The following is a 72089-nucleotide window of genomic DNA, read 5'->3' on the forward strand; positions in this document are numbered from 1 at the left end:
CAATAAACTCAGTATGAACATCAAACAACAGATAAGACATTGGGGTGAGCGCTTTGAGTTTGAAATTTATTTTATTACAAAAAGAAAATAAAATTTGACGATGTTTTCATAGAATACTGTATTAATATTTGTTCTTTTTATTTATATTTTTTACTAAAGAGTATTACATTATATATATATTCATTATTTTTATATTTTCTACACAATTTTTTATATTTCACATTAAAAAATTTCATTTTCAATAATTTTACAAAACAAACACACCAAACCCTACGGTAATATTTTGAATTAACTTTTACTTACGATACTTAAAAGAAACTAAATATTCCATCCGTCTCATGACAAAGTATTCATTTTTTTATTTCGGTCTGTCGCGTAAAAAAATATTCATTTATTGTTTTACTAAATGTAATATATACATAATATTACAAATACCCTTACAACTTCCAATATATTACACAAATACCATTACCTTTGTATCACACAATACTAATAAGATCATTTTAATTATTTCTACTTTATTCTTACTTATATCCCAATATAATACTAATATTTTTAAAACTTCGTGTAAAAAGTAAATGGATACATAATTATGAGACGGAGGGAATATTAAATTTGATAATTAAAAAATATTTAAATGTAAAGAATATATTGTGCAAGCAAGATATTATTATTATTATTTTGATCATAAGAAAGGTTTTTTCCACTACAAAAAAAATAATATATTTGTAACGGAATTCCGTCCCTAAAGTTCACGTAGCTAACGTAATTCCGTTCCTAATTCCGTCTCTAATGTCATTAGTAACGGAAAAAGTAGATTTAGAGACAAAAAAATTTTGTTACAAAAATGATTTTTTCTTGTGGTGTTTCATACAAGTATTATAGTGTCAATTTTTTATTTTTTAAAAAAATTTCTTTAAAATTGAATTGTGTTCATTTATAATTTTTTTTTATTTCTATATATCTCTTAAATACACAAATATATTTATAAATATATAAAATATCTTATATATATAACTTGATTTATTTTAACTATATAGGCATATATAATTTATTTATTTATATTATATTTTACTGTTAAAAAAAATATTTATATTGAATATATTTTTATTGAAATATAATATTTAAAATATATTTTTACATAAATATATATTCAATTATCTACTATTTTATTATTAAACAATAAATTTCAACTTTCATCTATAACTTACAAACAAGCACACCTTAAATTACTAAAATGTCTATTAAATATACTTTTTTTTTCCCTATATACACACTTACACACTCATTCCGGATCCAACTTAGGATTTGACCAAATATTTAATATATAATTAATTGTCACTAAATATATATTGTTGGGTGCAAACTCACGTCCCACATTGGAAGTTGTGAAGGAAATTTTACATCTTATAAGTCCCAAGTGAACTCCACTAGTATGAGGCCTTTTTTGGAGAATATTCAAAACTGAGCTCAGCCCAAAGCGGACAATATCAGGGAATGATTGTTGGGGTGCAAACCCAAGTCCAAGAAAATTTCACACCTTATAGTATGAGGCCGAGACTTTTTGGAGAATATCCAAAAACAAATATGTGCGGGCGCAGTCCAAAGCTGACAATATTGTTGAGTTGACCCAGTCCCAACTTTTATATATATATATATATATAAATAATAAATGGATCTTTGTGAGTTAGGTTTAGATTTGGAGGCTATTGTTTTCTATACTGTCTTTTTCCTTAACGAACAAATTATAGAATAGGACACATAACATAAATTTTGATTATGTCTCTCTCACATTGACCACAAACACAGTATATATTGTGCCCCGTCCCAAAACTATAGTTTGGGTTGTATTTAACACAAAATTTTAAAAATATTGATATTATATTGGTAGTTGGTAAAAAATACAGAATTGTTTTACCCTTGTAAGTATATTAGTGTAAAAAGTAGTGACAATTGTGTAATAATAATGAAAAAGTAAGGGTAATATTATAATTATATAGTTATTTATGGAAATGAAACTATTGTCTTGAAACAGATAAAAATGATAAATAAGGTTATTGTATTGGGACGGAGAGATTATAATATTATGGTTATTATTAGTGTGGTTTGTAATATTTGAGTTTAAATTTTGTTTTGAAATTTAACTTAAACAATATTTTGTGGAAAAATATTCGCCCCGTTGGTATAGTACAATTTTTAATTACAATTCCTCAGAACTAATTATAAAAAATATAAGATATTTTATATAAAAATAAAAAAGTCAAAATATTCATTATAAAAAGTTCATTACAAAAAATCAAAAGTCAAATAATCAATCGAAAATAATATATTTTATATTTTGATATATTTTTTCGTACTATACTAAAAAAATTTATTTCATTTAAAAACATTGAGTGCACGTAATTATTATATTTTTATTACAAATCGTGTATAATGTAAATTTTGTTTGAAAAAAAAAACAACAAATATATTGTATTATATTTAGAGTTTGATTATGACCTTGTATTAACTATTAAATTATGCATATATTTTTATTTAAAATATTACTCCCTCCGTCCCACATACTATGTCCACGTTGCCGTTTTTGTCCATCCCACGTACCATGTCATTTTCCTTTTTTAAAAAATGATTATACACTTTGATCTCATTTTAAACTTTTTAATTTTATTTATTTATTTTTAAAATTTTAATTAAACTAATTATTTATCTTAATTTTAATTTATAATTATTTATATTATAGGATAATTATTTTATTTAATATATTCTTAATTATCTACTAATTATACCCCTCCCTCTTATATTGTGTCTACAGTGTAGCAGACACGGTATGTGGGATGGAGAGAGTATATATTTTATATTTATTTAAGATATATTATTAAATAACTTTTAAACAAACATCTCGGTTAACGTCATCCAATAAATATTCATTTATATTATATCAAAGTATTATTTTAGCTTTAATTTTTATTGTTTTCAAACCTTAAATTCAATCATCTAACTCCAAACAGATAGATCTTAAGTTTTGGTTTAATTGAATAGATTTGAATTGGCTACAAGAGGGTGAGTTTAAATGATTACTTTAAATTATTTCAAATTTAAAATATTTAAAATTTTAAATTCTTTATTGGATGTTATATAGTCTTTGAAATATCATAGGATTTAAAATTAAAAGTATTTCAATGTTAAAAGGAATTTGTTAAAACTTTTTTCTCTAGCGGTATATTCTCTTTGATTTTTTTTTTTCTACATATTTTTCAAAAAAATTAATATATTACACACATTAATTATTTTTATATTATATACATAATTTTTTATACTTTACATAAAAAAAAAAAAATATCACTTTAAATTATTTTACAAAATAAACACACCTAAGTGATTTACGACTTTAATTGATGGTTATCTCAAGAGAGAATATATGACATAGTATCCAAGGTGGGAGGCTCTCATCCAAATTATTACTATCAATGTTACATCCAAATTATTACTATCAATGTTACAGTAGTTCTATGGATATTTTATCCGCTTCAACTGAAAATATAGGGTGTGTTTCTTTAGGGGGTTTTTGGGAAAATTTAAGTTTGAGTTTGATTTTTATTTGAATTTTAAGGATGAATTTGAATTTTGTTGTTTCTTTTGTATTTTGGTTTGGTTGGGGTTTTAAGAGTTTTGATATGTATTAATTTGATGGATAATAAATAAATTAATATAAATGTGTATTAAATTTAATTAAAAAAATTTATATTGTATGATTTGATTATGAATTTATATATACCCAACATATATATATTTAAATTTTTATTTATTTATATTATAAAAAATTATATTCTCTACAAAATAATATATATATTGTATATATTTTATTCAATTATAATTATTATAATTTTTTTTATATTTATAATTATAAAAATTTTATTATTTTATTAAAAAGAAAAGTACAAAGCCAGGCTTTGTCCCCCAAAAAAACACAGCCTAGGTTTGGGCATTTTTACTGTGCAAACACTTTTTTACTGTACAAACAATGTTTGCACAGTAAAAATGCTCGGACTAAAGAAACAAGTCTATAATATTTAATATTTTTGTCTGTTCAACTTAAAATATTTTTATTACTTTTTCATTATAATTATAGTAAAAATATTAACAAATTAATATTAAAATACCCTTTAATTTTTATATAAATTACAAATAAATTATTATATATATAATTAATTTATAATTGATAAAAATATTAAAATCATCTTACACACTTTCACTAATAAACAAAATATTATTATTTTTTTAATATATTACAAAATTCTAAAGGTCTAATTTGGATTGAGACCGAGGTAATATAACATTTCAACCACCTAATTTAGTTTTTTTCTTTCTATATTTTTCTTAAAAATATTGAGTTTGTTCACTTAATATTTTCGAGTGGTACAATTTTTTATTAATATTATTTAAAAAATATAATATATATTATCTACTCACAAAAGAATCAACATTTCAACATGACATATTATTTTTTATATTACTTACACAATGGTCCATATATAATACGAAAAAATATGAAAAATTGCAAAAAATATCCTACACAAATAACCCATTATCACTTTTGTCATGTATTTATCTCACTGGCAAAATATAACCTACATGTTTGCAAAAGTTGTTATTTCTGTCATTTGGCTGCGCATGATGTTTATACCACGCGCGGTCACGCGCGACCAAATGATAGAAATAACAATTTTTGCAAACATGTTGAATATATTTTGCCAATGAGATAAATACAGTATAAAAGTAATAATGGATCATACATGTAAGATATTTTTTATATTTGTTTTAAAAAAAAACACAAAGTAAACAAACTCATTGTAAAACAGATGTCTTTGCTTGACAACCATTTTGACACCTATAATTTTGTTTTATGGATATGAAAAATATGTTCATTTTTCTTAGATGATCGGAATGATCGTACCATCATTTACGTCATCTAACATGATATAAGAGCCATAAGTCTTGAGTTTGAATCTCACCGTCCCCATTCGGCATATATCTATGTGCAAGTCTCACATACCTCTACTTGCACCTGAGGGGGTGTGTTGAAGACTCTCGTATGTCATAAAAATAATCAATGATGTGTATCCCTATTAATTTAATTTTTTAGGTGAGACAATTATTTACGTCATCTTAAAACTGTTTTTTCTAATATTAATTATTATAATTTGTATAATAATATATGATTTTCTAATAGAATATTACATTCAAAACCCTATTCATATTAAAATCTAAAAAATCGTAAATCTTTTATGATTTCTTATAAATGTATAACTTTTTTTTTCGCAAATGACCATATTCAAATTATTATTTAAATCAAAATTCAAAATTAAAATCCAAGTAAAATTACCAACTAAATATTAGATATTTAAAAGGGTAAAAGAGATATTTGAAAAGTCTATCCCATTGGAAACATAAAGAGTTTCATATATCTTTAAATGAATTTGCACCCAAGTTATGATAAATGACAAAATTGATTTGGGCTAGAGCTTGCTTGGGCTTTTGGCTTGATTAGGCTTGGGCTTAGTTGAGTTTGAGTTTGGACTATATTAATAGTCAAAGGTTAGGCCTTGGGGACGTGGGCCACGTGGATGGAGTTTAATAATGATAAAATCAATTTTGCATTTATATAATTTTAATTTATGTATATTTGACTAATGAAATCAAAATAATAAGATTCAATTGCAACGTGCAAATTCATAGTGGGGTTTGTTACGAACTTTGCGGGATGATTTGTGAAATCTGAGATGGTTGACGAAATTCCCAAGATCTACGAACAAATTGCGGCTGCCCAGAACGTACATGACAATGAAGGAATAATTGATGCTATGTGCGATTGAGGTGACACAAATCTGAACGATATGTACGATGACATTCAAATTGGTGCAGAAGGGGAGAAGAACGAGGAGATGAACTCTAGTGAGTTGCACACTCCGGTTACTTCGATTCCACATTCGCACCCAACCAACACATTTGGTGAGATTGCCGAGTGCGTTGCTACTAGATGTTGGGTGGCTAACAGCTACTGCCGAGAAGGCTGCGAAACTAGTGTACAAATAGACCTTCAAGGACTTGATGGAAGGGGTGAAGCCTATTGTTGCAGCCTCCAACCAGCCTGTTACTGAGAGAAAAAAAAAAAAAAACGGATCCTATTGATACCCATGTGAGACAGTCTGTTGCTGTTCTGCCTCGTCTGTAGCGTATGGCTGCAGGACTTGCGCAGGGTCTCATTGTGTCTTCTGAACAACATCTAGATGACTTGGAAGGTATACAACCTATTTCTGTTGCTAACCATATAATGTAGCCTATTGCTACAACTTTCAAGTAGTTTGTTGTTGCGGCAGCCAAGAAGCCAAAAAAAATTCAACAGGCAGAATTTTAAAATATGGCAGCAGAAGATGTTTTACGTGACTACGTTGAAGTTGACAGACTAGCTGATGAAGGATGCACCTGTTGTACCTAAAGGATGCTCGGAAGAACAAAAAGAAAAAATTCTAAAAGCTTGGAAACGCTCAAATTTTATGTGAAAAAATTATGTACTAAATGACTTGAGTGACTCCATGTACGGTGTCTACTGGCATGCGCTAACGGCTAAACAGTTGTGAAGACATTGGAAAAGAAATACATAACCGATAATGTTGGTGCCAAGAAATTCGTGTGGTGGTTTTTAAATTTCAAGATGGTGGATAGAAAAAGTGTTACGAAACAGCTTGATGTGATTCAACTGATTCTGCATAAAATCTAGGCTGAGGGGATATAGCTGAGTGAAGCCTTCCAAGTGGCGACTGTTAGGACTGGGTCAACTCAACACTAGTATAATATTGTCTGCTTTGGGCTAAACCCGCACGGATTTGTTTTTGGATTTCCTCCAAAAGGCCTTATACTAGTGGAGTTCATTTGGGACTTATAAGGTCTGTAATTTTCTTCACAACTTCCAGTGTGGGACTTGGGTTTGCACCTTAACAATCCTCCCCTCAAACCAAGGACCAACCAATGGACCTTCCCTGCCCACCTTGTACCGCCTATCATAAAGGGATCCGTTGCCTGACCACCTCAATCGGGACCGACCCAACACTGCCAGAAGACTTTCGACACAAGGCACATCCGCAGGTCACGAGGGCCAGCCCATCACCACAACCAATGCCCAATGCCACCCAGTCCACTTCACCATCTAACCGGGCTCTGATACCACTGTTGGGACCGGGTCAACTCAACACTAGTATAATATTGTCCGCTTTGGGCTAAACCCACACGGATTTATTTTTGGATTTCCTCCAAAAGGCCTCATACTAGAGGAGTTCATTTGGGACTTATAAGGTGTGTAATTTTCTTCAAAACTTCTAATGTGGGACTTGGGTTTGCACCCCAACAATCATCCCCTCAAGCAAAAGCAACTGGAGCACAAAAAAAAAAAAAAAAACATAACTAGTATGAGACCTTTTGGAGAATATCCAAAAACAAATCCGTGCAGGCTCAGCCCAAAGTGGAAAATATCATACTAGTGTTGAGTTGGCCCAGTCCCAACAGTGGTATCAGAGCCCCGGGTGATCAACCGATTGCGAAATTGAAAGAAAATTTGATTCGAGTTTGGTAGGACTCGAATCGTGGTAAAAGACTAAACCTTCTCTCTTTATTTTCGGTATATTATGATTCTTGGTGATATCGTGGTTTGATAATATGCTGAAATTCTTTGTGTTGATTGGCTATGCTTTACTTGGTGATTGATTGAATAATCTTAGAATTTGTCGTAATTTCTTGTATTTCTTGGTGAACTTATTTTTGGAATTTTTTTTGATTCCTTGGTTATTTATATTGTGTAGTTTCTTGGGCTATGTTTGTGTTAGTCTTGAGAAGTTGAGTTGCTATAGCCAATCGTTAGATGCATATTGATATTTTCGTGTGAAATAGAAAATGCATGTTAGGTATTACTTGAAAAGTGCCTAAAAAGGATTGTAAAGCGGAGGATAATAAAAAATAAAATAATTTTGTTGCATTATGTGTTTCCTTGGTGAAATAATTGAAATGCATGTATTAGATTCTTGATTTGTATGCTATATGATTGATTTAGTTTTTTTTTTCTCCACTGGTTCTTTGTAAATAATAAAGTGCCAAGTGTGAAAATCAAATTGCATGTTTTTTATAAGGAATTAGTTGAAGAATGCACGAGATACTAAAATTTGAACTAATTGTTGAAAGTTAGGAATACTTTGATGCATGATATTGTTTGATGTGTGATGAGTTGCATGTATTCTTTGATATCTTTGCGATTTGATTGTTTAGTTGGTATTGCGTGGATTGAGTTCCTGATGTGATCATGTTATGTGGATTGTGATGTGATCCTATAATGTGGATTCTATTGTTGATGTGATCCTGAAGTGTTATGTTTTTTTTTTTGTATGCTCCAGTTGCTTTTGTTTGATTAAAGCATGTTGTTTTCCTATTTGATTGTTTGTGGTCATCGTGCCTGTATATTTGCACTTAGGCTGTGAGTTCTTTGTACTTAGGCTGTATGACTTTGTGCTTAGACTGTAGGACTTAGTGTTTGGGCTGTAGGACTTTATGCTTAGGTTTTAGGACTTCGCGCTTAGGCTATAGGACTTTATGCTTAGGCTGTAGGACTTTATACTTAGGTTGTAGGCTTCCGTGTTTAGGTTGTAGGGCTGCATGTTTGAATTGTAGGGCCGTGTACTTAAGCTGTAGAGTAGTCTGTCTAAGCTATAAAGTAGTGTGTCTAAGTCCGTAAAGTAGTGTGTCTGAGGCATAGAGTAGTGTGTCTAAGTCGCAGAGTAGTGTATCTAAGTTGTAAAGTAGTGTGTCTGAGCTGTAGAGTAGTGTGTCTAAGTTGGAGAGTTGTGTGTCTAAGCTGTAGAGTTACGTGTCTAAGGTATAGAGTTATGTGCTTATGCTGTTTCGTGTGCCTATGCGTTCTCTAGTTGATATCAAATAAGGTGGAGCTCATGTTATGTGATTCTAAGTTTTGTATTCATCATGTTCGTTTCATTTGTGAATACGCATGTATGATGCTGGATTGTATAGTAGCTTGTTTGCTCGCTTAGAATCTGTAGGTTCATTATGTTGAATCTGTTGAAACTTGCTTGTATGCTTGTTTTCGTAGTTGCTTCTGTATACTACGTGCTAGGTTGTTAAGTGATCAATCTAGGTGTATGTTAGGACTTGTGTGTTCTATGTGCGATATATTTTTCCTGCATAACATTTGTTCGTAGATGCATCGAGGGACAAAAGGCGATGATGAAATCCATTGGTGCTAGGTAAGTCTATATCTAGTAAATACATATTTGGGATTTGGTTAAATCACGACCAAAATAGGTGGAGATTGTTGGGAATTTTGGTCGTTCGAGGCCTAACCCGACAAGTCCCTCGATAAATAATTAGTTGGGCCCACTCCGTAGCCCGACCCACCGGATCGGCCCAACCCTTTAATCCTAAGTCAATCCCAAGCCTAAACCCTTTGGCTCATTTGTCAATTAATCCGAAAACCAATTTAGTTAGTAAGTTGTGGGTTTGTTATAGGGTTAGTTTTGGGGGAAGCTTTTAGATATATAAATCTAGAAATAGACTGTGGTCGTTATAAAAAGTGAGGAAAAAAAATCGGTGTGAACCACCAGAACCGAGAGAGAGATCAAGAGTTAGAGAGTGAAGGAGAGGGAGAGAAACTGATAGGGTTCCAACGAGTGATTCCGGCGAGAGTCGAACCTTTTCCGATGGTCGATTCCGGTGGGTGTCAAGGCTTAGAGTGACACGCCGACCTTCACCTTGAGGCGTGGTTACCTCGGGCTGTTCTCGCACCATGGGGCTGAGCCAAGAACCGCCGTCCCTTCGCCGGTGTGATAGATCGGAGTAGATCGGGAAGGAATCGCCGGACTAAAAGCTTTTTTGAGAAAAGGATTGTCGTTGGAATGGCTGGACGTTGCCACTGCCGGAGATGGTGCAGACGCCGTGGGTTTGTTCTGAAGAAGGTCGCGTGCCGCCGGAGCTGCTTGAAACCGCACTGGGTTTGTCGTGGGTTCGTCGGAGAGGGACGACAGAAGCGCGTTGCTCGAAAGAGCTGCCACTGGTCATGCGCTGCCGGAGAAGATGACCGGAGGGAGCTGGTCGCCGGAGTTGCTGAACGCATCATTGCCGTACACTTGAGAAAGATGACCAGAGCTGCCAGACGCAGCTAGAAGTCCGTTGTCGATCGTCGCGGCCTGGATCCCAGAACGAAGCAGATTGCTGCTTGCTTGATTCAACTTGTCAATCTATGTCATCTTCAGCCTTGGAGGATAAGGGACGCGACGGATCTGAGATTAATTTTAGAGACGAACAGATAAGAAATCAAGAATTGATTTCCCGTTCTCGGTTGCAGACACAGGAAAGTGTTTCGATATAATCAATTCAATTTAAGGCGTATTGTTTGCTTTTGATTTCCAGAAATTCCTTTTTTGTTTTGCCTTTATAATGTGTTTAATTTCATTTCGATTCGGTATTGGTTTTATTCGAATTCGCTTCCGCTAATTCTTTCTCGTATTTTTATATACAAGGTTTGTTCGATAAATCCATAAAGAGACGGGAATAAATTCACAACAGCGATGATAATTGAAAATTTTCCGCCTAAATGGGGTGATTTCAAAATTTACTTGAAACACAAATGAAAGGAAATGGACATGGCGAGACTGATCAATCGTCTTCAAACTGAAGAGGAGCATAGATCGAACCTGGAAAGCATGAGATATCTAATGTTTGGCAGCCGACCAATATAGTCAAACACAAAGCCAAGGCTTTTGTTTCAAGACTGCTCCTAAAAACAATGACCAACCTAGAAAGAACTGAAAGAAAACAGACAAGGGCAAAGAGACGCTCAAGCCATTTGGCGGTGTTGAAAACACAAAAAATACCTTCAAAGGCACTTGCTTCAATTGTGGGAAACTCGGACATCGTTTGATAGACTGCAAGGCGCCGAAAAGAAACAAATAGACGAACCAAATACACATTGTTACTAAGGAGGAAGAGCCACTTGACTTCACATCTGTTGTCTCTGACACAAACATGGTATGATCGAACAAGAAACAGTGATGGCTCGACACGGGAGCAATACGCCATATATGTATGGACAAGAATCAATTCTTTTCGTTAGAGCTTTTCGAAGGAGAAATGATGTACATGGGGAATGCTGCTTCTTCTTAAGTCAAGGGAAAAGGAAATGTGCTTCTGAAGATGACGTCTGGAAGAGTTGTGACACTGACCAATGTTCTGTACATGGCAACAATGACAAAGAACCTAGTCTCGGGGATGCTCCTGATGAAACACGACTTTAATATTAATATAAATGGTGATAATTTTAGTTTGCGTAAATCATGAGCGTTTGTAGGTAAGGGATATGTAGAGGATGATTTATTGAGATATTGTATCATGACAGTGATTGAAAATAATAATAATAAGTCTATTGCTTATATTGTTGAGTCAACTACTTGATGGCCTAGTCGATTGGGTCATGTTAATTATGATTCAATATGTCGATAAATTAACATCACTCACATTCAAAAATTCAAATTAAATAAACATAAATGTGAAATTCATTTTGAAGCAAAACAAACACGATCGTCTTTCCAAACAATTCACTGTGAAACTGAACTACTCGAATTAATTCACATTGATGTATGCAATTTGAAATTTGTATAACACGTGGTGGTAATAAGTATTTTATTACATTTATTAATGATTGTACAAAGTATTGTTATGTGTATTTACTTAAAAGTAAAGCCAAGACATTAAGTAAATTCATTTTGTACAAAAATGAAGTGGAAAATCAACTTAACAAATGAATTTAGCGAATTCGAAGTGATAGAGGTGGAGAATATGAAAATCCGATCGGTGAATTTTATACATAAAATGAATAATTCACGAAGTAAATCCACCTTACTCACCTTAATGGAATGGCGTTGCTGAATGCAAAAATCGCAAGAAATGATGAATGCGATATTGTTAAGTTGTGGACTACCCCAAAACATGTGAGAGGAGATGATTTTAAGCAGTAATTATCTGCTTAACTTAATACATTGGAAAAATACCCGTATGAGCTTTGGAAAGGTCGAAAACCATCTTACAAACACCTTCGAGTGTGGAGGTGTCTGGCTAAGGTAGTGGTTCCATTTCCCAAACGTGTGAGAATCGGTCCTTAGACATTAGACTGCATTTTCATAGGATATGCATATAACAATTCTGCCTATCTATTCTTGGTATTCAATTAAAAATTTTGGATATCCCAACAAATACAATAATTGAATCAAAGAATGCATCATTCTTTGAAAACATGTTCCTTGTAAAGGTAGGCGCTGAATCTAGTTCGGTCAACTGAGAACATGAAACAGTTGATCAAGATCGAATGAAAATGGATGAATTTGAATCTGAACTAGGTTAAGAACCTGAGCTCAAAAGAAGTAAGCGAGCACGAGTTGAAAAGTCATTTGGAAATGATAATTTCACTTATCTCCTTGAAAACGAGCCTCAAACATATGCTGAGCGATGAGGTCTTTTGAAGCGTCTCTCTGGAAAAAAGCAGTAAAAAGTGAAATCGATTCTATTCTTCAAAATCACACTTGGAAATTTGTGGATCTCCCACATGGCTCAAAACCTTTCAGATCAAAGTGGATCTTTAAGAGGAAAATAAGACTGATGGCACGATAGACAAATATAAGGTGAGGTTTTTAATAAAAGGTTACAGACAACGAGAAAGTCTAGGTTACTTTGATGTATATTCTTCTGTCACGAGAATAACATCCATTTGGATGATCCTTACGAGAGCCATTCTGTGGAATCTTGAGGTACATCAAATGGATGTGAAAATAGCCTTCTTAAATAATATCTACATGGAACAAAAGAAAGACCTTACAGTTCTAAGAAAAGAAATGAATGTCTGTAAACTTGTGAAATCATTGTACGGACTTAAACAAGCTCCAAAGAAATGACAAGAGAAATTTGATTATACTATGATGGACAATGCTTTCAGAATTAATGAACGCGATAAATATATTTACATAAAGACCAATGAGAAAAATTACATAATTATATGTCTTTATGTAGACTATATACTTGTTGGTAGCGAGGACAACATCGCTGAGTCTACCAAAGACAAGTTAAATTCTAAGTTTGACATGAATGACATGGGCCTCACTGATATGATCTTAGGAATTAAAATCAAAAGAACCGAAAATAGTCCAATTTTGAGTCAAACTTATTATGTAGACAAAATTCTTTAAAAATTCAGTAAGGATAATACATAATTAACGAGAATCCCACTTGACACAAGTATCCATTTATGCAAAAAAACGTGGAGAGGGTGTATCCCAAATCGAATATGCTCGAATAATTGGAAGCTTGATGTACCTGATGAGATATACCAGACCTGACATAGCTTATTCTATAAGCAATTTGAGTACGTATACTAATAATCCTAGTCACGAGCATTGGAAAGCCATCGTTCGCGTACTTAGGTGCTTACGGTACAGTCAAGATTATGGCTTGCACTATAGCAGACATTCAGCTGTAGTAGAAGGCTACTTAGGCACAAACTGGATATATGACACTTTTAATTCAAGATCAACTAGTGGATATGTGTTCACACTAGTTGTTGCAGAAATCTTCTGGAAATCCTCAAAACAAACAATCATTGCCAAATCCACAATTGAATCTGAGTTCATTGCTTTGAATAAAGTTGAAGAAGAGGTGGAATGAATTGACCACTTTCTCGAGGAAATTCCATAATGGAACAAACCTATCTCTGCCATAAAATTTTACTGCGATAGTAAATATGCTATTGGCAAAGCAGAAAGTACAATGTACAGAGAAAAAAATGGACACATTCACTGTCGACACAATTCTATAAAAAAAATAATCACAACTAAGGTTATTGCGATAGATCATATTGTGTCAAAGGATAACCTAGAGCATCTGTTAACCAAAGGGTTAAATCGTGATGCAGTTCATAAATTGACTAGAGGAATGAGGCTTAAGCCTGCTGAGAAACAAGTTTTATAAAAGAAAACCCAACCTAGAAAGATTGGAGATCTCAATAATTAGATTTAATGGGACAACTTGCCTATATGACTTATGTGCGTCATTGTGGGGGCTAATAGCATTAATCCATTCCTGTTAATGAACAGTGACAGAGTATGGAGGATACCAATCAATTGTTTTAATGATCACTAAATGAGTGTTGTATCACTCGAAAATTTAGAAAGATAACCTATGCTGCTTCAAAAGAGAATTGCTCAGGGTCAAATCTTTAAATACTCTCGCAGAATCAGCACGGGTTCCATAGCCAAAACAGGCCAAACAATGAGAACCCAACTAGGCATATGGATTATGTGTCAGTATGTAGCCCACTTAGAAAATTAAACAGTTCAAGGACAACGTTTTCACTATACAATTTGTAAAGGCTACGTACTGCTCAAAGAAAAGTTCAAAGAGAAACCTACTTATCCTATGTAAAATTAATCTTTTTCTTCATCTAGTCGTCATCTTTCCTCTTGCATATAGGGATTGTTTGATATTTAACAGGGTGAAAGAGAAATTTGAAAAAGCCTATCTCACATTGGAAATATAAAGAGTTTCATATATCTATATATGAATCTACATCCCCCTTATGATAAACAAAAAAATTGATTCGTGCTAGAGCTTGCTTGGACTTTTGGCTTGGTTGAGCTTGAGCTTAGTTGAGCTTGGACTTGGACTTGGACTATATTAATGGTCAAAGATTTGGTTTTAGGGCCGTGGGCCACGTGGATGGAGCCCAATAATGATAAAATCAATTTTACATTTATATTCTTTTAATTTCTAGATGTTTGACTGATTAAATCAAAATTATAAGATAATAAGATTCAGTTACAACAATTACAAGGTGAAAATTCAAAGTTGGGTTTGTTGCAAACTTTGTGGGATGATTATTAGTGTAATTAAATTCTCTTCCCTTATAGTTTTGAAAGAAAAAAGAAAAAAATCCAACAGTTACTCACTTCTTTTTTCTCTACAAATTTAATCATTTTTTTTGCACATCAAAAACTCTGTACAGATTTTCTCTTTTCCGAAAAACCTTATAGAAATATCTTTGTTTCCAAATTTTGATTCACGGAATCTACTATTCTGTGTTAATTCGTTTTATCTTAGGAGATGATCGACGAAAGACCGAATTTGCTTTAAGGAGATCACGTGTTATGCGAGGTTTGATTTCAATTTCGTATCTAATATTTGTTTTCAGCATGATCAGATTTGGAGTTTTGAATTTTTTCATATTTCAGATTCCCCAATAAAATATAACACTAAATACAGTTGAAAACTCAATCATATTTAACATCATATTCTTATTAGATTTTATTGGTGATAGTAGTAGAAAGTGACAAAGCGTATTAAAAAGGGCATGAGCTCTGCTGTCTCACTTATGTTGCTGTCCCCATGTCTCTCCAATAAAGAGGCGACATGTGTTCTATTTATTTTATTTTATTATTTTATTAAAATAAGTAAACTAAATAAAAAGTTTTAGTGTTTAATTGCATATTGGTCTTCCATTTTGGATCTAAATTTTTTTTTCTTTTTCTTTTCAGAATTTTGACGCGCCGTCCTTCCCTCTGTTTTTTTCAATCCTTTTCATTTCTTCCATCTCCAGCCTTTCGGATTTCCCTGCCCGCAGAAGTTTTCAAATAACGCATTTCTTCTTGCCGAACAGTCGCCCGCCAAAATTGCCAAACAGCCCCTTCTCACCGAGCAGCCGCCCTCGTGATCGGCCGCATTTCATTTCTTCACACTTCCCTCCGAGTTGAGTTCTCGTTGGTATCGTCCCATTTTCTAGGTAAAAGTTGTTATTTTTGGGCTAATCTCAATATTTGAAGTAGCTATTTCAAAATTATTTATGCAAATTGAATTTGGAGTTTCAACATTATGCTTATTTTTAGATAAATCGACTTAAAATTGAGAGTAGTTGTTGTGGGCTGATTTGTGTAGATTTTCTTGTTTGTATATCAATGGAAATTTGGTTGTAGTTTTTGTGGTTTTTTTTTTAGAGTGCTAGTTCACAACATGAGATTTTGTCTGCGATTGAATAAATAAATCGTGATTCACTTTACAGGTATGGAAATTGATGAATTTGGGATGACTATATCTTCGTCATCTCATGGATTAGATTTCACAAATACAGAAAATAAGTCTGAATATGTTGATGTAGATAGAACAACGACAATGAGAAATCCTAAAATTGGAATGGTATTTGATAAAGAGGAAGAAGCCTATCAGTATTATTTAGCTTATGCTAAAGAAATAGGTTTTGGAATCAAAAGGCACAAGATGCATAAAGATAAAAAAGGTAATATAACATCCATAATATTTGCTTGTAGTGCTGAAGGGAAGCGGGAAGAGGATAAGAGAAGAGAAAATGTGAAAGTTCCACGGCCGATAACAAGATTTAATTGCATGGCTAGAATAAAAATTTGTCTGAGAGAGAATTCAAAATATGAAGTTGTTGAGTTCATTTCAGAACATACACATCATCTTACAAGTCCTCAGAAAAGCCATATGTTTCGGTCACATATGAGGATTACTGATGCTCATGCGGCTCAAATTGAGATGGCAGAATGTGTGGGACTTACCCCAAAAGCCTCACATGATCTCATGGTTAAAGAAGCTGGTGGCCGTGACAACTTAGGATTTACGAGACAAGATCATAAGAATTATTTGCGTACGAAAAGAACAAAAGATATAAAAGTTGGAGATACCGGTGGAGTGCTTGAGTATTTGCAAGGAATGCAAAGTAAAGATCCGAATTCTTCATATTTTATTCAATTGGACGAGGATGATATGATAACTAATATATTTTGAGCAGATAGTAGAATGAAAGCAGATTATGCTGATTTCGGGGATGTTGTGAGTTTCGACACAACATACAGAAAGAATAGAGAAAGTCGGCCTTTTGCATTATTTGTTGGTGTCAATCACCATAGACAAACAATAATTTTTGGTGCTTCACTTTTATACGATGAAACCATTCCTTCATTTGAATGGCTTTTTGATACGTTTGCAAGTACCATGGGTGGAAAGAAGCCTACCACTATCCTTACAGATCAAGATCATGCAATGGCGAATGTATTGACTACAAGATGGCCCGAGACTTGTCACAGGTTATGTATTTGGCATATATATCAAAATGCTGCAATACATTTGGGTGGGATATTTGAAAAATATAATGATTTTGCACATGATTTTGGGAGATGCATTTATGACTGTGAAGAAGAGGATGAATTTCTACATGAATGGAATAAAATGTTGGTGAAGTATGATATATTAGAGAATGAATGGTTGAATAAGTTGTTTAGAGTAAAAGAGAAATGGGTTTTGGTTTATGGACGTCAATTTTTCTGTGCTGATATTACTATGACACAACGTAGTGAGGGTATTAATAGTGTCATCAAAAGGTATGTAAGTTCTAAGAACCCTTTGCGAGTATTTTTCGAACGGTTTGAAAATTTTTTTGAATCTCGCCGATACGAAGAGTTGAAGGCTGATTTCAAGGCAAGTATAAGTGCTCTAGTCCTTCATATACCCGTTCAAATCTTGAAACATGCTGCAGGTGTGTATACACCTGAAGTTTTTAAGGGTTTTCAAAAAGAATTTTGGAAGGCTTATGATTGTGCGATGGTTCTTGTTAGCACAGAAGAAACAATAGCAGTATATGAGGTCAGTTATTTGGGAAGATCAAAGAATCATATTGTGAAATTGAACTCCTCAAATGAACCTGTTTCTTGTAGCTGAAAGAAGTTTGAATTTGGCGGTTTGTTATCTACTCATGCGTTGAAAGTACTCACAAATAATAATGTTTTTAAGATTCCAGAGAAATATGTGATGAGAAGATGGACAAAATCGGCTAAAATGGGAAGGGTGGTTCTATTGGAACAAGATGAAGATGATCCAAAGAAAATGGCAAGCACGAGGTTTAAGGATTTGAGTTTATTTTTCAACAAATTGGTCATAAGGGCTGCAGAAACTAAAGAAATGTATGAGTTGGTGAAAGAATCGTTATTGAAGACCAATGAGAAGGTGAATGAATATTTACACAACAAAAATGCTATGGGCGAGGAATCATATGTGAGAGATACGCAATCATGCCTAAGGGTTAGAGGGTCTTTGGAGAAAGAAGACAACATACATGTGAAGGGTATAAAGAAAAAAGCAAGAATACGCTCCGGTAAAAGACCGAAAAGTGGATTGGAAAAAAATGCTAGGAAAAAAACTCAAAATGAGGTATTATTTATATTACACATCGTAGTTAAATGAAATAAATTGTTGTATTTTCACTTGAATACTAACACCTACATTTATACAGGTTCAGTCATCGCGTAATTATGGATCTTTTCGCGACATGTAATAGTTTGGAATGAAACTTGCTTCATTTTCACAGCTGTAAGTATTATCTTTATTTGCAGAGTGACATGATTGTATATTCAAAATATTCCTAATTTAACTCTCGTACGAGGATATTAAGTAATGTCAATTTTTTGGTAAAGTAGTCTAGCCTGATTTTAATATTTGTTACCGACGAAATTTAGTGAAATTTTCTTTGGTTTAAATAATATTTAGTGTAGTTAATAAATAATTTTATGGGATGCCATTTGTGCATTAGCTGACTATCTTTTGTCTTTTTTTTTTTTATTTGGAGGTGGTCGTTATCAACAGCAGATTAATACATCTTGGATTGGTCGGTTGGACTCACATTTCGAATTTTGTTTATGAACCGTGTCATTGGGTTGTTGTCTTTGCTGCCATTTTTGTAAAATCAAATTTACACAAACTATAAACATATAAACATACAATGAACTTCAAGCTTTCATCTTATAAACTTAACCACTAAATCACCTCCCAAAAAAAAAAAAAAAAAAAGATTGTACTACCCATTGGATAATTGCAACAATCTATAACACAATGAACTGAGTGATAGCACTATAAAAATTCTTCAACCACTTTGCTATTCAATTCCTCAATCTCAATGCAATAAACTTTTTTGAATAGATCCTCCAAACTTTATTTATTTTGTTTTTCCAATTTATCTTAGTCATTGTATGAAAAACATATGTTCCTATTTGCGTAGCTCCCATCAAAATACAAAACTTTCACAGTATGATCCAAAACCTTTTTTTACTTTTGACAAGAAATATCTAACAAATCACACATTTAGATCCACAACAAGCCAAGTATATGTTTCAGTTTTAATTGAATAATATATAAGACAATACAAAAGAATGTTAAGACTACTTTAAAGGAGCCTTTTGACCCTTAATTCCACTAAGGATCATCTACCAAAACAACAGACCAATCAATTTATTAATAAAGAGTAAAATAAAAACTTCAAAATTGAACATTTAAAAGTCTCAAATGAACGAAATATGCAATGAGAAGATCACTAGCAGATTCATTGTAAACATCTATTTATTTCATATTAGTAGAAATAACAATAAAATCTAAACCCTAAATCAACAAAATTTTATTGAATTGAGAATTCTCAAAAGAATAACAATTGACACCCTCCAAATAAATCAATATGTGTATTTGGGGAATAAGAGGAGGGCGACGGCTATGGATCTAGAAGACGATAAATCCTAAATTAACTAAAAATATAAATCCTCTGTATACCTGGGAAGAAGTGGCCTTGACAGCGGGAAGACCGCACGACGACGGGATTGTGCGAAAACGTGTGAAGAAGATGAAGGCTAAGCAACGACGCATCGTCTGGGCGAGAAAGTGAGGACTGGACGACAGCGGGCTGGTTGGGTGATGATAAAAAAAATAAAGTTTGTAAATGATAAAAAGAAGAGGAAATGAAAAGAAAGAGAAATGGACCTGTTTGTAATTCCATCAAGTTTGATAATTTTACTTTAAAAATTAAAATTAAAGAAAAATAAAAAATAATGCTACGTGTTCTTCTCTCATTGGAGAGACATGGGGGACAACAACACCAGTGGGACAGCAGAGCCGATGCCATTAAAAAGATTGGGTCTTTATCATTTCCCTTATCAATCCATAAATTTCGAAAGTCATTAATGATATTTTATTGATTTGGTTTGTCCTAGACAAAAGTTGAGTGCGATGGTTTTGTTAAATTAAGAATTTGACTCATTGTATATTTAGATAGTTGTTTGTTTGCAAGTTATTTATATTAGTTCTGCATAATGATTACTTTTGTTGTAGTATTTTACTAATTTATACATTTTGTACTTTTAGATAAATATATTTTTATCTTATATGTGGGAAATTATGTTCATAATATTAAAAATTATATTATGTATCGAATTGTCGATTTTTTTTAAGCGTGTAAACTATATATATCATATATATTTGATTAATATGTGTATATTGTATTTTTTATATAATATTTATGATAAATTATTCCGCCTAAAAACATTGAATGAACAAACTTTTTACTTGTACTCTATATAGGTTGAGTTTGATGTTGTGGCTTGTCCTGGTAACAATAATTGCATTAATACCAAAACCGTAAGTATTGATTTTCTGAAAGTGGAATTGTAATTCACGGATTTGCACACTTGGACGTTGGAGCCATTGGTTCACTCTTTTAGGGGAGATACCGTAATATATATAGCCAAGGGCGGAGCCAGAACGTTGGAGTCGGGAGCTTCATTTAAATAATAAAAAGTAAAATATTAGAAATATTTTTACATTTGATGTGACAATTGTAATTTTCGGATTGCTATATTCTGAAATCTATGTAAAATATTTTCAGTTTCATATTTTACAATGTTTTTTTTTTCCAATATAAGACATTAGACAATCCGCAAGAAACTTATATCCCATTCTATTATACAAATCAATCTTAATAACCTTCATAGTAGAAAATGATCTTCCGACTATTGCAATTGTGGGGGGCAAAACCAATGCTGATACTATAAGATAATATATCAAATGAAAAACAGTATCAACTTTGAACTCATCCTTCTTCTTTGCAAGATCGTCAATATCAGAAAGATTATAGAAATTTGGTTCTCTTCGCACATAATGAATGTATCATCAAAATTGTGATATAAATTTCATTAGATTCTCAGTGAAGTCTTCTAAGTATTATTCAACCGTATGAAATATCCGTTCAAAATCAAAGTTAGGAAACAAATTGCTAGGATCAAGGCAAGCTATGCACATAATAAGTTCATAATTAAACTCAGAAAATCGAGTATTCATTTATTGAGAAATAATATCAACTACCTATGATAAAAAGAATTAATAATATAAAATAATAATTTAATATTTTATAAAATAAACAAAAATTTAATTATCTAAAGAAATACGTCTACACAAAAACAGTGAATATAAGTCTTTCATTTCTCATCCAATGTTCTTCTTGTCCGACCCGGTATAACATCTTTCATATTGAGCACAAAAATCTCATTTTTAAAACAAAATCCAGTTAGTTCCTTCAACAATGCATCCCAAACACTATTTCTAAATCCTCCAATTCATCTTTCAATTATTGTATCAATCGCACAATAAGGGATATATTTTGAATATCTTATTGTAAAATTTATGACAAAATATTTGTTAATCCTAATGAATGCATCATCCAATGGCCATTGAATATAAATTCAAAATTTTCCATTTTATCAATTAAATTAACCACAATAGATTGACTTTTCAGGTCACCGTCCTGAAATATTGCTTGAATAACTTCTTTCACGATATCCCACAACTGAAAAAGTCAAAAGAGCTTGAATAATTTCTTTTACGATATCTCACGACTGAAGAAGTCAGTAGAATTGTCTTTGAAATGAGAACTCTAGCAAGTATCACTAGTTTGAGCTAAGGCCATTTCTTGATTTTTTTTCCTATTTTATTTCAAGATGCGATTTTCCTCTATATGTTTGAAACGAACATCATGTTGTTGTCTCAAATTATATCTTTTTTTTAAATAAAGCTCCGAAAACATTCACAATCATAGAAAAATACTCAAAGAAATTTAGCACACACCAATTTTTATTCACACTAGCAACAAAAACTAATTGAAATTGTTGAGAAAAATAATAGATATAGTGTCCATGTTTTTTTTTAAAGTGTTTTAAGTCTATTAAAGTCAACTCCATATTAGATCCACCATCGTATCCTTAACCTCTTAGTCTTGAAAATGACAACTCATTCTTTGCAAAAAACTTATCAAAGAATTTTTTCAAAAATTGTGAACAAGTATCACTAATATGTACTACACCGAGAAACCGTTCAATCACTTCCACATCATCATTCACAAATGTAACCAAACTATCTTGCGCCTCATCAATTTAAAGAGAGTAATATCTATTTCCAATTTTATTTAAAATTACATTTATCACTTCTATTGTACATGCATTGATAATCTAATTTCGAATATCTGGAGAAGTCAGTTGATTATTGGCGGGCATTTGAATTCATTACACTATTTACTAATTTATTTTGCTCACAACACCAATTAATGAGTTTAAAAAAATTATCCCGATGCACGGAATATGATGACTCATAATGTCCACAAAAGTTAAGCCTTGTCTTAAAATATATCTAATTATATCAACAATAACAGTGAACTGGATGTGATAAGCAATTTTTATTTCACTACTTTTTTTGCACAAATACATAATTCACATAATGTTTTTGGTCCTTATATCGAAAGTATTTAGCTCTAGCATAATTGCGTAAACTATTTCCACCACCCTCGTGCTCCTTGAATTTCGGAATAGCATTTTTCCAAATTTTAAATCCATCTTAGGTGAATGCATTATCTCCGTGTTTAATTATGGCCTTCACCAAACAAATAATACAAAAGAGAAAAAAAAATACATAATTAGATACACTATATTTTAACCGGATAAATTTTTTGAATCATGCCTCTTGAAACTTTCTTTTACCATCACCATATTGACTAAGAGGAAAGTTATGTTCTAATGGTTGATGAGGTCCATTGGCCAAATATTGTAGCCTCAATTCATCTTTGATTTAAACGGGATAACTCTCAATTGATTTTCGATACCAAGATCACCAATACCATCAAAGTCTTCTGAGTATAACTCAACCGTGTGTAATATCCGTTCAAGATCAAAGTTAGCAAATAAATTGGTAGGATCAAGGCAAGCTATGCACATAATAAGTTCATAATTAAACACATAAAATCGGACATTCATTTATTGAGAAATAATACCAACAACCTATAGTAAAGATAAATTAATTATAAAAAAATAATTAAATATTTTATAAAAGAAACAACAATTTAATTACCTGTAAAAATACGTCTATACGAAAATAGTGAATATAAGTCTTTCATTTCCTATCCAATGTTCTTCTTGCTTGACCAGATATAACATCTTTCATATTGGGCACGAAAATCTCATTTTTGAAACAAAATCTAGTTACTTCCATCACCAATTCACACCAAACATTATTTTTAAATCCCTCCCAATTCATCTTTCAATGATTGTATCAATCGCACAACAAGAGATATATTTTGAATATTTTATTGTAAAGTTTATGACAAAATATTTTTTGTTCCTAATAAATGCACCATCCAATGGCCATTAAATATAAATTTTAAAATTTTCATCTTATTTAATTAAAACATTCACAATTACATAAAAGTACTCAAAAAAATTTAGCACATACAAATTTTTACTCACGTTAGCAACAAAATTTAATTGAAGTTGGTGAGAAAAATTATAGATATAGTGGGCATGCTCATTTTTATTATTATTTTTTTAAAAAAATAAGTGTTTTAAGTCCATTGAACTCACATCGCATATTAGATCCACAATCGTAGCCATAACCTCTTAGTCTTGAAAATTACAGCTCATTCGTTGCAAAAAATTATCAATGACATTTATCAAAGATTGGGAACAAGTATCAATAATATGTACTACACCGAGAAAGCGTTCAATAACTTCCACATGATCATTGACAAATCTAAAAATTATTGGCATTTGCTTATTACTGAACTATCTCGCGCCTCGTCAATTAAAAGAGAGTAATATCTCTCTCCAATTTCATTTAAAATTACAGTTATCACCTCTATGACACATGCATTGATAATCTACTTTCAAATATCCGGAGAAGTCAATTGGTTATTAACGAGCATTTGAATAATTACGCTATTTACTTTTTCATTTCGCCCACAATACAAACTGTTGAGTTTAAGAAAATTATCCTGATACACGGACTATGATGACTCGTGATGTCCACAAAAGTTAAGCCTTGTCTTAAAAAATATCTAATTATATCCAACAACAGTGAATCGGATGTGATAAGCAATCTCCATTTACTACTTTTTTGTGCAAACACATAATTCACATGATGCTTTTGGTCTTTATATCGATAGCATTTAGCTCTAGCATAATTACGTGAACTATTCCACCACCCTCGTGCTCTTTGAATTTATGAATAACATTTTTCTAAATTTTAAATTCATCTTAGATGCATGCATTATCTCCGTTTTTAATTATGACCTTCACCAAACAAATAATACCAAAGAAAAAAAATACATAATTAGACACACTATATTTTAACCGGATAAAGTTCTTGAACCATGCATCTTACTTTCTTTTACCCTCACCATATTGACTAAGAGGAAAATTATGTTCTAATGGTTGACGAGGTCCATTGGCCAAATATTGTCACCTCAATTCATCTTTGATTTTAACGAGATAATTCTCAATTGATTTTTGAATACCGGGATCATCAATACCATCATTGTCTTCATGCAATTTTACCCGACTGGTTTTTTCTGTAATCTCATATCTTTTGATTAGAACTTTTTGGAAGAATATATCTTTTTATTTTGCCCTAAACAAAACAAGACATGACAAATAACAAATTCATATTTAAACAAATAAAGGCAAACAATATAATCTTATGAAAAAAAAAAAAAAAAGACATTAAACCTTAGAAATAAACCTATCAAATTCACTTAGCACCCAACAAGTGACTAGGCTGAGAACCAAATAGTGAAGAACTGGAGATTGTGAGCACGAGACAAATTGCAACATTAAAGATTAGAGTTAGAAAATATAAGAGTATATTTAGGTTTCTAAGAAATTAAAAATATTAAAATCTTATAAGAAATTGATCCGATAGAAATACCAACCGATGTGCCTTCAGTCTTCTTCTGGCCGATTTGCCCGATCCAAATGGTGGAGGAAATGAAAAGGAAAAAAAATAATACCAAAGCAAGGAGAAGAACAGAAGAAACAATAGATCAAAAGAGATAGATGAGGTTGACAAAAACTGTGTAAGTATAAATATTTGATTTAAGTAAAAACTGAAATAATATATTATTTGAATGATATTATAATTATAATAATTATTATATATATATATTTATAAATAATAAATATAAATTAACTTATAAATATATATTTGTTAAGAAAATTACTATCTAATCTCACAATGACATATAATGACATATACCATCCCTTCAAACAAACCCCTAATCTTCCTATTGCATTATTTTTTTTTCTTTTTCTTTAATTTTTATTTATGTACTTCTAGATTTCAATTCTTTAATTCTATTATATTTTACTTCCTTCATTTTTATTTTTTTTAGTTAATTCCACTTGTCATCTTCTCCATCTTTTTTTTTTTTTTCTTTTTTTTCAAGTTTCAATTATTTAGTTCTTCTAGTTTTCTCTCTCTTCTTTATCTTGCTTTGTTGAATCATACCTTCTGGATTACGGGATTTGGGGGGAGGGGGGTCGGCAAACTATCACTGAGGATGTAATTTTAGGTGAAAATTTCTTAAATTTGTGATTGGAGGAGGTCGTCTAGACATCTCGTATATTTTTGTGTTCGGTAAAAATTGCATCTAATGAATAGTGGATGAAGTAATAAATCCAGGGAGGAAAACATATATATGCTCGTCTTATGCTATCTATGGGACATGACATGAAGCCGAAGATGAGGCTGGATACATTGTAAGAATGTCTAGATGCTAACCTTCACCAAGATCTGTCAAGATCACGACTGGGGAGAGTTTCACACTTACAACTAATTACAACAGTGTGCAAAGGCATACCGGAGTTATGGTGTTTTTTTTTTTTTTTTTTAATCTAATGATGATCATGGCCGAGTCATAAAAAAATCATATGTCCATCATAAACCTGCTCAAGTAATAACCAGCCAGCTGTTTCTGTTTCTTTCTTCCTTCCTTTACATATTCAAGCAAGTTTTCAACGAATTTGTTAACAAATGTATAGATTAAATGTTGAATCAGAAACATTACTTGCATTTCAATTTGACGCTGATTTAACATTAACACCACAAACCAGCAGATACCTATTAGCATATCATGATACAACAATACTTGAATTGAGCTCCGAGCCAACATTGTTGGAAGACTATATGATTGTAATTAATAATGTGTTTCCATAATAGTTTAAATTTTTAGGCCCTTTTAAAAAAGTATGGTTGGTTTTTACTTAATTTTCCATTTGCTGCTGCAACCACACAAGGCTAAAACTTGTCTATTGAGTTGGTTTGTTACTCTACTCGGTATTTGGTTGGTTTTCGTAGTAATCATCTTTATGGTTTGTAACATTAGCATAAAAGAATTAGTAGAAGAAAATACAAAGCTATAATATAATTACATGAGGTTGGTTCATCGACATTCGGCTCGGCTCAATTTGAGTACTCTCAAAGAGGATAACAGTTCTGGCCAGTGTGACGGTGGGGTTTCTGGCAGCATCAACAAAGTTGATTTTTTTTTTTCAAGTGATTGTTAGCTGAGTCGAGTAGGGCACTCTTTCTGCAAAGTAATATCGCTTTAGTAGTACCTTTGGTTGATAGCGATTTACTTTCAAAGATAAAACAACTTTGTCTCCAATGAAAGTGATAACTCAATTTGTTGGAGCTCCGACAAACAAAAATAAGAATAGATATTACATCTTTTGGGAAAGGTAGAGGAGATGGCCAAAAGTTGACTGGAGAGAAGGATGGTAGAGAAAAGAGAAAGAGCTTCTTGTTGGTGTGTTTTTGGTTTGAGAGTGATATGGACTTTAAATAGGTGTTTTCACTCGATCAAAATGATAGGGATTAATTAGCGGCCATAATTATGGTTTTAATTATCAATGTAATTGGTGCCGCAATTTACATTAATCTTAAATCTTATGTTTGATATAACTGTAATGTACGTTAATTTCAAGCCTTCCGTTTGAAATGACTATATTTTATGTTAACTTCAAATATTTTGTTTGAGATTATAATGAATATATCCATCGGATAGTCCTGCGACTTGGCCGTATATCTGAGTTTAACTTCGAGTTTTACAATTTGATTTGTCTTAAGACAAACAAAATTATCCAAGTATTAACCAAGCCCAATATCAAATATGTTTTATCCAAACTAATCCAATTAATTTGGTTTATTGACTCGTCATATTTTCGTTCACCGATTAATCCGTTCCAAACATTTTGAGTTTTTATCGAATAAATGAGAAGATTTACGATGATAATTAATTTTAACTAGAACGATACTGATTTATTCTAATCCATTCAATTAGAAATTAATCCAAACGGTTATTATATATTTGAAAGGTAAAATTGTCAATCATTAGATTAGGGCAAGGTGAAGAGTAAACAAACAAGAATACAAGGGAGAAAAAGAAAACCAAATGTGGTGTAAAAAATAAAAAAAAAAAATAAAAAAAAAAAACTCTGAATAGAATATAATAAAACAACAAAAAAAGTTCAACATGTTACGAAATGTACACTTAGTGATACGAATCAACTACGTAGCGCATGTGGCTGCTTTTCTTTTTTCATCTTGTGGAGGTTTCCACAAGTATAAATAGGGAGAAAATTGCAAAAAATATCCCACACGTATACCTCGTTATCACTTTTGTCCTGTCTCTCTGGCAAAATATATCCCACATGCTTTCAAAAGTCGTTATTTCTATCATTTGACCGCGCGTGGCCGCACGTGATTGCGCGTAAGGGCGCGTGGTGTGAATTTCACGCGCGAGAAAATGACATAAATAACGAATTTTGTAAACATGTTGAATATATTTTGCCAGGAAGATAAATATAGAACAAACTGATAATAGGGTATAAGTGTGGAATACTTTTTACAATTTACTCTATCTATAAATAGGGGATGTATGGACTGCAATTCGATTAATCAATTTTCATTCCTCTCGCATTAAATTTTCTCCTACCTGCTATTAAATTCATTCCTACCTGTTGATTTGATTCTGCGCAATTCACATACATATTATCATTTTATATATATATATATATATATATATTATATTACATATACGTTAAATACATATATATTTTGTATTGTATAATATATATTATATACAATATATAAAATAGTGATTAGCGGTAAAAATAAATAATATTTTTATTGGCCAATCTTATAATAATATTACAATACAACAAATATTTATATTAAGTTAACATATTATTGAATATAAAAATAGTAACTATATAAAATAAATATAATAATAATAAAAAATACCCCACATTGAGTTATATGTATCAATTTTTTTTTTACACTTAAAATTTAATATATTAATATTTTATAGTTAATAGTACAAAATAAAAATATAATCTTGCCCTTAAATATATTTATTTTTCAATGACATTATTTGTAATATAGTGTAAGCGTTTACTATTTAAATATAAATATGTACTAAACTACAAGGGTGCTATTTTAAGCATAGTAATATGCTAATTTTGCAATGCGATGAAATATGCTCATTATAATGTAAATATGTGTTAAAATACAAATACTCCTTCCGTTCGTCTCTAAAGTCACATTTACATTTTGTGTTATTGTACTTAACATTAAAAATATCTTTATATTTATATAATTTTTGTACAAATGTCTTTCTATTAGTATTATATATAAGACACTAATGAAAATATTTTTGCAATTTTTTCTTAATTTGTACTACGTTTCGATATAATATTTAATATTCAAAAATCAATATACAAAAAGTAAATAACACCATTAGAGCCGTACATATGTACAATGTTATTAATTATATGACATTTCAAAAGATAAAATTATATATAACTTTTAAAAAAATAATATTATACATTATTTTAAAAAAATAAAATTATATCACTTTTCCAAAAAAAAAAAATTATACATAATTTTTCAAAAAACTAAAATTACATATTATTTTTTAAAAAAATAAAATTACACAATATATTCAAAAAAATAACAAAAATACACAAATACCGTAAAATACCACACAAACTCCACTCCAAAAATAAAATATACAATATTACTCCAAAAATGGAGGGAATTTGAGGGATGATTGGACCCCTCCTCCCGCCCCCCAAACTAAACACAAGGGTTGCGCTCGTTAATCAATATTCGATTGATTGGTCGAGGGCTCTTTTCCCCACCCCTTCTTAGAAGTATATTGATTTTTCCCCAATAATCAAATACTTTTGTCCATTTGTACAAATAAGAATCCCCTTCGTTCTTCGCTTTGCATCGAATTAAACCACATGCTCCGCCTATGTTATGCCTATTCTTACGTCGGTGCTTCTATTTTTGGATCCAGTGACTGAATTTGAATTTGTTAGCTCTTTCTAGAGCTTCGTTAATGGTAGATTTATTATTCTTTTTCTAGAAATGTTCGATTGTTTTTATTGCGTTTTCGTCTTTCAAGTATGGTCTGATTTTGGGGAGTTCATTCAAGCTGTTGTTCTGTTAAGATTATGGTGTTGTGATATTATCTCAAGTTGGATTTCCATTAGTACAATAATAATACTCTTTATGTCATTAAATAATAATAATAATAATAACAATAATAAATAAATAAATTTATTTAGTTTTGGAATATATTTTGATATGGTGTGCATTGTTTTGTTATTTTATACTTTTTACAGTAAAAAATAATATATAAAATGATATTCCCTCCGTCCCAATATAATAGTTTTGTTTACCATTTTTGTTCGTTCCAAAATAATAGTCTTATTTTTATAAATAATCATATCACCATGAAACTACCCCTATTTTTTCATTTTTATTACACAATTTTCATTACTTTTTACTCTAATACACTCACAAGGGCAAAGAAGTCTTATATCCAACTTTTTACCGACTACCAATATAATATCAATATTCTTTAAATCTCGTACCCCATCAAATTAAAACTATATTTATGAGACAGAAATAGTATAAAAGTAGAAAAATAGTACTTTCTTTGTTATAAAAAAATATATTTACTTTTTTTTTATTTGTTCGTCGTAAAACAAATAAAATTTGTTTAGTAAAAAATTATACTACTCATCTTTTTAATTTTTTTTCTTTTACTTTTTCTTACTATAAAAATAAAAAAATATGCACTATAAATCAAATGTCATATAATAAATATATAACTATATTATATATGTAAGTATGATATATGTATATTGGCTGTGTAGTGTGGTGCATGTATATATATATATATATATGAGTTATTAATGTGTATTGAATGTGTGAGTATAAATGCAATAAAAGTAGATTGAAAGATAGACTCAGAGAGGGATAAAAGATAGATGAAAATCTCATTTTTTATATCTATCATTTCAGAGATACATGTACATTATATATAAGTAAAGTATGGCGGTGTAATGCATCCACTCATGGTAGTGTCTATGTTGACATCACATCGACACTACGTCTATAATACCCCTCATTGGATGCATTATACATAGAATGTGCCTCATTAAAACTTTACTATGAATACGTCTATAATACCGCTCCTTGGATGTTTTATACAAATAATGTGCTCCATTAAAACTTTACTATGAAAAACCCTGTAGGAAAAAAATCATAGTGAAGGAAAAAGAGTACATCATTCTTGTATTAATGCGCTCTCCCTTTTTTGGACTTTATTTGATATCTTTTAGCGACGCATTCCAATTCCTTGTACCAGTTTGTTAAATGTTGTAGTCGGTAGCACCTTCGTAAATAAATCTGCAAAATTTTCAGACGATCGAATTTGTTGCATATTAATTTCACTACTTTTTGGAAGATCGTGAGTGAAAAAGAACTTCGAAGATATCTCCTTTGTCCGATCACCTTTAATATATCACCCCCTTTAACTGAACTATACAAGCTGCATTATCTTCGAATAATATTGTAGGAGGTAATACATCATAAAAAGTCAAGTCACAATTTTTCTGAATATGGTGAATCATAGACCTCAACCAAACGCATTCATGATTTGCTTCGTGAATTGCTAAAACCTCAGCATGGTTTGAAGAAGTAGCTGTTATCGTTTGTTTAGCATATCTCCAAGAGATTGCGGTTTCACCACAAGTAAATAAATAGCCAGTTTGAGATTTTGCTTTGTGTGGATCAGACAGATAACCAACATCAGCATAACCAATTAATTCATTTCGAAATTCACTCGAATAAAATAGACCGAGGTCATGAGTCCCCTGAAGGTAACAAAAAATGTGTTTGATACCGTTCCAATGACGCTTTGTGGGGGATGCGCTAAACCTGGCCAGTAGATTTACTGGAAAAAATATATCTAGTCTGGTACAATTTGCAAGGTAGATTAATGCGCCAATAGCGCTGAGATATGGTACCTCGGGTCCAAGTATTTCTTCATTTTCTTCTCTTGGCCTAAATGAATCTTTATTGGGATCAAGGGATCTTACCACCATTGATGTACTCAGAGAGTGAGATTTATCTATATAAATTTGCTTTAATACATTTTGGATATATGTGGATTGATGGATAAATATTTTATTATTAATATGATCCACTTGTAATTTCAAACAATTGGAGAGTATATTTCATCAAAATCTACTCCAAGTCTTTGTGAAAATCCCTGAGCCACAAGACGGCCTTTAAATCTCACAATTTCATTATGTTCATTTCTTTTTCGTACAAACACCCATTTGTATCCAACTGATTTTATACTATCTGGTGTTTGAACAATTGGTCCGAAGACCTCTCTTTTTTTTAATGAGTCAAGCTCTGATTGAATCGCATTTTTCCATTTTGGCCAATCATTTCTTTGCCGACATTCATGAACCGATTTTGGCTCTGGATCTTCATTTTCTTCCATGATATCAAGTGCTAAACTGTATGCGGAGGCATTATCAATAATTGCTTCTTTACGGTTCCTACATTTTCTTGAAGTAACATAGTTGATTGAGTTTTCAATAATCTCTCATATTCTTCAAGACTGTGCTTTTCTGGAGTAATTATTTCAGGGTTGACTTTCTCATTAGATTGAGGTTTATCAATGTCATTCCTGATATTTTCATAATTATCATCATTCATTCCTCTTTTCTTTTGAGGATGTTATTCTTTGGAACCAAGTGGTCTACCGCGCTTTAAGCGTGTCGCTGATTCGTTAGCACTTGCAATTTGTCCATCGGGGACAAGTATTTTAGCCGGAGCATTTGTAGCTTGAATATATGATCGAGTAATGTTGCTCGAGTCATTGAATGCATCCGGTAACTAATTTGCGATATTTTGCAAATATATAATGCGTTGAACTTTTAGTTCACACTGCTTTGTACGAGGATCACAAAAATTCAATGAGATTTTCCAATTAATATCCCTTTTTGGTTCATTTCTGTCTCCCCCTAATGTCAGAAAATCTGATTCGTCAAAATGGCAATCTGCAAATCTTGCAGTGAATAAATCACCCGTCATAGGCTCAAGATATTTTATAATTGACGGCGATTCATATCCGACATAAATGCCCAATCTACGTTGAGGACCCATTTTTGTACGTTTGGGGGGTGGAATAGGAACATAAATAGCACACCCAAAAATACGTATATGAGATATATTTGGTTCGTGACCAAATACTATTTGCATCGGGGAATAGCTATGATAGTTTGTCGGCCTCATTCTTATAAGTGTTCCTGCATGTAAGATTGCATGCCCCCAAGCTAAAACGAGCAACATAGACCTCATGAGTAATGATCTAGAAATCAATTGCAATATTTTAATAAGTGATTCTGCCAGGCCATTTTGTGTATGAACATGAGCAACTGGGTGCTCTACATTAATTCCAATTGACATGCAATAATCATCAAATGCATTTGATGTATATTCACCTTAATTGGATTATCGGGGAATTGTGCCCATAATTTAATAATTTTGAAACAATCTTGCAAATGCCATATTGCGAGTAGATGATAAACAGACATGTGACCATCTGGTAGATGCATCAATAAGCACAATAAAATATTTAAATGACCCACACGGTGGGTCAATTGGTCCACATACATCCCCGTGTATTCTTTCAAAAAATGTAGGTGATTCAATACCTACTTTAGCTGGCGATGGCCTGGTTATCAATTTTTCCTGAGTGCAGGCAACACAGGTTAACTCATTTGAGTTTAACAGTTATTGACTTTTTAATGAGTGACCATGCGAATTCTCAATTATTCGCCTAATCATTATACTGCCAGGATGCCCAAGGCGATCATGTCATATTTGAAAATTGGTAATCTTTTGATCTACCGTGAGGTGTGTTTCAACAACACCTAATCTGGCATAATATAAACCAATAGACAGTGAGGGTAATCTCTCAATGATGCATTTTTTTTTTATCAATGATATTGGTGATCAATAAAAATTCACCATCGGTATCACTCATAGTTTCAATGTGATAACCATTTTTCCGAATATCCTGAAAGCTCAGTAACTTTCTTCGAGCTTTAGTGGCCAACAGTGCATACTGTATCACAATTTTCGTCCCTGCGGGGAGAAATATAATGGCTTCTCCAGAGCCTTCAATTAATTTGGCACTGCCACTTATTGTATTGACATTCATCTTTTCTATTTTCAAATGGAAGAAATATTTTTCGTGTTTCAATATAGTATGTTTCGTTGCATTGTCAATGAAAAACATATGTGCATCATTTTGATTGGCATCCATTTAACCTTCAAATATAAATAAACGTAGTATTAATAAAGGCATATATAAGTATTACAAAATGCATTACAAAAAGGTAATATGCGATAATGTAAATATTACAAAATATAAAATGACATAATATGTCTATCACTGGGGGTTTGTTGAATCTACGACAAAATCCGCTATATCAAGATGCGTTGTGTCGTAATTCAGAAGATCATCATCCGGGTCGTCATCGTTATCAACGTGATTAGTCTCGACCTCTTTCCCTTTTTCTATAGTGAGGCTTGATAAAGATCGGCTAGGTGTTTGGCTGTTCTGCAGGTATTGGCCCAATGGCGTTCAATGCCACACCGATTACAAATGTCGATTCGCCTATTTCCTTGTTTAGCCTTTTCGGCTATATCCCCATATTGGGGTTTACCCTGCATCCTGTTAATGTCAAAACTGTGGCGATTGTAAGGAGTATATTAACCGCGTTGACTCTCACGACCACGACCACGTCCACGGCCTCTACCACGTTCTCGGCCTCGTTCAGAAAATGTATGTTCACTTCAGGGAACGGACTGGAACCAGTGGACCGGAAATGATGATTTTTCATCAGTAACTCATTATTTTGCTCAACTAATAAAAGACATGTAATGAGCTGTGAGTACTTTTGAAAGTTTTTCTCACGATACTGTTGTTGCAGTGCAACATTCGAAGCATGAAAGGTAGAGAGAGTCTTCTCCAATTTATCATTCTCAGTACAGTTTCTCCGTAGAGTTTCAATTGTGATGTAATCTAATGGATTGCAGAGTTGTACTCTATAACGGTTTTAAAATCCTACAATTGCAGGTTAAGCCAATCATGTCGGGCTTTCGGAGGAGTAATGTATTTCAAGTGCCCAAATCTCTCCCTCAATTTATTCCACAAATCTAGTGGATCTTTCACCGTCAAATATTCAGACTGTAAAGGCATCTCCAAATGATGACGGATGAAAATAATAGCCTTAGCCTAATCTTGGCTTGTAGCTGCATTTTCACTGGCAATTGTATGAACAAGGCCCATTGAAACTAGATGCATTTCTACATCCATGGACCAAGTCAGAAAATTATTGCCGGTGAGAGACAGAGGTTTAAAAGAAAATTTTGCAAGGTTTTCCATAGTTTAGAAAATAGGTAATATAGATAGTATAAAAATAAAACTTACCAAAAATAATATAGACAAGAGCCTTCGTGCTGATAACGTATTATATAATAAATATATAACTATATTATATATGTAAGTATGATATATGTATATGGGCTGTACAGTGTGGTGCATGTATATATATATGTATGATTTATTAATGTGTATTGAGTGTGTGAGTATAAATGCAATAAAAGTAAATTGAAAGATAGACTAAGAGAGAGGAATAAGAGACAAATGAAAATCTCATTTTTTATATCTATCATTTTTTTAGGTAAAGTATGACGGTGTAATGCATCCACTCATGGTAGTGTCTACGTCGACATCACATCGACACTACGTCTATAATATCAAATGAATATATTTTACACAACAGAAAAGATATAATTCTTCACTGTAAAAAACAAGCCTTTGCCGAGTACAGAGGCGGATCCACCTTCCAGCGAGTAGATTACAGACCCGACTTGAATATATTTATATGATCATTTTCTTCGATCCAAATAGCAAATTCTAACCATGAATTCATTTTTTATCATGAATTCATTTTTTATAATTATTTCAAACACAGTCTCATTTAGATTTTTTTCTTTTTTCTTTAAGTAGTTAATTATATAATACTATATAATTTTCTACTCTCTATCCTCTTCACTCTATTCTTTTGTATTCAAACGACAAAGCACATTGATTTGGGTATTATTTATTTGACGATTTCTTTAATTTTTTTTGTTTGTAATGTGTAACTCTGCCAGCTAAACTTACCATATATCTTATATATATTTGCAAGCCAAACTCTTTTCTTCAAATTTCAGTTCATCAATTTCCCCTTTGTTCTCACCATAGAAAAATGTCTCTTTATTGTCGATAAGCATTGTGCAACTCCAACATGACTGTTTTTATTTATAGTGGCGGCTACGGTACTAAACTTTAAAATTCACAAACATGCTAATCGCAGTATTGCTACAGGCAACACACCGTATGCATTTATATATAATACAAATACAACACATACTATAGTCTTGTACAACACAAACAAAATTTAATTTCAGCACACCACATACTTACTGTTATACAACACACTTGTAATTATGAATCAACAAAAAAAAATACAACACATAAACTAACAGCGCATGTTGTAGTCTTATACATCACAAATAATAGTTGATTTCAGCACATTATATATTGTTATACAACACACTTGTAATACTTATAACTATGAACCAACAACACATGTCTTTATTATACACCACATGTGTTGTGTATAATAAAATTGTGTGCTATTTGTATATATTACGGGTGTTGATTTCAGCACGGCGATGATTTTTTCAATTCAGCACCCTATATATTCCTTTTATTTATTTACTTATTTATTTATTTTGGTTAAGATTTGAGCAGATTGTGATCATCAATTTTCGGTAATAAGAATGACGCCTCGTTTGGAGCTCCTCTTCCATCAACTCTCGATTCTCTGCTCGTTGTTTACAATACTGCTAAGCTCCCAAGTTTTTGCAGCAGAAAGTGGTAATGAAATCAAAACCAAGGTGTTTCTATCACCAAAAATCGAGTTGGAACCAGGACTAGTCTCAGACAAATTCTACTACGACATAGATTTCCCTAGAGGCCACATTGCTCTCAAGAGTTTTGATGCAGAAGTAATCGACGACAAACAGAATCCAATTCCTCTTCACGAGACTTACTTGCACCACTGGGTTGTCGTAAGATATTATTTTCGCAAAGGCACGGATTATCCTAACAATCACGACGATCTCAGATTCTACCAATCCAATTACATCAAAGGGAAAAATAGCGGGTTGTGTGACGATGCACTTACACAGTTTTTCGGATTGGGATCAGAGACTTGAAAGACACGTAATGATATACCAGATCCTTACGGCACTGAGATTGGGAATCCTGTTGATATCCCGGATGGTTTTAAGAAGAAATGGACTCTTAATGTGCATGCAATTGACACTCGTGGCGCCGAAGACAGCTTGGCTTGCACCGAGCGCAGATGTGAATTATATAATGTGACTGTCGATAAACATGGCCGAGGTGTCCTCTTGAGCTTGTTAGAAATTGAATTCACAAAGATCGGGAATATGCAAAAACAAATCTAAATGATTTCTATGATCAAAAGAAAAAGACTGATACACATGTTTGATAATCATACAACCATGTGTATACAATTACATCCTACAAGATTAATGCATACAATCTTATAATTCTAATAGACACGACCTTTCAACATTAACATATACAATTTTAAATTTGAATTCTAAATAGACATAACTACCTAGGAAATTAAAGGAATAAATAATGACAAATTATAATATATAACTAATTATATAATCAACTAAATACATAATCAGAATTACTCCCAACACTCTCCCCCTTAATTCTGCTTCATGTGTTCCAGATTTTCAATTCCTATTAAATCTCTCATCTCTAAGAACTTTAGTTTGGGTAGTGCCTTGGTCAAGATGTCAGCCTTTTGTTCCTCTCCACTGATATGCTCTACATAGACCAAACCCTCTTCAACGCATTCTCGAATAAAATGAAATTTGGTATAAATGTGTTTAGTTCTTCCGTGAAAGACCGGATTCTTCATCAAGAATATGGCAGATTTGTTATCCACGTATAATTTAACACATTGAGCTTCCCAACCAGTCAAGTCTACCAATAAGTTACGTAGCCACAATGCTTGGCATGCCGCTGAAGTTACAGCCATAAATTCAGCTTCACAAGAGGAGAGAGCGACAGTGCGCTGCTTTTGCGAACACCAAGTGATAAGGTTGCCCGAAAAATAAAATGCCATGCCAGTTGTACCTTTACGATCATCTAGATCCATACCATGGCTACTATCGCTATATCCATGTAATCTTCCATTGCCTCCCTTATGATAAAACAGTCCATAACTCATCGTTCCCTTGATATATACCTCAATATTTGCTTGACTGCTTTATAATGACTTTCTTTCGGTGATGCCATGTACCTGCTCAAAACTCCCACCGAATATCCGAGATCCGGTCTAGTGTGAGTGATATATCTTAGGCTTCCGATGAGTCTTTGATACTCCATTGCATTTGCTGATACACCTTCTTCATCTTTAGATAAGTGTAACTTCTGTTCCATGGGATATTTCGACGGATTACAATCTGCCATTCGTTCAATTTGTAATATTTTCTTAGCATACCCACTTTGATCAATTGTGATCCCTTTCTCACTTTGGTGAACTTCGATTTCCAAATAGTATGAGAGTATTCCAAGATTACTCATATCAAACACATTATGCATCTCCCTTTTGAATGTACAAATCAGACTTTCACTTGTTCCGGTCACAATCAAATCGTCTACATACACGCCAACTATCAACAGATCTTTAGACATGCACTTCTTGTACACAACTTACTCTTGTGGGCACCGCTGAAAGCCAAGTCCTTTTAGTGCGCTGTCAAGACGAATATTCCACACTCTTGGGGCTTGTCGTAATCCATAAAGAGCCTTGTGTAATTTATACACAAATGTTTCCTTTCCTGTGACAACAAAACCATTAGGTTGGGATAAATACACTTCTTCCTATATAATTCCATTAAAAAATGCCGATTTTACATCCAAATGGTGGACACGCCATCCTTGCAAAGCTGTCAACGCCAATAGCAACCGTATGGTTTCAAGTCTAGCCACCGGTGCAAACACTTCCTCAACGTCCACTCCTTGTCTTTGTACATATCCCTTTGCCACTAACCTTGTTTTGTGTTTCACAATATTTCCTTCAACATCTTTCTTTAATTTAAAAACCCATTTCAGTCCAATGGGTTTCTTTCTTGGGGGAAGTGTTGTCAATTTCCATGTTTGATTTTTGTCTATTGCGTTAAGTTCCTTCTGCATCACCTCCTTCCAATTTGCATCAGTAGACGCCTCTTGGAATGATGTCGACTCATCTCCAACAAACATGAATTCTTCTCCTTCATCCTCTACAACATCTGATTGTGCATAAACATCCGATAGAGAATGAAACCCATGAATAGGTGTGTGATCGAATGCTGTCTGACTCGCTTTTTGGCTACTATCAGATGTCTGAATCAATGGACTATCTCGAGAGGCTGAATTCCTTAAGGAGTCTGCACTTCTTGTCACTGATAACGGCAGAGTCTGGTCATTAGTTGTTTCGAATTGATGTATTGGAATTCCAACTCCATCACCAACTAGATCTCGATTATAACCTTCATCTCCACCAGGAACTTGCTCATTAAACCATCCAAATCTTGTGTTTGATTGAGTGCCTTGTTGTTCACTCCAATTCCATTTGGCTTTTTCATCAAAAATTACATAACGTGCAACACATATCTTATTTTGAAGAGGATTATAGAGACGATATGCTTTGCTACAAGGTTTGACTCCCAAATAAATCATTTTTGAGCTTCGATCACTTAATTTTGTTAAGTGATTCGTTGATGTCTTTCACATGCGTAATACAGCCAAAAATCTTGACATGTTCAAGAGATGGTTTCTTTCGCTTCCAGCCCTCATACGGTGTCATGCTCTTCAAACCTTTTGTCGGAACTCTATTTAAAATATACACTGCATGTCGGACTGTTTCACCCTATAAATTTTCTGGTACACTTATGGCCTTTAACATGGATCTCGTTGTTTCAAGTAAAGTTTGATTTCGACGCTCCACAACCCCATTTTGTTGTGGGTTGTATGGTGCCAATAGTTGCCTTTTCACGCCCTCTTTATCACATAATTCATTGAATTTTTGTGATGTGAATTCACCTCATCGGTCAGTCCTTATCATTTTTACCTTATATGCGCTTTCACTCTCGACTTGTGCCTTAAATTTCTTGAATGTCGGGAATGCCTCATCTTTTGTTTTGATAATGTTAACCCACATAAACCTGTTGTAGTCATCTACAATCAGCAGAAAATAATTATTTTCTCCCAATATTTGTGGTGATATCGGTCCACACAAATCTGCATAGACTAGTTCCAGTGCGGATGAAGCACGATACTCAGTTTCCTTTGGAAAAGGTTGGCGAGTTTGTTTAGCCACCAAACACCCTTCTCAGACTTGTTTCGGGTGCTTCACTCTTGGCGGCGCACCATATTTTTCTCAACCATCGACTCCAATATCCCGAAGTTTATATGACCGAGCCTCGTATGCCATAACCATGCTCCATCATCGAGACTTATGGCAAGACAAAATGCTTGTATGGTCTGAAGATTAATCTTGTATACACGGTTTTTTGACCGTTGCACCTTCATGATCAATTTCCCATGTTCATCATGAATCTTCAAGTGTTCGCTCAACATTTCTACCTTGTATCCTTCCTCTGTTAATTGCCTTAAGCTTAGAATATTACTCCACAAGGCTGGAATGTAGTACACTTCATAAATAACTTTGTGTTCGCCATTTTTGCACTTCAATAAGATAGATCCCTTTCCTTCAATCTGTACTTTGGACCCGTCACCAAAATAAACTTAACCTATTATCTCCTTGTTAAGTTCACCGAAAAGATTTTGTTTCCCCGTCATATGGTTGCTTGCACCATTATCTAAGTACCACACATCATCACTATCTCTTTCACTCTGATTTGGGAGCACTTTATCTTCATTAAGCAGTACCTTAGGTACCGTGTTTTCCCCGTAAACACTTAAAAGTAGTGCAGGTTCCTCATCTTGCGCTTGGGCTAGATTTACTTCATTGTTTTTCTCCTTCGACGATGACTTGCATTTTGACGGATAATGCCCAAAATTTTCACAATTTAAATATTTTATGTGGCGCTTGTCTCTGCCCTTGTGTTGGTTATACCCAGAATCTCGAGATTGTATAAAATTGCCATGTTCACTTTTTCCTCGTCCGCCTCCTCTACCACGACCACCATACCGGCCGCCTTTATAGTGATGGTAAGATCCACGTCCTCTTCCACCTGATGCCCAACTTCCTCCCGAAGTATTCTAATTTTTTTGGAAATTTGTCTTAGTGAGTAATAAACTTCCCTCATTGCTTGTATTTCCACTACGAAGCTTCAACCGATCTTTATAAGCTTTAAGTCGGCAATAGCTTCTTCGAATGGCATGGTATCTAAGTCGCAACAATGTTCAATGGAAGCAACCAATTGTAAATACATGTCTGGAACTAAATCAAGAAGTTTCCGAACAAGTGTACTGTCTTCAATTGTTGAACCAAGATTATTAAATTTTGATACCATGACGCTCAAGTTTCCAGCAAATTCATCTATCGTCTCACCGTCTTTCATTCGCAGCCTTTCAAAATCACTCTTCAGTGTATGCAATCTTGCCCTTTGCACTTAATGCCTTCCAGATTTCCTTCGTGGTTTTATTCTTAGACACTTGCAGAAGGATGTCTTTTGGAAGTGCTTGGAATATGAAAGCCCTAGCCATCTTGTTCTTTTTATCGCTCACCGCCTCTCCGGCCGGTGGTTCGATGGAGTCCCAGATTCCCTAAGCATCCATTATGGCTTCCATCTTTATCGCCCATGTCGTATCATTTTTCGGAGTTAACATGAGACATTGAAACGGGACTGAACCGCCCTCCTTTCCTCCTTCTACTTCTATCGACATATTTTTCAGTTAGAGATACTTGGGCATCAACCTTGCTCTGATACCAAGTGTTAGAAATTAAATTTACAAAGGTCGGGAATATGCAAAGACAAATCTAAATGATTTCTATGATCAAAAGAAACAGACTGATACACTTGTTTGATAATCATGCAACCATGTGTATACAATTACATCATACAAGACCAATGCATACAATCATATAATTCTAATAGACACGACCTTTTAACACTAACAGACACAAATTTAAATTTGAATTCTAAATAGACATAACTACCTAGGAAATTAAAGGAAAAAATAATGAGAATTTATAATATATAACTAATTATATAATCAACCAAATAATTAATCAGAATTACTCCCAACAGAGGTATGACGGCGGCTTGAGATGTTGTTATGATGGAACAAGATGCCCGGTGAAGGAAAGCTTTCGGAACTTTAAGAGAAAGCTTTACTTGAAGTACACTGTGAAGTATGTCGATTTGGAGCCCTCGATTGTTCCGGTTCAAGTCTATATAATCGATGTGACCGATTAATGAAACAAGGGGGGTTTGTCTAGAGGGATCAAAGCAACACACGATTGCCTGGTAAATATGTTAGGCGCATAGTTGGTGCTTATAGGGTCAAATTAGAATCATTCTATGTTATTCCCACTATTTTTTTATCTCATTAAAAAAAATAAAAAAATATTATATTTAATTATTACTTTTCATAATTTTTATTTACTACCAATAGGGTGGTTGGGCCCACTAGACACAACGGCCCAATTTGAAATCGGGCCTATAAACCTAGGCCTAAGCACGGTCCGCTTTTAAATCGGACCGTGTCAGGTCGGCCCATTTAGCCTATTTTGATTTTTTTTATAAAGTTTTTAGTTTTATTTTTTTTATTATAAATAATTTAATAAAATTTTATATGTTAAGTGTGAGAATAGAATCCATAACCTCGTATCTATAATATACAAACTAAACATTTGAACTATACTTTTAAATTTTACATAAAATCATTTGTTAATATATATATATATAAATTTATTTCTAAAATTATATTTAATCTAAAATTTGGGCTGGGCCAGACACGGCTCGACATTGATAGGCCCGGGCACGGCCGGTTAATACTCGTGCCGGGCCAGACACGTCCCGAAATATTTTGGACCTTTTTTTGAGGCCCAAGCACGGTTTTTTGGTGCCGGTTCGGATCGGATTTTCGGGTTGGATGGTGCCTATTTTTGGCAGCTCTAACTACAAATGCCACTAACTTTATTATATCATCTTCATTCATTTTTTTTTAATTATTAACTAAATTTTCAAAAAATACCCTCACATACCTTTTTACTTTTTTCATTTTTCAATAAAATATAAATTTTTTTAATTCCTATTCCGAGCTCAAATGGACTAACTATGGTGGATGGATGGAGTATATAATATATGTTGTATACATTATTACATATGCTCATAGGGTCGAATCAGGGATCTGTCGCTTATTATTTTAAATGTATATGGTCTTGATGACTTATCTTCCCGCTCCTTCGTTGGTGGTGTAGGTTGAGTACGATGTTGAGGCTTGTCCAGTCGGCGTAGTCGGTAAGAATGATTGCATCCACACCAAAGCCCTCACCGTAGATTTTCCAAGTGGCCGCGACGTAATCTATGGGGTTGCACATATGCACGCCGGAGCCATTGGTTCAGCTATTTTCGGAGAGGTATACAATATGTGTAATATATATAGGCCGACTTTTCTCTTTTTTCGTAAAAATTGCATCTAATGTTGGATGAAATAACTAGTCTAGGGAGGAAGACAAATATGCGCGTCCTATGCTATGTACGGGACATGAAATGAAGCCGGAGACGAGGCAGACTACATTGTGGGAATGTCTTCAGGCTACCCTTCACCGGGATCTGTCAAGATCGCCACTAGGGAGACTCTCACGCTTGTAGCTAATTACAGCAGCGCGCAAAGGCATACCGGAGTTATGGCGCTCATTTACCTCTTGATCGTCGTTGATTCGTCGGCAAAACAAAATTTTCTCCTTCATCAACCTGCTCAGGTAAGGACATGATGTTGTTTTTTAGCTTCTTTACATAATCAACCAACCTTTTAGCAAAAAAGGTTGTTTGATGTGATATAAATGGAGGTTGATGTGATGTTTTGAATGTAAAATAAAATTGTAGTATAATATAAAAAAAGAAAAGTAATTGCTTGAAGGAAAAAAAGAATCTGAATAGTAAAAACATTCTGTAAAACCTACAAAAGAACACAACCAAAATGTTTAGTCAGAAACACTTCCAATTCGATACTATTGGTTTTCCATGGCAGGCACTCGAGACTGTTTTCGCCTCGAAGGTTAGTTGGCCTGTTGCTCTGCTCGGTATTGGTGTGGTCGTAGTAATAATCTTTATGGTTTGCAACAAAGGTAGAGAAGAAGAATACGAACCTATAATAACATGAGGCTGGTTAGGCTTGGCTCGGTTTATGTATTATATCATCAAATATGAATTTTTCGGCTATTGAAGCTATTTTTAGGATTTGTATGTTTTATAGCATATTATAAAATGATGATAATATGTATTTATACCAAGAGCGACTATTATTGTGCTCACGAATACAAATAATACTGTTAATATATATAGGCACGTGATATATGTTTATACAATATTGTGAATAAACACTCCCTAAGTTTATTTTGGCATATGGTCCATCAGGCTTTCCTCATGCTGCAGCCACCTTACTTTTTTTAGTATTCGTAGGTTGCAGGAAGACTGTCTCTGCAACCCTTTCAGTCTGAATTTGTGGGCTTGGCATTATTCATTGTGTCCAATCTCTTAAATGCCCACAAGAGTCAAACATGACAGTTTGGGGATGGTCAGACTCGTGCAGAATCATTGGAGAACACTCTATCCATTTCTATGCTAAGGGAAATTAATGGAAGGTGTGTTCTTTCCAAGGTTGCACGATATATACAACCAAATGAGAGAAAGTTTGGTGGTGAGTGAGGTTTGAGAGTCAAAATTTAGAGAGAGAAATTATTGTGTGTGCTCTCACCCTTCTCCCCATTTTCTCTATGTTTTGGACTGTTGTTTAATACTAAAATCTACCGGAGAGGTCGACGGAGATCGGAGATAATGGAGTTCCAACCGGAGAGGATGATCAAACTCTGAGCTGCTCTGCTGTATGGTCGTTGTCAGTACGTGTTTGTGACAACGTGAACCTATAGAGGTATTTTCCTAGATTAACCATGACAGCTTTTTGGGTTGAAGGAGTTGTGGTTGTTTTTTGTCCTTAATCAACAGTGATTAGTGGAATATCTCCTGGATTAGTATCCTCCGGATGTAGATTGGTTGATAATCGAACTGGGTCAACAAATACCTTATCTCATTATTGTTATATGTTCTACATTCTCTTTCGTTGTTAAAACATTGTTATAACTGTGAACCACCCACGCTTAGGGAGTTGGCCCTTTAAAGTGTTTGAATGTGTTTTGTTCGATAAACCACTTTCCTAACATCTGGTATCAGAGCGGTGTTCTCTAATTCGTTGAGTAGATCTGGTCACCGTTGCAAACATGAGTAAGGAATGACGTTCAACATCAAGACCTCCATTGTTTAATGGAACAAATTACCAATTTATATCACATCATACAACTATTCACATTCAAAATTTTTACTATTCAAATCTCAATTCAAAATCCAAACCCCCAAACAAACACAAGTATTTGAGTTAGCTCATTAGCTACATTGTGAAAATAGCACATATAAGCCATTACTTCATGTCTTTTTACGCACTATAAGCGGTGTCAAGATGGCCCGTAATGAGGGAGTAATAGTAGCCTCGGCAACCTCATCAATCTCATAAGTAGAATTCAGTTTAGATGAAAGAGAGACAATGCATTGATAGGCAGCGAGTAATAATTCATTAGATATAGGATTGTTTACCAGGTCACGTTGATGTTTGGTGACAGTGGCTTCGCTAGCTAATAATGTTCTTGTTATAAAATTGAGGATCCACTGTTTGAAGGAATGAAGATGAATGAAGACGAGACAATCGCTGTCTACTATAATCGCTTTATAGATGTTTTCAATCAAATAGAAGCTCTTGGAATGCACTTTGAAGAAAAGATGTTGGTGAGGAAGATGCTTAAAAGTTTCACAAAAAATTTCAGGCCAAAGGTGATTATGCTCGATGAACCACCAAAGTTGAAAAATATGACGGATGAATTATACGGCACTTTGGTGAGCTATGAAATGAATTATCTTGAAGATGAAACTCCAAAAAACATGGCCTTAAGTGTAGAGGACATGGAACTAATCGAATTAGATGAGGAAATGGCATTTCTGAGTCCGAAACTTTCGAGGATGATTAGTGAGAAACGTGTAGCAAAGATAAAATATGGGAAGCTTCAGAATCGTGGTGGTTATCGGGGTGTGAGTACTTCCAGCTCACAACGGAAATACTCTAAACAGAAAGCACCAAATTACATAAAGCTAAAAGAGAAGTTTGATGGTGGATTCAAGAAGAAGTTCACAGTGTCCCCCAAACCTGAACTGTCAAAGAGCCAACATGCTATGGATGTGGAGGAATTGGTCACATCAAGTCTGAATGTCCGAAAATGAATAAAAGGGAGAAAAGAACATATCAAGCAACATAGAGTGACAATGATGAAGATGAAACTGTCTGTGTCGAGAAACAAGCTAAAAATGATGAAGTTGTGCCTTTCATGGCTGGCGTTGAAGAAAACAGTAAAGAGAAAGATGTATATGTTACAGAAACTACTAAAGAATCGAGAGAATTAGATGCAGATGGTTGATTGAAGCCTATGAGGAGATGGTGGTAGAGCAAAAAAAAAATTGTGGTAAAGAACAAAGAGCTACTGGACACCATCTACCTAATGGAAGCTTAGAAAGAGAAACTGGAAGATCAGATCGAAACTCTGAATAAGGATGTTTATGATAAATCAACTGAATCTGATGCTTTGAAGAATGAAAATCTGAAGCTGAAAGATGAGAATGATTGTCTTCGAAGGGGAACAGAGAAATTGGACGAAGTTCTTTCGATTGGAAACCTTTTGGAGATTACAAAGGAATAGATTTTTGTGAATCTTCTCAAAGAAAACCAACTACATTTGTGCATGGTGGTTTGTTAACTGATGTCAAACTTCCAGATAATAAATCAGCACCTGCAAAGAAACAGAACTCAAAGAAGAGCAAAAACAGAAATTGGGAGAAAAATCGCAGAAGAACAGAGAGTGCTAAATCGTCATCATCACGAAGTAACGAATGCGGATACTGCAGATGTCTTGGACATACAGCTAAAAGTTGTTTTTGATTAGCAAACGATGTAATGAATGGAAGAAACATTCGATGGGCTATTGAAGGACTGAAGCAGGTTGTTAAAATTAGATGGGTGTGGATGCTCAAGGAAAATTAAAAGGCATTGGATGCGAATCGGTTTGAAAAGTTTCGACGTCATTTGGGTATGCATTCGTACCATACTTGATTTTTCATGCATGAGCTTAGTAAATTCTCCAATACATTTATGTTGATTGGGATATTCTTGATGAATATTGGAGAATGAAAATAAATTGGGAAAAAATATTTTTGAAAAATTCAAAAAGAAAAAAAAATATTGAGAAGAGGCTTGATTGAGCAATGACGAGAATTAGATTTGATGCTTATTTGAGTGATCATGGTTGATGTTTCGGTTGTGGATTAATTTGGCGTGGAGGACATTTTAGTCCTACACTGGATTTTGAAGAATTTCCAAGCCTTGTGATGTTGCACAAATCATTGTTGATGCGGCGAAGTTGCTGCTACAACAAATCTGATGTCGAATCAACTGAAGTTGTTGTTGTTCATGTTGGTGCTGCTGCTGATGTTGATGTTGATGTTGCTGCTGCAACCATTTTTCAGTGGACCAAATGAGAAGGAATTCGTGAAAAGGAAACAAGTGAAATTGTTTGTGAAGCAACTGATATTCTTGATGATTTGTTGGAAGAGTTGCTGGTGACGGTGATAAGGTTGCTGCTGCAATCATTTCTCAGCAAATTAAAGGTACTTGTTCTTTTTGTCATCTGCTCCCACGAAGGGGGAGTAATGCAGGAAAAGGGGAGATCATATTTTCAGGGGGAGATGTTGTCTGCTCTGTTGATTGTTGATTTTATCTGTTGTTATTTCTGTTGAAAGTCCGAAGTGATTATAAACATATTATTATGAAGGCTGCCTGTAGCCTTTTTTATATTTCTGTTGGGATGTAATATTTGGACGTACACTTGGATGATTGGGTGTGTGAGTGGCCTAATTCCTGCACTTTGATTCCGTGGTTCCATATGCCAAAAAGGGGGAGAATGTGAATAAAAACTCCCTAAGTTTATTTTGGCATATGGTCCATCAGACTTTCTTCACGCTACAGCCACCTTACCTTTTTTAGCATTCGTAGGTTGCAGGAAGACTGTCTCTACAACCCTTTCAGTCTGAATTTGTGGGCTTGACATTATTCAATGTGTCCAATCTCTTAAATGCCCACAAGAGTCAAACATAACAGTTTGGGGATGGTCAGACTCGTGCAGAATCATTAGAGAACACTCTATCCATTTCTATGCTAAGGGAAATTAATGGGAGGTGTGTTCTTTCCAAGGTTGCACGATGTATACAACCAAATGAGAGAAAGTTTGGTGGTGAGTGAGGTTTGAGAGTCAAAATTTAGAGAGAGAAATTATTGTGTGTGCTCTCACCCTTCTCCCCATTTTCTACATGTTTTGAACTGTTGTTTAACACTGAAACCTACCGGAGAGGTCGACGGAGATCGGAGATAATGAAGTTCCAACCGGAGAGGATGATCAAACTCTGAGCTGCTCTGCTTTATGGTCGTTGTCAGTACGCGTTTGTGACAATGTGAACCTGTGGAGGTATTTTCCTAGGTTAACCATGATAGCTTTTTGGGTTGAAGGAGTTGTGGTTATTTTTGTCCTTAATCAACACTGATTAGTGGAATATCTCCTGGATTGGTATCCCCCGGATGTAGATTGATTGATAATCGAACCGGGTCAACAAACACCTTGTCTCATTATTGTTTTATGTTCTGCATTGTCTTTCGTTGTTAAAACGTTGTTGTAAGTGTGAACCGCCCACGCATAGGGAGTTGGCCCTTTAAAATGTTCGAATGTGTTTTGTTCGATAAACCTCTTTCCCAACAAATATAAATAAAATATATACTCATGTGTTGCATGTTCTATTTTTATATATTTCTGTGATATCTTCATTTGCTGATTGACCCTCAATCAATATCTCAACAAAAGCTTATACCAAGTGTGGGCATTATTTTGTTGTAGTGTAAAATTTCTCTAAATCAAAACAATATATAATCGACAATGTATGTTTTATAGTATATTAAGAAATGATGATAATATATATTTAATCAGCGTTTTGGGTTACGGTGCTTACACCTTAGATGTCAGCACCGTGATCAAACATCGACTATCAAATATGATTATTGATGTGGTATGGTCAATAATATGTATATCTTATAATTTTACTATATATCTTTTAGTGGAAGTAATTAGTTATCCGGCGAGAGCAATGTGATGTTTTTTATTACTGTATTTTGATACATTCATTATTTGTTCTGGATGTTTTTCAAGTACAAAGCTACACAGGTGTATAACTGCAACTCTAAAATTCTTTATAATTTTTAGAGTTTAAATCATCAGAATTATGCTTTTCAGTACAACCTTCATCATGCTTATTTACTTTATTGTTTCAGCTAAATAGAAAAAAAAAAAAAAAAAAAAAAGAAGCATATTTAATTCATAATTTTTGCAAAACATGTATATCTAGAAAACACATGAGTCGATAGAAAAGAGTACAAAAGATAATCACTGAGGATACCATAAAAGAGAAATGAAACATATAAAAGACAAAGATTTCATATAAAAGATCACGTGGGAATGAAATGGAATGAGATGCACCAGGTGGGGGAATTAATAAAGGTTGATTTAATTCATTATTTCTGCAAAATAGAAAAAAATATATATTTAATTCATTGTTTTGCAAAACATAAATTAAGTTCTTGCAATTCAGTGACAGTTGAAAGCAACGAGGTGAAAGAGAGCACAAAATATATATTCGAAAGAATATGGTTCGGTAAAAAAAAAAAAAATACAAGAAATATATGTGGAGAACACATGGCTTGACAAGAGAAATTACATGGTTCTGTAGGAAAAAAAAAAAAAAAAGATATGCTCTCTCCCTCCGTCCCATATCTATCTATCTATTTGTTTTTAAAAATATTAATATTATATTGGAATATACTAGAAATAAAAGTAAAAATAATTAAATTTTGAGCCTTCCGAGGTAACAGATTTTTCTTAAGAAACTGAAGTTTAAATCGGAATTTTCTCCTTTGATTTACAATAATATTTGGTAATTAGATCCCAATAAAAAATAAATAAAAAATAAAAAATAAAAACTGTGTAAAATAAGGATTTTTTTTTTTTTTTAAAAAAAGATCACGTTGAAATTAGATGACATGAAATGCACCAGATGAGAGAATTATTCACACTGATTTAATTCATTGTTTCTACACAAAAATAAAATTCAATTTCGGGCAAAATAAGAAATTAATCTCTTGCAATTCAATTGCTGTTAAGCGTTGTGAGATAAAAGAGAGAGAAAAAATATTGGAAAAATTATTGGAAAAAATATCATTTTCTGGGAGAGAACACAAAATATATAACCAAGAGCACATAGTTTGATATAATAGAGCATAAAATATATATCTAAGAGCACATGATTGGTGGGAGAAAGTACAAGATATATAGCTGAAACAACCATGATTGCAAACAAAAAGAATAAGAATATAGTCTCCAATAGTACGTATATGGACTTTGAAACTTCTGAATTAACATAATTCTTCTAAGGTGAAATTTCAAATTACTTTTTTATCAATTTTTTCTCATTGATTTACAATAATTTTTTTTTTTAAAAAAAAAAAATTTGAATTGCAATAAAAAGGAAAAGAAAATGAAAAATAAAGAAATTTTGCAAAAAAATATCACGTAGAATTGGATGAAGACAAATGCACCCTATAGAGGATTTACAAAAGCTAACTCATATTATAATTTTGTCCTCGTCTTAAATCACCATCATTCGATTAAAACTTAATATGATGGATTAGGGTTCATCAATCCGGTGCTAATTAACCTTAATCAATAGGTAATTGTCGCCATATTATATATATATACAAGCCCCCAAAATTCTTCAAACAAACACACCATGAGTATTTAGAATAGAATTTTCTTAATTTTACTAATAATCAGCGCAATATCGTACTTTTCCAGCTCATTACAATCCAATAATGGCATGTTTACATTTGTCTGGGGATTTTCCACAATTTTACTATTCATTCAATTTGTTTTTCCAAAAAACATCAAATCAAACACCTATTTTTTATTTTTTATATTATATTTAAAATTAATTTTATATTCAAAACATTACATCAACACCTGTTTATATCATATCGTACAACTATTCACATTCAAAATTTTTACTATAAATTTTTACTATTCAAATCTCAATCCAAAAACTAAAACCTCAAACAAACACAAGCATTTGAGTTAGCTCATTAGCTACATTGTGAAAAGAGCACATACAAGCCATTAAGTTATGTCTTTTTACGCACCATAAGCGGTGTCAAGATGGCCCGTAGTGAGGGAGTAATGGTAGCCTCGGCAACCTCATCAATCTCATAAGTAGAATTCAGTTTAGACGAAAGAGAGGCAATGCATTGATAGGCAGCGAGTAAAGCAGCTAAGTAATAATTCATTAGATATAGACTTGTTTACCAGGTTAAATTGATATTTGGTGACAATGGCTTCGCTAGCTCATAATGTTCTTGTTATAAAATTGAGGATCCACTTTAATCTTTAAGGTCAAGTACCGACAAACCCGCCGAGTCCTAGCTTAAATCTCACTACAAAAAAATAGTATATTTGTAACGGAATTCCGTTCCTAAAGTTCACGTAGCTAACATAATTCCATCACTAATTCCGTCTCTAATATCATTAGTAACGAAAAAAGTGGATTTAAGAACGAAAAAACCTCGTTACAAAATTGATATTTTTTTTTGTAGTGTCTCTAGTGTGACCACATTCGCTTCTTCAGCCATCACATCCTTGTAAATATAAGTCTTGGAAACACCCATCTTCATATTGCTCATGTTGCACCGCTTCTACCTCAATTCAGTCATAAGGAGTTCGTACGCTCGCCATTTTTGACACCCTTTGCATCAAAACTATATTCACCCATAGCCGCCAACACTTATACCCGTTGTTTCATTAAATGTCTATCACTTTATACATATAATCGGTTTTTAGATAGATTTAAATTCTTTTAAGATAGATTTGAATCCTTTTTTAGCATTAGTTTAGTAGTTAGCTAATTTTTTTCAGTCATTTGATTGCATTGACTTATCGTATTTTTTTTTTTATTTAAAACATAGCATAATTGCATTATTCTTTATATTCTACCTAAACACTCATCAATAAAAAAAAAAGATTCTTTTTAATTTGATAAAGTTTTCGAAATTACTATATGCACACGCATAACACTTATTTTCACTATATATATTTATATTATTTTTTTTATATATTTTATCACAAATATATTGTTAATTAAATCTTCAAAAACTCTTTATATCGCCAAAGAATCAAGTTGTGATGAACCTAAATTCCGTCGCAAATTGATTTTAGGAGGAAATTTATCAGTTTTGCTAGAAAAAATTTCTCTTGTAAATTTGCAGTTTTTTCTTTTAAATAGTGTAAACACATATAATAATATCACAGATCCTATGGTAGCATATTATAATATCCAACACGCATTGTTAGAAAATGACACGCCCGTGTTGCTTATGCTCGCATAAAACCGAATAGATTGTATACTTTATTGCATTGCTTTGTTCTAACTGAGCAGCAGACACACAAACACAGACATTCATTGCTCATAATTTCTGCAAATTAAGCATATATTATACATCACCTCTTCAACCAATGGGTTGAACATCGCAATATTTCTTCAATGGAAAATGTGGGTCGAAGAGAGTTTCACTAAGGATGGCCTCAACAATAACCTTATTTGCAGCTTCAGTGAAATGAATCCCGCTCCAGCTCACGTAATCGCAAGGGTCGCAGCATGCACCCGCCGTCACATTTCTCCCGTCGATCACCGCGCTTTCAGCGCAAAAAATACGAGCATCGAAGTTGTAGGGTCCCCCGCCATATCCACAACATGCCTTGATGCCATAGCGGAACCCTAACAACAGAGGCCGGTTTAGAAATTCTTTTCACTAGTGTCACAATATATAAACTTAAAAATAAAATAAATTAAAATGCCCCATTTTATTAAGAAACATGCGAAAAATTTATCCACTGTTCTTTATACTTTTAAGTATTGGTGTTTAGATGGAGCACTAATTTATTTCATTAATTGGATAATGTGATCTTTTAACATTAGTATAATTTTTACATTATAAAGATTTATTTTTGTTTGAATAAAATAATTGGTGGCACATGCCACCAGTCTTGCTGTGGAATTTAAAAAAAAAAAAAGAAAAGAAAGAAAAAGAAACACAATAGTCAAGTATTTCTTTTAACAAGTGAGGTTATGTTAATTTGTCGATTTTGAATAATCTAAATGACATTTATTGAAGAAGAAGAAAAAGTAAGAGCAAACCGTAGGATTTCGGGCGGCGAAAGAGTTGGGAAATGATGGAATGTGTGTCGACATATATGATATTTGCGTCTTGGAGCTCTCGCCTTGTCTTTGAAAGCGCATCCTTGAGGAGAGAGTTGAAGTCTTCGATGGCTTGATTAAGTGTAGCTAGACATCCCGTTGCGTCCACATCAGATGGGTCGTGGGGGACAAGTACCAACACGGCGGCGTAACATCCCATTGGATTCAAATTTTGCACGAAAAATGTGCGCCCTCCCAATCGGTAGAGCTTCTGTAAAATTTTGAATTAAGATAATTAATTCAATATATTATGCGTATCGAGAATAAAGAAATATACATATATATATATATAAGGCAGACTCACGTCTACTTGAGTGGTGACACATACCACCAATATATAATTTTATTCATGATTTAATTATTATTCTATGCTAAAAAAAAAGGTACAGTGTTTTATGATGATATAGTTATTTATGGAAATAATACTATTGTTTTAGGACGGACAAAAATGGTAAACAAGACTATTGTATTGGGACATACGGAGTATTATTTTTTATTTTTTTCATAATGTGGAAGCTTACAGCCGCTACCCGAAAGTGCGCACCGGATAAATCTCTGACCGATTATTTATATATTGTAACACCAGTGAAAAATTTTTCTAGAACATTTGTTAATATAGATATATATAGAGAGAGAGATATAGAGAGAGAAGGATGACCTTGATGGCTTTGGTTATCCCGGAAGATATTCGAAGCTCGTATGGACGGATTCCGCCCAAGCCTACTTCGGCAAAACGGTGGACCATGTCGTTGTGGCCAATGTAGATGGTGTAGAGGGCTTTTCCAAATATGTCGGGTCCGGGAAGATCAGTAGTATTGTTGAGTGTTTTTTCTAACAATGTAAATTGTAGAATGAAAGCTCATAGATTAGTATAAGCCTCGATAATATTTATATTGTATATATTTGAGCTCTTCGGCCATGGAAGATTAGTGTTTGTTTTTCCTAACAATATCAAGAAAGATGAAAAATCATGCCTAGGTAATAATAGTATAAACATTGGTAATGGTGTTGAAATCAATAACATTTATATTATGGCAAACTAGCCCGGCGAGGATAATTTACCATTTTGATTGTAATTGTTATGCTCTCCCTTACATATTTTATATTTTATTTTTGAAATAGATAAAAAATAATAATTAAATAATAGTATTATATATATATATATCTAACATCAATTTTTAGGTGATATGTTAAATTAAAATTTTATTTTTTATTTAAAACTTTTATACCCTATTAATAGCATATTAAATATATTTTTTTATTTAATCAAATTTAAAATACTGAGTTTGAAAATATATACAATTACAACTATAAAAGGGTGTAAAAATCTTAAGCCTAGTTTTTACCTTTTTTAGCCTATACCGTTTTTTCTGAGAGTTGAATTATGCAAGAATTTAATTGGAGTTGTGGTTGAAAATGATTTTGTTTTTAATAATAAAATATTGTTTAGTTATATATTGGATTATAAGATTATATATATTCTATTAAAAATATATTTTTTTTTTAATTTAAAAAAACTTATATTTTAATCAATTATATTTAATATAAATGACATAATTATATTAATAATTTTTTTTACATAATACAAATAAATAAATATAATTTATATATAATTAATATAAGTTAATTTAATTATTTAAAAATTTATATTTTAATCGATCATATATAATATAGATCACAATAATAAATTTTTATATAATATAAATAAATAAAATATATATATCTATATATAATTAATTAAGCTAATTTACAAAAAAAAAAAAGAAAAAGAAAAAATAGAGAATCCAAATTTATAGAATTTTTTTTATATATAAAGTAAATAAAAAAGATATAATTTTCCGTCATTCAAATATATTTTTATTTTTTAATAAAAAATACATTTAGATATATATATATATTATCTTTTTACTATAAAACACAAAATAATAATAATAATAATAACTCATTTTATTAAAATATGTATCCAATCATTTGAGCACATATTTTCATGAGGAGGAGAGTGCTATTATATATAAATTTTATTTTATTGTTTTTATTAAAAAAAAATGAAATAAAATATATATTACATTATATATATATATGTACATATATTCCATTTATAGAAAATGTGTCTACTTCTTATCTGTTGACATAAAATTATATATATATATATGATTTTTTTTTTTTTTACCATTTTTTACTTTTTCTTATTATAAAAAATTAAAAAAAATATACAAAATGCATTAAGAGGTGTATATATTTAAGAGCAACTAATATAATTAGTTTTTCCCAATTTGTATTCTTTTAGGTCATTAAGAGTTGTTCATGAACTGGAGTAACCATGGTTAGATGAGGCGTAGTTACCATAACGCTCTGTAACTCTTCTCTTAAACTCTTCCATCTGCTTCACCTGAACATCCAAATAGAAAGGGCTTACACCCGTCACACCCCTAATCGGGTCGGATCCGTTGGGTCGGAGCACCGGCGACGCCGACGTCGCAAAGTTGACGCCGTGGCTGTAGTCAGACCCGATGGAGTCCAGATAAGGGCTCAGAAACGGGAGTTGGAGAGCCTGCGCCAGAAAATCGATCTGCAGCCTGCCGTCGGAGAGGCGGCCGGTGGGTTTGTGGAAGTAGGTGATGCCGAATGGGAGGGGCAGCGGGGGAGGAAACGCCGCGAAGAAGCCTCCGGTGTCGGAATTCGAGTCTCCGAAATTGAAGATGCCTTGGAAGGAGCATTTTGCGTCGACGTTCATGAAGATGATGATCGTGATGAGCAGGAGGAGTAAGATGGACGACGAGTATTGGTCGGCCATGGATGGGAATTGATCAAACCAAATTAAAGCAGCTGCAGTGCAGCTAAGAGGAGAAGTGGGAGAGAAGATGTACAAGACAACTCCAAAAGCATTAGTTGAGTTGAGAGGCAGACACAGACATATATATATAGATATATATAATAATAGTATCCTCAATCCGGGGGTACGGTATTCAGGACCATCCTGAAAAAATATCAGCCGTTTGATCAAAATCTTAATAAGATGAGATTGCAATTAAGGGTAGATATGTAATTTAATTTTAATAATTAATAAGTTAATACTTTGTTTTAGCGTTAATTAAGGAATATAAATACAAATAAATGCAGATCGTATTCATAATTTTAGTCGATTCACACAAAAAAAAATGAAAAAGATAACTACATCTTCTTTCACCGACATCCATCAAAGAAAATAAATTGTGAAGAAGTCGGAGCGTAGAACAAGATGAAGCAAAATGGTGTGTGTTGTGGTCGAGATACGTTTTAGAAATTACATAATTGGGTAAGTTTTTTTATCTATCGCGGGAGTAACTTATTGACGAATTTTTATTTCATCATATGGCTATCTTCTAAACATCATATTCTAAATATATAAGCATCATAGTCGTATTAGTCAATCAATGTATAAATAGTTACACACAAGAATTATTTAATCAATGACCGAAACAATATAAGACTTGCATGCTTCCATTAGTTCAATTAGATACATTAAATTTATCCTAATTGTCGAATCCAATATTTGTGCTAATGATATGTAGCATGAAATTAAAAACAAAATGATTTACATTATTTTCTTGAGACGATTTTAAATTTTATTATATTTTTGTAGAATTTATGTAAGTATTCACTTAAAAATTTTAATTTTCTAATATAATTTAATCGATTGTTCTATGAAATTATATTTGAAACTTATAAGATAAAGAGTATACTTTATCCAAATTTTAAAGTGTTGAATTAAAATAATTTGCCTTTAAATTTAGGATCAACCTCCTAGAGTTGATTTTTTTCATTTTTTAAATGCCTAAAAAACATATAAAATATTATCCAATCATATACTACGTAAAAAAAGGGGAAAGCAAGTAATTTAGTTACTCGATTTTGCGCAGACATTATAATACTAAATTCCGTAAACAATATTACATTAAAATAAACAACATATTTTATAACAATAAATATCATTTGACTCTTCAGGTGACGACGACTATTTGACAAATGCATGTTTTTCAAACTCCAATGAAGCATACAAATCATATTGTTGCACATAGATAAAGATTTTTCGTGCAAAAACAAATGAAAAAAGGCAAAAAGTAATCATCAAATATACAATACATTCATTTTTGCCTCAATAAAAAATGGTGCAAAAATAATAGTACAGTTTACCCCAATAATAAACGAACATATTCAGATAATGTTGCCACTTAGTTATATATATAAATATAATAGTGAAAAAATATATATATATATATCATAATCCATCATTTAAATCTGACCAATGCATCATAACTATGCAATATATAAATCATAAATAGAAATCACAAAATAAAATATATAATAACTGTACGTGCAACATCCCTATATGCAACTTATTATATATGATATATATCATGTCTACTGAAGTTATATATGATATTTATAAATATAATGGTGAAAAATATATCTAACATAGTCCATCATTTAAATCTGATCAATATATCATAACTATGCAATATGTAAATTATAAATATGAACTATAACATGAAATAAAAGTGTGCACAATAAGGTTTAGTATCATCAGTCTATCATGAGTTAAACAACATATGTGTCATGAATATACATTGTACACATCCGGAGGCCAACAAAAAGATTTTTAGGAATAACTGTGTCGATATGTTTTTTTTCTAAAATAGACTAATAAAGAATACACATATACGCATTATCACCATAAAAACATTACGCAGTATTGAAAACACAACCACCAAATATGTCCGCTTGGCCGAAAGAGCTTCTCGTTGTTGAAATCTGTTATCTTTCTTGGCACAGATGGTACTTGAATGTGCTTCGTTATCTTCATTTTGGGTTTAATAGAAGCCTCGAGATCTCGCTTAGTTGAATCCGTTGTTGGAAGAATCGTCAAATGTGAACTTCTAAATAGAAGAGGAATTGCACGTCGTCGCCAACTTCCGTCAAGTGCGGATGTGTAGATAGAGAAGGAATCGATGGCAGCGGCGGTTATTTGATGGTGGCATGCATGGCTGGAGAGGTCGGCGGCGGCAGCGGGCGTGGCTGAATAGGTCAGCGGTGGCAGCGGCGGAATGTGTTGTAGACAGAGGGAGCGCGACGGGAGAGGGAGTATCTGCGGTGATTTTAGGGCTTGGTAAATAAGATGGGCGTGAAGAGTTAAAAGGGTTAATATATATATATATATATTTGATTTTTAATTTATTTAAATAATTATCATATCACAATCCGCGAGTTGATAGAATATATTATAATGCATTTATTTAGACATCGTTTAATTAAATTATATAAGAAAAGTAATCCATGGAAAACATCGTAATAGTATTATAGAGACATCATTTTGTGATATTGTATACATCTTTATAATTTGAATTTATACGATTTTATTATTTGCAAACGTTTTTGTTTTGTTTAAGAAAAACTTAATCCCAAAATTATCGGAGGTAGTTACAATAATTTTTTCTAATTGATTTTTTTAATTAGATATCTTAATTAATTTTTGGAATTACAAAATACCCTCGATCAAACTCAATCGTTGGATTGTCAGTAGAATTGATCCAACGGATTAAAAACATTCAGGATGCTCCTGAATTTTAATCAACATCAGGAGGATACCAAAATTCTAGTAACCTCATGATCTTATATATAATTCTGGAGGATCCTAAATTTATTTCGATCATTCGATCAATTTAATTGTCAATCAAACGGTTGATTTTAATTGGGGTTGTTTTAAATTTTTTCAAAAATAATTCAATAATCTTTGATTAAAAAAAATCAATTATCTCAACTACTTCATATATATTCTGAAAGTCACACCTAATTAATAATAGTAGAAATGATCCTAATTAAAAATAGAAAGGTTTTAAAATAATTACTTTCTTAAATCGTACACATTCTTAAATCGTACAGATGATGACTTTACAACGTTATTATGATATTTTATCACGAAATACACCCCATATATAATTTACTAGAATGATATGTTCATAGATACATTATGATGTATATTTTTAATTTGCGAATTATTGTTATAAATAAAATAACAATTAATTATATAATTCTTTCACCTTCTTCACCCCAAATTTATTTACCAATCCTAATTTTATCACACAGAGACTCCATCCTCCTCCCATCGCCCTGCCTCCGTAGATCATGCATTCTGCGACCACTGACAACGACATCTCTAGTCGTGACCGCTGCCCTCAAACATGCTAGCCGCCTTCGCCCTCGATTCCCCTTATATAACACCTCCGCAGTTGACAACAGCCGCCACGACATCTCTGGCCGCGCCACCGGAAGTCGTTTTCGCCCTCGATTTCCCTTTTATTTACACATCCGCAGTTGAAGACCGCTGACAACAACTTCTTTGGCCGCGCCAACCGCTGTCAAACACGTTTGCCGCATCCGCTCTCGATTCCATGTCGTGCGAGGTAGGATTGGTTGACAATGAACAGATTTGGTTATTGTATTTTCAATACTGCGTAATTTTTTATAGTAATTGTGCGTAATATGCATTCTTGATTAGTTTTTTTTAGAAAATTATTCCTAAAAACCTTTATGTTGATCTTCGGACACGTACGATGTATATTCAGGACACATGTTGTTGAACTCATGATAGACTGATGATACCAAATCTTTTATGCAAACTTTTATTTCATGTTATGGTTCATATTATGATTTATATATTACAGAGTTACGATATATTGATCAGGTTTAAATGATGGACTTTGTTAACTACATTTTTCACCATTATGTTTATAAGAATGATATATACATCATATATAAATGATATAAGTTGTAAATGGTGCACGTGTAGTTGTTATATATTTTATTTTATGATTCATTTTTATGATTTATATATTGCATAGTTATGATGCATTGATCAGGTTTAAATGATAGAATATGTTAAATATATTTTTCACCATTATGTTTATATGTATTACAGAGCGGCAATATCCTCTAAACATATTTCTTTATTATTTGGGTCAACTTTATTGCCATTTTTGTACCATTTTTTATTGCAGCAATAGTGAATGTATGATACTCACTTTTTGCCTTTTTTCGCATTTGTTTTCTCACGAAATTTTTTTTATCTATGTACTTATATATAATATGACATTTACGCATCGTCGGAGTTTGAAAAAGATGCATTGGTCCAATAATTGTCACTTGAAGAATAAGATGATATACACCATTATAAAATATGCTATTTATTTTAATGTAATATGATTTCCGGAATATAATATTATGATGTCGTTCCAGCGCAAATATTGAGTAACTAAATTACTTGTCTTTTTTTTTTACGCAGTATATGACTCGATAAATATTGTATATATTTTTTAGACATTAAAATAATAAAAAAATAATGAATATGATTTAATTTGGAGGTTTTTTTCAACTCTCCATAATTTTAGGAGGTTAACACTTTTAGATTTGGATGAGGTATGGTGCTCTTTATCTTATCGGTTTTAAATATGATTTCACAGAGCAATCAATTAAATTTTGTTACAAAACTTATCATTTTTAAGCAAATAATTATATAATTTTAAAAAAAAGCCTGCAATTCAACCACTATTTCGGCCATTGATTCAATAATTTTTGTGTGCAACTATTGATATGCTAAATGAATAATATGATTATGATGTATGTATCTTTAACATATGATGTTCTGAATATAGAGATATGTTGTAATAAAAATTTGTCAGTACGTTACTTTCGTGATAAATAAAAAATAGAAAAAACTTATTGCATTCCGTACTTTCTAGAACATTATCTTCGTCCAAGGCATATTGGAACTTACCGGAATGTCCATCATTTTGTTCTATCTTATTCCACGCTCCGAGTTATCCCCTATATTTTTTCTTCGATCAACATTGGTAGATAATATGGAATTCTCTTTTCGTTTTTTATGTGAACCGAAAGAGATAATGAGAACTATAAGTACCTATCTATATTTGTGTTTTCTTGATTTATGCTGAAATTGATAGTTGTTTTATTTATTATATGAATCAAATTACATATCTACCTATGCATGTAATCTCAACTGTCAATCAATATTCCCATCTGATGGCTATAATTTTTTCAGGACCCTCCTAAATTATAAGATCAGGAGGATACCCGGATTGTATATATATACATAAATGTGTGTAAGCATTTGTTTTGTTTGGTGTTTGAAATTGGGTTTGGATGGATTTTAGGGATAAATGGTAATATGAATTAGTATTTGATATATATGGGTATATATAAATATAGTCTCAAATGAAATGATCGTTAAAGGTAATATTGCATGGATTATTGGATGTAACATTGTATAAATATTTTTGGATATATATTTTCTCTAGAAAAATTGAGAATTTATATTTTTTAAAAAAAAAAATTGCAAAAGAAATACTCAAAATGAACAAACTTACTAAGGGTGTGTTCTTTAACCTTTTTTTTCCCCTAATATACTAAATTTTATCATCTTACTAAAAGTCAATATTCAATTGGTGAAGAAATTTGGGGGAAACCCCGTTGGACCGAATACGTAGTCCGGTGGAAAGGGGCACCAGATAGCGAGGTGACATGAAAGAAAGAGCAAGACCTATGGCAATTCAAGACCCACATTGAGGCATACCGGGCTAGAACTTGACGAGGATGTCAAGACTTAGGTAGGGGAGAATTGTCATGATCAGGCTCGGAGTAGTCGCGGTAAGATGGTTTTCTCATACTTAAAAAATTCAAGTGTGCAAAAGACTTCACTTAAACTTGACAGAAGATTCTAGATCGGAAATATTTTAGAATCCTTCCAAAAGGTGGCGGAATATGGTGGACCCTTTGAGAACACATTATAATACTATAGAATACTTTAGATCGTTGTACATATGATGATTGTACATTTTAGAATTCTCTAGGGTAGTCTTGGTGGAGTTCTTGGCCTATAGAAGCATTTGGCTTTTGTAGGTGCTTAGCCAAGTCGAGAAGTCTGTCTTAGTAGCCAACGGAGTGAATTACTAAGAAGTGCACGGTTAATTTGACGGTTTGAAATTAACCCGTGACAATAGTCTTTGTTTATTTTAATTCACCATAATATTATTTCTATAAGCTTATTTCATGAAATATTATTTAATTAAAATGATTATAACTTATTATAACCTTGAATCTACTTTTAAAAACATAATAAATTATTTAATGTTAAGTTTAAAATACTAGTATTAAATAACGAGCGCATTGAACTCATTAATAAGAAACACTCTATTGTTGTCCCAAGGTTGACCTCATACTCTTTTGAATCAGATGTTGTGCTCTAGCCAAACAAAAAAACCAATACCTGAATGTAATATATACATAATGTACAAGTCTTTCAATTCAACTCGACAACCTATTTGGAGGATTACCTATAACAGTCTTTAAGTTCTTTTACAAGTGTTGCAAGATGAATCGGTATTAGCCAAATGGTAACAAGACTAGTTAGCATTCATGAATAGTGCCTAGCATTGATATTATGTAACGTAGAGCATCAAAGTCAGTAATAGAAAACACTTTATTATTGTGTTTATGTTGACCTCATGCTCTTTTGTATCAGAGATTGTGTTTTCGCCACTATCAAAGTTACTTATTTTGATTTAAAAGCTCAATTAACTTAATTCATTGATTATAACTTATTAGAACTTGAATCGATTGTTTTTGTGTATAGTTATTAATTTTTTAAATAGAATGAATACTTTTGTAATAAGTTAAGGGAAATTTAGTTTAAGCATTGGTATTAAATATTAGGAGCATCGAATAATTTGTTTTACATGATGATCTTAAGCTCTTTTACATCAGTGTCTTTGCTCTTGCACCAAACATAGATTAATTAACTTTTTAAGGTGTATAGAAAAATTACGGAATTAATCCTGCTTATTATTGATCACACGATATAATAATACTAAAATCTAAAGGTTGCTATTTAATCAGCATATTGCTAACGCCTTAGGCATCAGCGCCAATGCCGAAGCATAATAGTATGGTTGGGTGACAATAGAAATATAGGATAAATTTGAGTCGGTTTTATAGGCCTTAAAAACCACTATGATAAATATATATAGGTCTCGCTCTAGTTGTAAAAATTTATATATAAAATCATTTTCTTAAAATAATATTATTAATGCACAATATATATACCTCTTCTATGCCGCAAGAATGTTGTTTTGCGGGTTGATCTTTAAATAATATTATTATATTAATATATATAGTACAATCGAGAAAAAAGACAAAATTATTTTTATTAGTCTCTTATAATATAAATGCAATGACATTTGTAAAGTAAATTATCCAAATATAAAGATATTTTTAATGTCAAATACAATAACTAAAAAACTAAATAGCAATCCTGCACCGGACAGAGAGTGTAGATATATATATATATATATTGGTCTATATTAGATGGTGAAGGTATATTTGTGTATTTAGTATGGAGAAATAAAATAGATAAACGAAAATAGCTTCATTTCTTTTGTTTTGAAGTAGAGAATTAAGAGTTGAGGAAAGATTTCTTATTATCTAAGTTTATATATTTGTTGTTCTTCTATGTGCATAAAATTGAAATTTGAGTCTATTTATTTAATTTTTTTATTTTTTTACTATTTAACTTTTATAATTTATTTATAAAAATAAATTATTTTCTTTTACAAAGCATAGTACTTAAATTACAATTCAAAAAAAAAAAAATCAAAACTAAAATAAAATAGATAAAAAAATCACCAATTAAATATACAAATATTTATTTGTTGAAGCATCTCTTATTCGATTCGTTATCTCATTTTTATAAATTATTTTGCCAATATATAATTTTCTCCGAATAATTTAATCTAATATTTTTCTATGTGAATTGTTTGTTCTACCAAACATAAAAATCAATTCTTATTTTATGTTGAATCATTTTCTCTAAAATTTCAGTTTTTTAATTTTCTTTTTACTATTATTTCTCAACTATTTTATTCTATATATCCAACACATTCTTAAAATTGGCGCAGATTATTAGTAACTACAAAGATAGTATATTTTGCAATTTGGACAATCTCCAAATCGAATAGCCTACAAATCAAACATTACGCTTCAAATTGTGAAAATTCCATACTCTTATGCCTTGTGTCGAAAATCTTCTCAATTTTGTGGTGGTTAGGCATCAAGTCCTTATGGTAATAAAAATGGCATAAGATGAATATTGAATCCATAAGTATGTTTGTATTTTATTTTTCGTTTTGCAATATCATAATATTGTTAAATAACATAGAAAAGTATGTGTTGTTCGCCCAATAATTTTTTTTTTTTTTTACTCTCTCCGTCTCATAGCTATAGTCTTAATTGGGTTGGACACATAATTTAAGGAATATTGATATTATATTGGTAGTTGCTAAAAAGTATGGATAAAAGACTTTTTTGCCCTTGTGAGTGTATTAGTGTAAAAAGTAGTGGTAATTTTGTAATAAAAATGAAAAAGTAGGGGTAATTTTATGGTGATATGGTTATTTGTAGAAATAAGACTATTGTTTTAGAACGAATAAAAATAGTAAACAAGACTATTGTATTAGGACGGAGGAAGTATATGATTTCTAATATATATATATATATCTATATATATATATTAACATAATAAACATGTACTTTATTTATTCACCAATCATTTTATTCCATAAAAAATATGGAAATTTAATCGTCGTAGTACTATTAAAAATTATAATGCATCATTTAAAATTTAAAATGTCACTATTATCCAATTAAATTAGGAAAAAAAAAAAAATAGTGTTCTATTTAAAATTTGAAATACCACTATTAAAGAGCATAGTGAACAATTATATAACTTGAAATACCACTATTAAAGAGCATAGTGAACAATTATATAACTTAAATTGTCTCGTGTGATTTTTAATAAAATTGAACAGTTTAGTTTATTTTGTTTATAAAATTTTATATTGGGACACCAGTATAAAAATATTTTTAGATTCGTCTATATATCTACTCATAAAAAGTTATTCATTTAATATAAAATATTATTATCTCCGTCTAATTTCAAAGATCTCATTTATTTTTGTGTGTTAGATATTTGAATATTAATTATTATATCAAAACATAATACAAATTAAAAAAAAATTGCAAAAATATTTCCATTTCTGTCTTATAATATTAATAGAAGAACATTTTTACAAAAAAAAAAATAGATACAAATATAAGAAAACTTTTAATCAAAATATAATGATGCAAAAGTTAAATGTGACCCTAAGAGGAGAACGGAAAAAAGTACTCCCTCCGTCCCATAACAAAGTATCCATTTTTCCATTTTAGTTCGTCCCATAACAAAGTATCAATTTCCTTTTTTAGTAACTGTACTATCTACTTAACATTACAAATACCCTTACAACTTACAATATATCAATTACCTTTGTATCACACATACTAATAAGGTTATTTTAGTCATTTCTACTTTATTTCTACTATATCCCAATATAATACTAATATTTCTAAAATTACGTGCAAAAAGCAAGTGGATATTTAGTTTCGAGACGGATGGAGTATTTTTTTTTTTTATATTAGATACGATTCTCCATGTGAAACGTAAAATTACATTCATAAAAAAAATACAAAAGTGAACACACCTTAATCAACAAATTATATTTTAATTTATTAATAATTTCTTCAAAGACCTCAATAAGTATTTACACCTTTTATTTATAAGTAACGTATGGAAAGCACACACTTTTACCAATAATTCTAAATGACATGGTAATATATTCAGTAATTTGTAATCGATGCTACTCAAATTTGGTGTTAAGTTAGTTACGATACTTATTGAATACTTATTTAATAGGAAGTTAGTTATATTCATTTTGTTGAAAAATACAATATATATTTGAAATTATGCTACTGAAAAATTTATCCTCAAAAGGCAAATTAATTCTTCAAAGAAAATATAAACAGAAGGTTGTACAATGTGGAAGCATTAGTTAGTTGTTCGATATAATGTTTTATAAAATGACAAATAATTAATTAGTATATTTTTAGGGTAAATTATTTTTTTAATATTGTATCTAACCCCTTTATCATTTTAGAACTTTAAGTGGTCCCTATATGAAAATAGTCCCTTAAGTAAAAAATTTTTGCTAAAATGGTCCTCCGGTGCCAGAGTCGCCACACTGACAGCCGTTGCTGACGTGGCGCTGATGTGGCTAACATGTAAGCTCCACGTAGATGTCATGTCGGAGGACTATTTTAGCGAAAAAAATTTATATGCAGGACTATTATTTTGAGACAAATTCCATTTAAATATCCTAAAATTGATAAAAGAGATCATATACGGGATTAAAAAATATTTTACCAAGACATTTTCTAAAATTAAAAAAAAAAAAGAATTCACGTCTCGCTGACGTGGCATCTACGTAGCAATGACATGTCAGTCACGTCAACGCCATATCAGCAACGGTAGGCCAGCGTGGCGACTACGGCACCGAATGACCATTTTTAGCGAAAAAATTTTACTTACGGGACTATTTTCAAACATGGTCCACTTAAAGTCCTAAAATGATAAATAGGGTCAGATACGGGACTGAAAAAAACAGTTTATTCTATATTTTTATAAAAATGATTAATTATTATTATTATTATTATTATTATTATTATCCTCATTGTAGTCCATATAGCGATTAACAAAGCATAAAATAACAAACCCCAAATATTAAATTCACAAGGTAACACTAAATTATTATGCATTTATGGATGAGGACAAATAATTGAATATATATATATATATTCATAACAGAAATAATTACATATATATATATATATATATAACGGAAAAACAATATATATAACGGAAAAACAATACCTTATAACTACTAATATTCATTACTTTTTATCCTATATTCTCACTTTATTAATTTTTCTTTCTTTATCCATTTTTAAAATTTCGTTCAGTTAAAAAAAATTGCTATCTGTAGTAATAATTACAACAGAAATTTACAGTTGTCTTCCAACATAAATTAAAAAGGAACTATAAAATTTGGGTATTAATTAATATTGGGGGGGGGGGGGGGGGGGGGGTGCGGGAGCGGTAAGTGGAATGGACATTAATTATTTTCCAAACTTGTTTGTTTGGAAAATAGAAGCTATAGGAAATGTCGTCCCATATGTGCAAAAGCTTGACTTAATTATGTGCATGCAAATTCTTGATTGAAAGTTTGCAGCCTAAACAACCTATGTTTTTGTACATAAAGAATTTCATTCTTCACCACAATATATATATATATATATAATTGTATCCTGAAAAAGAATTGCTCTTTGATTTTTTAAGCACATTAGTTGAAAAGAAAATTATGTTTAACTATATCTAATTAGCATCGGAGTACCCTTCTAATATTGAAAAATATCTCGCATAGTGTATGCCAAAATTGAGACTAAATTTAAAATAACTTAAGACTTTTATTCCAGTGTTTATGACTAGAGTTGCTAATGTATCGACATAGCTTGTTCAATTGGCAAGTTAGATTAGGCTTTGTACATTTTTTTTTTATTTTTTTTTATGTACATTAGACTTTCAATGATTAACAGGGTCATTCTTATTCTTGCTCAAGTGTACACTGAGGTCTATTGGAGTTTTCGGTGGAGTATTGTTATAGAAATTGAATTTTTTTAATATTTTTTTCACATAGTGAGATTGAGTCAAAATAATGTTTTCGCTTATCTTAGAATTTTCATTCCAAGGATAGCGTTGGCTTACCCTAAGTCTTTTATGTTGAAGTTACAACTCAATATGTGTTTGACCTTATTGATCAGACTAACTTCTTTAGCCATGATCAGTAAGTCGTCTACGTATAGACAGACTATGATGAAACCAAAATGTGTCTCCTTAATGTAAACACACTTGTTACATTCATTTATTTTAAAACTATTTCATAACATAACATTGTGAAATCTTAAGAGTCATTGTAAAGGTGTTTGTTTTAATCCATTTAGAGACTTTATCAGTTTACACACTTTTTTTCTTTTGACTAGGAAGGACATACTTTTGATTGTTCTATATATACCTCTTCATTCAATTGATCATTTAAGAAACCAGTCTTCATATCCATTTAATAAATCTCAAAATTGTTCGAAGATGTAATCTAGATAATCACTCAAATGGATATTATCATAGTTACTGAATAATATATGTTGAAAAAATCAAACCATTCGGTTTGTCTATAACCTTTCACTACGATGCGGGCTTTTTATTTATCAACAGATCCGTCAATCTTGAATTTTTTTTTTCAAGACGTATGTCAACCATAGTGGTTTACAACTTTCAGGTAAGTCAAAAAACCAAGCCCCAAGGCTCATATCCCTTGACCCTCGCCCATGCACATGCACGTGGCGTGTCCGGTATGGGCGGGCGGCGGACACGCGTGTAGCTTACCGGCATTCTTGTGCCCCGATCATACTTTTTGCCACTTTTATTCTACAACTCAATAGTCATTAGCGACACAATCAAGTAATGTGGGACAACTTCCCACTTTTACCCAAAGCCCGTAATAATTTTTAGCCTACGACTTTAATTATATTTTGGTTCGAACAATTGAGAAAATCTCAATTAAGTCACATGTTAATCCAATATATTTCTACTCACCGAAAAATCAATTTCAAACCACAATCAAATAATATACTATAAAATTACCAAATAATTATATTCCAAAACGGTAAAAATGATGATTCTTTAATTGTCTTATTCGTTCCCAATAACCCTATCTATTCCACACAAAAATTAATAATAAAAAAGGTAAATTATACAGCATTTCTTTTGTTTTAATAAAAATTCATAAAATACCCTATATTTTGTTTATTGCGTGAAACTCCCTCGTGTTAATGTAAAGTTTGAATGAAATACCCTCTTTGTCTAAAATTGATGTTCGGTTGTAAATAAAGACCTAAATTACGCAAGTTTTATACAAAAAAAAATAAATAAATAATATAATAAATCATTTTTTTGAATAAAATAAATAAATAAACAATCCTTTATTTTATAGTTTTTGGAGATAAATTTTTATCTATTTTTTTTAAAACTATAAAAATAAATGATTGATCAATTATTTATTTATTTTATTAAAAAAAATATTTAAGATAATTTATATTTTTTATTTGTCTAAAACTTGCATAATTTAAGTATTTATTTAAAATCGAATATCAGTTTTATTTCGTGCAAATTTTACATTAATACAAAAGTATTTTATACAATAAAGAAAAGACAATGATGTTTTTGTATATTTTTACTACAACACAACAAGAGAGTGGCTAGTTTTGATTCTGCAATATTTTCTTCATAAAAAATGTAAACTCGATACAAAAACTTTCACAAAGATATCTTTAGACACAATTTTATAACTTCATGCAAAGAAATTGATAGTTGGTATAATATTAATAGTGGGTAGTTCCACAATTTCTGAAATTATTGTGTTTTTCAATTAATGAATATTTGATCCAATAGTTGATTGCTAATTTACTAGAGTATTCATAATTGTATTTTTATTTTTTATTTTTTTAAAAAAAATATATTAAATTTTTGTATCCAAAGTGTTATTTATATATGCAGTCTAGATCTCTCCTGGATTCTTGTTTCTTGAAGTTTATCAATGAGGGTATTAGCTCAAGAGGTTGAATTTTCTTTCAACTGAAATCATCCCAGCACTAAACGTCTAGATGGGCCCATATTAAAGCCCAAGATCGAGCCCAAGGTTGAGTTTATTATATTGGGCTTGGTTTTGGGCCGAATTAAAATAGATTCGATCGTCCTAATCTATTGGACAATGTTAGTTTCAATAGTTGTTGAAAGTTTAATTGAATTGAAATTTTAAATATTATTTGGTTAATAATGTAATATATACTTTATTGAAATAATTAAAAATATTTATTTAATATTAAAATAAATAAAAAAAAAAAATTGAAACTATAGTGAGAACTTGAATTGAAAATCCAAGCAAAGGCATTCTATAGTATGTTTAAATGTATTTGGTAATAGAGTAAAGGAGAGGGAATACTCAAAAATCACATTTTTGTAATTGGATAAATCTTATCAACCAATCCCTTTCTCACTCGACTGGTCCCTTCAACTAAAAGCGGTTGGTCTTTCCATTCTTTTAACAAAAAAAAAAATTAATTTATTTTTTCTAAATAAATTAATATATTAACACATTCTTTATTTTGTATATTAGTTATATAATTTTTCATACTTTACATAAAAAATATCAAAATACAAAATAAACACATTAGTATTTTTGTGTTTTATTTGATATTTATTTTTGTTAATAATATATTTTTTCTTTCAACTGTTACATTAAATACATATTGATATTATATGAAATATTATTTCTATTTAAAATTTTACTATTTTTAAAACAAATCAAAATTTTAATACTATATATATTGTATGGGATGAGATTGGGTGCTGATCTTTTAAAATCAACACCCATAACTGTGTAAATATTATTATATATAATTATATAATTTAGTAAAATTAATTGTCTTAAAATCAACGCCCATAACTTTGTAAATATTATTATATATAATTACATAATTTAATAAAATAAATTAAGACAATTAATTTAAACCCTATCAGCATGGTGCATATCCCTTAAATATTGAGTGCACCATGTTGATTGTATAAATATTATTTTATATAATTATATTAATTATATAATTTAATAAATTAAATTAACACAATTAATAACCAATTAAAATGAGCACCCAATCCCATCCTTATATTGAATTGTACGATTTAAAAGGACAAACATGTAAACAAAAAAAACAATTTATACAAACATGTTTGCATTTCAAAAATAATAATATTCTCAAGTTTTTTTTTTACGGTAGATGTTAGATATTTTTGGCCAAACCCAATACTAAGTCTAATTCACAATTCAAAACCCTTTAGCCCGATTTGGGTTTAAGGACAGGATCTGCACCTTATAACTCCTCATTTCCTTCTCATTCAGTACTGTGAGTATCGCGATTTATTCAGATTTTATTTTTTTCGTCGTTCTTCTCGATAAGTTTGGGGTTTCCTTCTTCGCCAAAATTGCAGTTGTTCTAGTTCGATTCCTTCGGTGTTGTTCATCTGGGTGTTCTTCATGAAGTTCTTGGGGAAACCGGTCGATTAGAGTTTAGGGTTCTAAGATCGAGTATATTGGTTTGGGGTTTTGTTTTGAGGCGGTTGGGTTAGTCCCTAAATGTGAGTCATAAGTTTTTTGACTGAGCCGTCAAAATAGTTTCCCCGATCGTCTTTTTTGAGTTGCTTGGGAATCGCCGGAGAAAGAAGAGAATCGCCGGAAGAAGTTGCCAGAGTTCGTTGGAAGTCTCCGCCGGATGAGGGAGATGCTGCTTTCCGCTTTCCGTTGCCTTGCTACTACCGCGCCGCCTCCTAGGTGTGCCCACCAGAAGAAGCACAAAGAACAGTGTGTCCAATTTAATCATAAGGACTCTGTTTTTAGGCTTGATATTATTTTTAGTTCTTCGTTAAGTCTTTTTTGTTTTCTGGGCACTTAATTGTTGATTTTTGTTGTTTGACATATTAGTATAAAGACACAACAGTACACTTCCCAAAAATCTTTAATTAAACTTCTTAAAATTCATCAAATACACTACTTGGT

At 31.9% G+C, this 72089-nt stretch overlaps 1 protein-coding gene and 1 pseudogene across 1 annotated transcript; one reads left to right on the forward strand and one right to left on the reverse strand.

The window, feature by feature from the left end:
* Window positions 1-36510: 36510 nt before the first annotated feature.
* Window positions 36511-42204, forward strand: LOC127254395 (uncharacterized; annotated as a pseudogene).
* Window positions 42205-52699: 10495 nt separating this feature from the next.
* On the reverse strand, window positions 52700-56242 carry LOC127254396 (GDSL esterase/lipase At4g01130-like). Its single transcript, XM_051279487.1, has 4 exons — window positions 55792-56242; window positions 54107-54279; window positions 53389-53659; window positions 52700-52968 (listed from the first exon to the last, which is right to left on the reverse strand). Exons 1-4 carry the CDS (start codon window positions 56240-56242, stop codon window positions 52700-52702), a joined length of 1164 nt encoding a protein of 387 aa, XP_051135444.1.
* Between the last annotated feature and the right edge of the window lie 15847 nt (window positions 56243-72089).

The sequence above is a fragment of the Andrographis paniculata genome, unplaced genomic scaffold (genome assembly GCF_009805555.1).
Source record: "Andrographis paniculata isolate CXL003 unplaced genomic scaffold, ASM980555v1 Contig52END, whole genome shotgun sequence".
NCBI lineage: Eukaryota > Viridiplantae > Streptophyta > Magnoliopsida > Lamiales > Acanthaceae > Andrographis > Andrographis paniculata.

Bases quoted from the DNA above. Each gene is read 5' to 3' on its own strand.
- LOC127254396 (XM_051279487.1), bottom strand. From the start codon at position 56,242: ATGGCCGACCAATACTCGTCGTCCATCTTACTCCTCCTGCTCATCACG. The intron at 53,660-54,106 runs GTCATCCTTCTC...AAAATTTTACAG, and splicing joins GGATAACCAAAGCCATCAAG to AAGCTCTACCGATTGGGAGG. The intron at 52,969-53,388 runs GTTTGCTCTTAC...CTCTGTTGTTAG, and splicing joins TCGCCGCCCGAAATCCTACG to GGTTCCGCTATGGCATCAAG.